The sequence below is a fragment of the Netta rufina genome, assembly GCF_964035555.1.
Source record: "Netta rufina genome assembly, chromosome: 1".
Classification (NCBI taxonomy): Eukaryota; Metazoa; Chordata; class Aves; order Anseriformes; family Anatidae; genus Netta; species Netta rufina.
The window spans coordinates 71587721-71644714 of NC_140123.1; the positions used below are offsets into that span (position 1 = coordinate 71587721).

The 56994-nt window shown below is 38.4% G+C and overlaps 1 protein-coding gene across 1 annotated transcript; it reads right to left on the reverse strand.

The window, feature by feature from the left end:
• Positions 1 to 7771: 7771 nt before the first annotated feature.
• Positions 7772 to 22521, reverse strand: CRLF2 (cytokine receptor like factor 2; the record flags this gene model as incomplete). Its single annotated transcript, XM_084290680.1, has 8 exons — positions 22419 to 22521; positions 17113 to 17224; positions 16191 to 16363; positions 13922 to 14061; positions 13040 to 13202; positions 10689 to 10803; positions 9445 to 9529; positions 7772 to 8044 (listed from the first exon to the last, which is right to left on the reverse strand). Exons 1-8 carry the CDS (start codon positions 22492 to 22494, stop codon positions 7772 to 7774), a joined length of 1137 nt encoding a protein of 378 aa, XP_084146806.1. The 5' UTR covers positions 22495 to 22521.
• Positions 22522 to 56994: the final 34473 nt, after the last annotated feature.

The window sequence follows — 56994 nt, forward strand, 5'->3', positions numbered from 1 at the left end:
GGGGGTCGTGGTAGACAGCAAGTTGAATATGAGCCAGCAGTGTGCCCTGGCAGCCAGGAGGGCCAACCGTGTCCTGGGGTGCATCAAGCACGGCATCGCTAGTAGGTCAAGGGAGGTGATTGTCCCGCTCTACTCTGCGCTGGTGCGGCCTCACCTCGAGTACTGTGTGCAGTTCTGGGCACCACAGTATAAAAAGGACATGAAACTGTTGGAAAGTGTCCAGAGGAGGGCTACGAAGATGGTGAAAGGCCTGGAGGGGAAGACGTACGAGGAACGGCTGAGGTCACTGGGCCTGTTCAGCCTGGAGAAGAGGAGGCTGAGGGGAGACCTCATCACAGTCTACAACTTCCTCGTAAGGGGGTGTCGAGAGGCAGGAGACCTTTTCTCCATTAACACCAGTGACAGGACCCGCGGGAATGGGGTTAAGCTGAGGCAGGGGAAATTTAGGCTTGACATCAGGAGGGGGTTCTTCACAGAGAGGGTGGTTGCACACTGGAACAGGCTCCCCAGGGAAGTGGTCACTGCACCGAGCCTGTCTGAATTTAAGAAGAGATTGGACTGTGCACTTAGTCACATGGTCTGAACTTTTGGGTAGACCTGTGCGGTGTCAAGAGTTGGACTTGATGATCCTTATGGGTCCCTTCCAACTCAGGATATTCTATGATTCTATGATTCTATGAATGTGAGGTGATAGAAAAGGAGGGTTGATATTTTTCCATCGTTTCCACTGGAGAAGGTGGGAATTGATCCTCCTCCTCTCCATGACCCTATAGCTCAGCAGATAGACGACTCACAGGGTGTGTAGAAGTCAGGTCCAAATTGCTCTTTGTTTTAGTGAGAAGGACCTCCTATACTCATTAAAAAAACACTGTATGTGCATGTGTGCCACCTTCACTCATCTTCACCACACCTCTTGGCTGACCATGCCAACATACAGTAAGGCAGATCACAGAATATCCCAAGTTGGAAGGGACCCACAAAGATCATCAAGTCCAGCTCCTGGTTCTTCACTGAACCACCCCAAAAACAAATCCTATGTCTAAGAGAATTGTCCAAACACTTCTTGAATACCAACAGGCTTGGTGCCATGACTACTTCTGTGGGGAACCTGTTCCAGTGCCTGACCTCCCTCTCCATCTTACTGTTGTTAAGCTCTTCCTAGGTGTTCTAAAGGAGTCATATGGGAGTCTAAGAGACTCTCTAAGGAAGTCATATTCCTTGTATTCATGTCCAAGCTTCTGCAATTGGCAATTATGAATTTATCACCCTTTAAGGAGATTGTGTTGTAATGTTTCCTTGGGCAACTTATGTATTTATCTAGGAGTACAGAAATCTAATTGTAAGATATTCTTCTACCTCCTTAGAAGGCCTTTTGTTCATGATTTATCAACCCATTTTGTTTTCTTATTAAAAATCTGGACATGACTATATTCTTCCCTTTAATAGCCATCTAAGAAGACAGTCATAGAGGTTACTTTTCAACTGAAGTCTTTAGGAGATCACTATAGAACACGAAACCATTTACCAAAAAAAAATGTTACTCCTTGGACATATTGATAGAACAATGGAGAGGAAGAAAGCAAAATATAGGCATGAAAGAATATTTGTTCCTCTTCTATGTTTATAACTATATTATCATATAATCCCAAAAGATAAAAATATTTCTTTGGTCCCTCTTCTGAGAATATTTTCAGGCTGCCTAGGTACATACAGAGAGATTTGGTTTGATATGGTGTGTTGTTACTTTCTCTTGCTTGCACTTCTAAGAACAGAAAACCAGAAGACCTAGATACAGGGCAGGTAGGCACAAACCTTATTGCTAGTCTCAGGGATTTTATTTTGAGAAATAAATTGTATTACTTCACTAGGAAACACATGCAGGCTCCTCAGCTGCAGCTCATTAAGGAGAAATGAGAGCATGCTAGTAGGCTTTGGGGCTGCGGAGTGGAGCAGGCAGGTGTGCTGGCCCGGATGCTAACTCCTACCACCCCTCCTCTGTGACTGCCCTGGTGGCCAGGATGCTCAGTGCCTCTTTGTGGTTTTTGGCAGTTCCCTGTGAGAGGATGGAGACAGAGCCAGCTGTACCTTCCCTTGCTGGGCAGTGGACACACAGAAGAGTGGGCTCTGCCCTACCACTGCTCCCAGGTGAGGAGGAGAGGAACCCTAAGCAGCTGCAGCTTCTTATCTTTCCAATTTGGGGCTTCTCTGCAATCTCCCACATGGCAATTGTGGATGCATGAAGGGACTGGTTATTGCACAGGGCAAGTGTACACCTGTCTTCTGGCCCACAAAACCTTGTGCCAGGAGTTGCCAGCAAGAAATTGTGTAGGATCAAGCCCTGCAGGTGACTATGTATAGGGACTGTACACTAGATTAGTCAGTGTCTACTTATATACTCTTAGACAGAGGGTCAGTTAGAGCCTGTTTTCTTTTCCCACATGAATCATTAACTGTTTTTCCTCAATATTTCAAGAAGTTTAGAGCTGCATGGATTTTCCAAAGAAAATGATTTTATTTAGCTGAGTAAACAAAATAAACCATATTTTGCATGTCTGATTTTAGTAATTAGGAAAATGTAAGCCACCAAAAAAAAGCAAAGATGGTTTAAAAAGCTTATATAAAAGCACTGTAAGAAACTTTTAGGTTCATTGGAAAGGAAGGAACATTTTTCTGCTCATGATTGTTCAAAACATATTTCCAAATAGATTGAAAAATACTAATATAATAATAATAATAATAATAATAATAATAATAATAATAAAGGAAAGTGGAAGTTGCAAGACCAGTTTAAATTAGTCCTGTTACTTGCTTAAAAACAATCCATGTGGTTTCCTCCTATTCTTTCTCTCACTGCAAATCACACATCAAAAGCAAAGCAAACAGTATAGATGTTCAATATATCAATGCAAATTGGCTCAGTACTGGTATAGCTAGCACATAAATCGCATGAGGAATAAATATACATTCTGTTTGTTCTGTTGTTCAGAAAATATAGTTCAATTAGTCTGGACTACTGTATGATGCACAGTTTCTGTCTTTCTGTGGGATATAATTAGGAACAAGATGTAGCATTCAAGGGACTCATGCCTTTGAAGAAACATGACAAATTTTGAATATGTGAAAGGAAAGATGTGAAAGTTGCTATGCACCCTTCTTCTCACTGTGGGGAGTTGAACAGGCTTTTTCCTGGATGCCCATTTAATTTGCTTGTTTGTAGCTAGGTTTTCATGAATCACTGCAAGCCTACTCAGAGCGAGGGGCTTCATGGCTCTGCAAATATCAGGGAAATTACAATAGGGAAGGGGAAGAGGAAGGGGAAGGGGAAGAGGAAGGGAAAGGGGAAGGGAAACCTCATCTAACATAACCTAAGTTAACAGACTTTCCAACCTTTTGCTGCTTGTGATGGTAGTTGAAAGCAGCAAGCCAGCCTGCAATTCTTTTCAGTAAATCCTGGGGAGCAAAGGCTCTTGAATTTGGCTGCATTGCTGCCCAGACCTCTCCTACAAAGCAAACATTAGGCCAACAGACAAAACACAAAGGAAAATAAATAAATTCATACATAAATAAATAAACAAACAAATAAACCTTTATAACATAAAGAACATTATGCAATGTTCTTAATTGAACAGCAAGGTCATATGCAGTATTTTGTCACAGTCTGAAGATTAAGAATTTTGTTGGAGGCAACTGTCTCTCTTGAATGACTTGAGACCAAAGTGACACTCTCCTACATACCCTTACACAACCTTGGTATGAAGACAAAGTGATTGGTTATATGGCATAAACAAAAGGAAACTGTTCTTGAACTTACCTGTCTTGCTAATATTCCTATCTAAATTCCTAGATCCATACAACCCCTTTTAAATTTGCTGTAGAAGGCATATAATCCTATTTTCATGTAGTGGGTTTACATGGCAAAGTTTTGGTAGTTGGGGGGCTACATGCATGGCCTCTGTGAGAAGAATCCTGAAACTGCCCCATGTTAGGCAAAGGCCAGTTTCAGCTGGCTCCAAAGGGAGCCACCACTGCCTACAGCCTAGCCAGTAAGTGGTGTTGTTTGCACCTCTGTGAGAGCAGATTTAAGAAAGGGGAAAAAAAAATCAGCTGGGAGAAGAGAGAGAAGCAGCCCTGCAGCCCCCAAGGTCAGTGCAGCAGGAGGGCAGGAGGTGCTCCAGGCAGGCAGCAGCAGTTCCCCTGCAGCGTGTGGAGAAGCCCCTGGTGCAGCAGGCTGTCCCCCTGCAGCCCATGGGTCCCACATGCAGCAGATCTCCATGCTGCAGCTCATAGAGGAGCCCCCGGTGGAGCAGGTGGATGGGGCCTGGAGGAGGCTGTGGCCCATGGAGAGCCCCCGCAGGACCAGGCCCCGGGCCAGAGCTGCAGCCCATGGAGAGGAGCCCACGCAGGAGCAGGGGGTCTGGGGGGAGCTGCCACCCACTCGTGGGGGACCCGTGCTGGAGCAGTTTGCTCCTGGGGGATGGACCCCGTGGTTTGGAGCCATGTGGGAGCAGTGCTTGAAGAGCTGCTGCCTGTGGGCAGCCCCCACAGGCTCAGTTTGGGAAGGACAGCATCCCGTGAGAGGGACCCCATGTGGAGCAGGGGAAGGGAGTGACCATGAAGGAGCAGTGGAAACGAAGTGTCAGGGACTGACCACAGCCCCGATTCCCTGTTCCCCTGCACCACTCAGGGGGAGGAGGTGGAAGAGGGTGAATGAAGGGAAGGAAGGTGGTTTTAGTTCATTTTCCTTGTTTTTCACTTCTATAGCTTGTTAGTAATAACTAAATTTTCAAATCTCCCTGTGCTGAGTCTGTTTTGCCCATGACAATAATTGTTGAGTGATCTTCCTGTCTTTATCTCAACCCTTGAGCCCTTTCCTTCCTTTTTTCTCCCCTTTTCCCTTTGAGGATGGGGAGTGAGAGAAAGGTTGTTGTGGAGCTCAGCTGCCCACCTGAGTAAAACCCACACATTTCCTTAAGGTATTTTGCCCCAACCTTCAGATATTTTTTATTCATGTCCAGCTTCTCATACTGTCACCCTTCTCACTGATGTTTCTCTGAGCAGTGATTCAGCCAAAGCCCAGGAGCACTGGCTCCCAGCTCTTCCTTCCTAGAGCTTCATAGAGATGTGCCTGATGTGGCTGAGTGCCACCAGGGCCTACATCTCAACAGAGGTGGGCTATGACAGGCACCACAAATGTGGAGCTTAGAGGTATGCTTGGGCATTCCCAGGGCACCCAGTGGCCATAAGCAATGTGTGTTGCTAATCTGATTTATGTCTTCCTGTACCATGTTTGACAGAATCAGCATCAGTATTTCAGAAAGGCCTTTTCCCATTGCTTAAATCATGTTCTTCATCCTTTTCTAGGCATTTTTAAAGAATTCCTCAAGAATGGAAATTTTATATTTTTTTTAAAGAACAGTAATTTGCTTTGAATTTCAATAATTCCCTTCATTGCACTTTCTTCATAAGGGGATGTTTTTAAAATAAATATTTGAGATATATAGAATTATAGAATCACCGAATATCCTGAGTTGGAAGACCCATAAGGATCATCGAGTCCAAGTCCTGGCACCGCACATGTCTACACAAAAAATCAGACCATGTGACTAAGTGCACAGTCCAAACACTTCTTATACTCTGACAGGCTTGGTGCAGTGACTACTTCCCTGGGGAGCCTGTTCCAGTGTGTGACCACCCTTTCAGTTGAGAACCTCTTCCTGATGTCTAGCCTAAACCTCTCCTGCCTCAGCTTGACACCATTCCTTTGGGTCCTATCACTGGTGACTAGAGAGAATAGATCAGCGCCTGGCCCTCCATTCCCCTTCATGAGGAAGCTGTAGACTACGATGAGGTCTCCCCTCGCCTCCTCTTTTCCAGGCTTAACCAGCCAAGAATGTAGACATTTTGTTTCTTTTATTTCTTATCTGTTACACACTATGTAAATATGCTTGTATACTTTTGCAAACAGAAACTTTATGACTAAAAAATATAATACAAGTTATACTTCATACTAAAAACTTAAATGACTATACATTTTCAGTTCAGAGACATTGCTGAGACAGCACAATTTCACATGACTTTCGTCTTTTCCCCCAAAATTAAAATTTCAGGAAAATACTGTGAATAGTAATATTACTATGCTATTGAAACATTGCATATTTGTCCTTGTAAAAAATGAAAAAAAAAAACAAAACAGAAATGTGCGGTATACAAAAGGACCCTAAAGGTTTGCATACATCTGTTTTATATAGTAAAAGGAAGAAAATTTGTCAGGATTATGAGAAATACTTTCTTAGCCTGTTTTTCTTGTAGTGAAAAATTAAGTCTAAGGTAATGTCAAGCAAAACAAGGGAAATGTGTATAAACTATCTTCCCAGTTAAGTTTTGCAATTATTGGCCAGAAAAAAAATCTGAGCTTTTCCTTGTACAGCAAACCTGGTGACCTAGAAACCGATTTTGAAACCTAATGGATTTACATTACTGTACAGAGTTCCCAAGGATACCTGGCATTATAGTTTTTTTAAGTGCTGAGTTAAAAATAGCCTACTAATCACAGTAATTTTCTGATATGTCCAATCTGCAAGTTACACTATGAATTAGTTAATAAAAGTGTTAATTAGGCAAAGTTTAGTCAACTGATAAAATTATTCAGTGACTGATTGATGTCCATGTGAATAACTGGAACTGTTTCAACATATAATCACAGTATATCTACAAGATCTGGCATATATCATAGATACATTTAACACTTAACATTTTACATAATCTGTTTTCAAGCTGCATGTAGTTTAAGTGATACAGAGAAATTTACAGAATAGTTAAGATTTTGCTTCTGAGATCTAACTGCATAGTATATTGAACTTAAATTTAAATTTAAACAAAAAAAATGTTTAAAAGATGGTATGCTTTACAAAACATTAGAATACCATTTAAGTATAAAAGACTGATATATTTAATCTGAGTAAGTCCTAGGAAGTATGTTCAATGCTACTTGATAATATTAAAAATGGTTTAAAATACATGTAACTCAGTTAAAGTAAATATTGTTCAAATTGAACTTCATCTTTTTAGAAGAGTTTGCTTAGTCATACAAAAAGACACTGTAAGATATTGAGACCCTGACTTCAGAGGAGGCCCACAAAGCATCACTGGAAACTTTGAAGGAAGCTGCTTACATTGCGCTGCTTGCAGGATTAAACATGACTAAGTACTGTATATCCTCACTCTTCTGATCTTAGACATGTGACCTATTCTTTCTCTTTTTTAAATTTTTGATGTGTTCCATGGAACTCAAAATTTCACACTGGGAGAAGCAGCTTACTAAAGCAATAATTTATAGTATAAAGAGATCTTTAGAAGCAGTATCCTATCCCTATGAGAATGAATGTTATATCACCTGGCTCTTGTAAGACAAAGCCCACTAGCAGAAAAATACCTTTATTTTTTTTTCCTATTAATTTGGGAAGAATAATAATGTAGTTTGCACTACATGAGCACCAGGACTGAATCTCAGCTCTTGAAAATGTACTGTGGAGGAGCTCTTCTTTTCTCCTGCTCATAGCAGGAAAATAGGGCTTCATATAGTCCTAAAGATGAACCAAAACCAGACCTTTAAAAGTTATCAGGCATTTATTTTAAATACTAAGCCTGCCTAAATCATCAAGATCGACTCCTAGCTCCACACAGGACTACTTAAAAATTAAACCATACCACTAAGAGCGTTGCATGCTTGCTTTAGTTAACTGTTGTCCATACCTCCTGAATTATGCAAATTTTATAACATCACATACGTGTCATCATCCATTACATTCTGGAAGCCAGAAAAGGAAACCGTATTATTGGATGTTGGCATCAGGCAGGCATTCTGACCTGCTTTGGGACTGTAATTTCCAGCTGCTTCTGAAGAGCTGAAGATTTTTTCCCTAGGTTCCTGTTTGTTGCTGTTCTTCTTGTCCTTTTGCTGGCTTTCCTCCTCAATGATGCACTCTGGCTCTTCGTATTCTAGCTTGGTTTGTACCATTGCATGATCAGTTTTGTCTATCCACTCCTAGGAGAATTAAAACATTGTTAGTGGCAGGTTCTAAGATCCAATCAAAAGAAGTCTGGCAGTACAGACGTGGATTTTCCTTTAATAATGGCATCTTTCCAGGATCAGCCACAATGGAGAAGATGAAAATGAAGCAACATAGTCACGCAGGAAATAAGAAGCAAGGAAGAAAGAGAGGAAGAAAGGCAGTTTTCTACAATTGCATATAAATGCCTACAAATTATCAAAACCAAATTATATTATAAAATCACAGAATCATATTAAACCATAGAATATCCTGAGTTGGAAGGGTCTGACAACAATCATTGAATTTAATTCCTAGCTGCACACAGGACTAGCTGAAAATTTAACCATACTTCCAAGAGTATGGTTAAAGCCCTACTACCAGTCACCACAGAGAAGATATTGACACTTCCCCCTCAGTTCTCCTTTGCAAGGAAATTGTAGACCATGATGAGGCCACCCCTCTGTCCTCTCTTCTCCAAACTGAACAAACCAAGTGAAATTTGTATTTAATCAAGACCTTTGGAAAACTTTGGGTATATAAAGTATCCTGTATTCTTTCTTTGGTAGACTTGCACATTAAGTCAGGACCTGAGTCCTGACAATCTAAATTTGGACTGAGTTTACAGGGAGATTTACACAATAGCACATGTCTGGATTGAATCTTCTGTATTAATTTCATTTATATCTTTCTTCTTCAGTTATATTTTAAATATATCCTATGTATGGTCCCTTTTCAGTTCATCACTGAAATGTTATTACTACTCTTTTGTGTTGTCACTGGGTTTGAAAAAGTTTGAAAATATTTGACCTGTCTACCTTCAGAGGAAACATGGTAGTAATTAAAGACAACTGAATTAATACAGATATTAAATCACTTATGTGATGTCATGGATTCAAGGAACAGTAAGAAAACAAATGCAAAACATGTAGTGCTTTCATTTCACAGCTGCTCTGTGTCTAAATAGTTAGTGATCATAGCTCTCTGTGATGAGAGAGAATACATGTATGTTTCCTACTGTGACTGATGCCCACAAAGCCATGAGTGCCATCGTTGGTTCGGCAGTAAGTCTCCCTGCATTTCACAAACATAAAGGGAAGAGCAAGCTCCCTAAACTATCATTAGCAAGAGTGGATGCAAATGCCACACTGTCATCTAATTAGATGATGTTGTGTCTCTGGACATCATTAAATTCTTCTCTTGAAACAACAATCCTCTTTACACAGTGCAGCACTACACTGAATTTATGAGTTTTGTTGGTGCTGTTGCATGAGAGGAAGAGCTTTTTTCTTGGGTCACTTGCTGTAACATCAGCCCAGAACAAGTGTCAGTAACTACTTTCAAAACATTCACAGCATTGCAGAGTTCACAGACTTGCTGGGAATAGAATGTTTACCTGGAAGTTTCCATTATGATCACTGAAGAGATCAGCAAATACATATTTTGGATCTGGTATGGTAGGCATGACAGACTTCTGAAGTCTGAAAGAAAAATGCAAAAAGGCATTCTGTTATGATGTAGTTATTCATACAAGTGTCTACATCAACACAGTGGTGTAGCCACAAATACAATCTATATGACAATACTCTAGGCTTGATTTCTTTTATACATGTGTTAAAGTGGAAAAGCAGTATTACTACATTACTACACTAAAACAATCATCGGATGAGATTAATACAATATAATGGAACGATAAGATCATCAGGCTAACAGTGATTTTACTGTTGGATTTTCAGTCACTCTCATCCTAGCAAAATCTAGAAGATAAGTAAATTTACAGCTAGTCAGCAAGTGGCATTTTTTACTATGTAGAATTCAGAACTTTACATTTCCTGGCCATGTTCCCCGAGATGGGGAAGATGGTGAAACAGAAAGCTTTATTGGCTGACTTAGTGAACACGAGTGTAAAAAGAAATATTGGAGGGGAAAAAATGAATTTATGATCTGAAAAGATCTATATTCAACAGTACTGCATTTTTATATTTTTTTTCCACTGAAAAAGACCAGAATTTGGGACCTATGCAGATTTTATTTTTTAATTGTAGATTTAAAACATGAACAGTCATTAGACAACAAATACAAATATTGATATAGTCTTATGAAAGTTGAGTGCATTCAGGCTCACTTCAGCTTACTGCTACTAGACATTGAGTCTGATGAAATTTGCACAAAAATATAAAACTATTCAGAAGCAGAAAACAGAATAATGGATTTAAGTCTCTTTAAGTGGATTTCTAGAAAAAGAGAAGAAATGACGTGGAAGAGACAAATTTTTTCTAATACATTGCTTTATTTTATTTATTTATTTTATTTTATTTTATTTTATTTTATTTTATTTTATTTTATTTTATTTTATTTTATTTTATTTTATTTTATTTTATTTTATTTTATTAATACTAATATAAAAATAATATTAGTATTAGTAATAATAATAACAATAATGTTGAAAGATAAAGGCCTTGATGTTTGAAAGACCAGGATAAATTAGCTGCCAAAAAGTAATTAAGACATTACTTCTACATTTTGATTCTGACTTCATCAGTTAGAAATTTTGAGTGGTAAAAGATTTGATCCTAAAAGATCGCTCTATTTTCATGATATAAATTATAATTTAGTAGTACCCAGTAAGATTATATTTACCTCTGCCATTTACACAGAAGAATCAAGAGGATAAATATCATTAGAAGTACTGCCAGCAAACAACTTAAAAGAATTACTGTGTTTGACTGAGATTTTAAATCATCATCACATGAATCTAGGAATAATCACAAAAAAGCATGTGAAAACCTCATTTGCTTTAACAGTAATTATTCTTAATTACACAACAGCATTGACTTTTCTTTTTAAAAAAATAAAAATAGTATTTAGGAACAAATGCAACAAATTCAGTTGTTCAATTGAAACAATTGAAAAACAAATCAAAACAAACAAACAAACAACAAAAGAAAACAGCAACAAAAATATATCCTTACCCAAATCTTGCAACAAAAGAAAATTGTTATTTTATTTAAATTGACTTGGTACAGGACAAAGGCATATGTGCAAAGAGTCTAAGCATTCAGAGTGATGCTTCTTATGCTCCTCTCAATGCACAGACAGCGATGCAGCAATTCTGTGCTGAGATCTATCTTACATACAGTCACAAAAGCTACGCCTACAATTTTTCAAGTAGCTTAAGCTTTCCTGAGATAAAAAGCTGCAAGTGGGATTTTTTACATAGCTTAAATGTCTTATTTTTCAAAACAAAACAAATGACAAAATAAATAAATAAACAAACAAACAAACAAATAAACAAATAAATAAATAAATTCCCCATCCCATATACCAAAAAGTCAGCAAACCACAAGTGCTGACATCCAGAAAGGAACTAGTGACAGATTCCAACACATAGGTATATAAACAAATATATTTTTCCACCTTTTGGCATTCTCAGCATTTTTTTCTGCAGCTTTTGTAAAACCACTGCAAAACTATACTTCCTACTACTGATCTTCTGCTCTCCAAATAATTACTATGAAAACTTAATTATTAATCAAGGGTAAACTTTTCTATAAATAGGACTCAAGAGTCACTTCTTTCTCTGTGGCTGCCAGAAAGCCACAAGAAAAGTTGTGAACACCCAGTAAAGCATTCAGAGGCTATGAAAGTCTTCCTGTGATGGTAGATCTGGAGGTAATAATAACTCAATAAAGGTCTGAAGTGAGTTGTTTGTCCCATTAAAGGGGCTGTGCCAATGTCATTTCTGATCCAGAAGCACTCAAAGCAACTGCACAATTAGCCTGTCTCTTCTGTGTTTTCCATGCTTGTAGTTGCCTGCTGGCAGCCTCTGGTCAAAGGGTGCAGGTAGAGCTGTATGTACCCACCTCTCAGAGATGTACATTGTCTACTGTGTATTCTGAAAGACATTGCCAGCCACAGCAGAGGACATACTTGCAGGCTCACAGTCTGCATGGTGGAGGAGGCTTTTCTATTCCTACTACTAGTGCATAGTTTGCACATAGTTATTGTTATTCCAGCATTTCAGCCCAGCTGTGTGTGTACAGATTTTTTGGGGGTGACCTAGTAGCTCATTGCATTTTAGGGAACTGAGATCTTAGTGCAATGGAAATCTGGGTGTTTCATCATTTTGATAAGGCCTAGTGGGTGGCATTCTGAGGTTAGCTGATACGAATGTGTTGGATGGTGTACAGTCTTTGCTTTACTACAGCAAATCTGTCTCTTGGTTTTGATAACCAGTAAAATAGTTTCCATCAAAGATCTAGTCCAAGGCAATCATGCCTATCTAAATGGGTCTTCCAGGAAGGAAAACAATGCTGATACTGCTTTTGCTGCCATTTCACTTTTTTCCCCCATACTTTGTTTTAATCAATTCATCAGTTATGAGCACCAGACCGCTATGACTTCTGATTCTGTAATTCAACTGGATGCATTTTAAAAGAAATGGCCTTAAAATTTGGGCATAAAGGTCTTTCTTAGGGCTCAGGCTTAATGTCCATGTATCATTTGTCACCAGAGTGCCTGCATGCACATGTAAATACAAAACACATACATAAATATGCATATATTTATGTATGTGTGTGCATACATATGTATATATATATACACAATATGTACACAGTATGTATCACATCACTGTCATTGGGGTATCCTAGACACTATAGTAACATAAAAAAATAAGAACACTTTTAGCTTTATGGATTATTGCATGAATTGGTAGTGTTATGAGTCATCAGGACAAAGGGGACAGGAATTAAAAGTGGGCATTCAGACACCCACATAAACTTTCTCTGATCACAAAATTTTCACAGGCATTTTTTCACAGGTTGGAAGGAACCTTTGGAGATCTTCTGGCCCAAACCCCCAAGATAATTGATGACAGAAGATGGATCGTGACAGTGCAACATGAACCTGATACAGCTTTTGAGCTTCTTTTGCAGTCACCCCTTGCCCATTTACACTTAGATAACATATGAATGTAGCACAGCTGTTACCTAATAATGTGCCATTCATCCAAAATGTTTCTGCTTCCCAGTCACTGCTGTAATTAACTACATTGCAGTAGGGTACTAGCCTCTTCAGTCTGACACGGAAAGAATAGCATTTCCTTGGGTCAAAGCCTTGCTCTCCAACTCTGCAACACTTAGAAGTTCTGGACTGAGAAGGAAGGCACATCATCGTTAATTCCAGTTTTCAAGACAAAGCTTCAGAATGTTACATTCAGGTGTGATCATGACTAGGATAAGGGGTAGGCCAAACCAAAACCTCATAAGTGAAATTTAACTTCTCTGAATTTTGAAGAATTCCTCTTCTTTACCTATTCTTGCCCATTGCTTACCATCTGCTGGTGAACTGAAGGGCATAACAATCATTACATAGAGTACTATGCTACAGTTGCTATTTACAATATAGAAGAAAAAAACTTTAAAATCACAAAATATATTATGTATGTGACTGGAAAGATTTAAGTCAATGAAATAATATGTAGATATACTTAACAGAAAAACAGAATAGATAAAAATCCTGTTTCATCTTTTCTTTTCTTTCATTTTATTTTATGCTGTTTCTCCCTTTTTCTGTCTTTTAACTCTACTCTGCTTTCTGCTTTTACCTTCTAAGTCTTCTACTTTGAATGTATGACCTTTTCTTTAGATTGTCCTCAGCTGTTTGCATAGAAGATGGTTATAGCTTAAAAAGTAAATGATTTCTGGCATGGCAGGGATCTAGGAACCAAAATATCCAACAGTTTTCTGCTACCATCAATCCTGAAAACATGGGAGGGGAGAGTAATTTGAAAACAACACCATTTCACTTTCTAAGGAGATGCTACTTCCAGCTCCTTCCAATGTTGATTAAAAATGTCATGCCCAACTCACTTGCCACCCATTGTCAAATTTGCTTTTGTACTGAAGCTCAAGTCTCAAGCACTTCACACCTCTCTTTGGTTTATTACAGGTTATGGTAACGGTGTCATCTTTCCAGAAGAAGGTCACATTTTCTGGTGGACTGGGCTTTACTAAGAAGAAAAGAAAAAAGTCATGCAATAGACTCTTAAAAAAAAATTACTTTTTTTTTTTTTTTTTTCCCATATCTCAATGTTTCCCTGAGTAGCAAGTAAAGAAGGTGGACATTCTTGGATAATACACTTTTGCATCTGACCTCCTTACTAGATGTCAAAATGTAACTTGGCATCATGACACTACTTACAATTTGAGGTGCCACATTTAAAAGTAGATATCATCTTGATTCAGAAAACTACTGTAACTAGAATCATAGAATCATAGAATATCCTGAGTTGGAAGGGACCCATAAGGATCATCAAGTCCAACTCCTAGCACTGTACAGGTCCACCCAAAAGTTTAGATCATGTGACTAAGTGCTCAGTCCAATCACTTCTTAAATTCAGACAGGCTTGGTGCAGTGACTACTTCACTGGGGAGCCTGTTCCACTGTGCAACCACCCTCTCGGTGAAGAACCTCTTCCTGATGTCCAGCCTAAACTTCCCCTGCCTCAGCTTGACACTGTTCCCGCAGGTCCTATCACTGGTGATTATGGAGAACAGGTCAGCGCCTGCCTCTCCACTCCCCCTCGTGAGGAAATTGTAGACTGTGATGAGGTCTCCCCTCAGCCTCCTCATCTCCAGGCTGAACAGGCCAAGTGACCTCAGCCACTCCTCATATGTCTTCCCCTCTAGGCCCTTCACCATCTCCGTCGCCCTCCTCTGGACACTCTGCAACAGTTTTACATCCTTTTTGTACTGTGGTGCCCAGAACTGCACACAGTACTCAAGGTGAGACCGCACCAGCACAGAGTAGAAGCAGGAAACTACTTTAAGAATGACTCTAATCTCCTTCAGTCAAGAGAAAGGAAGATGCTTCTTCATTGGAAAAGATCTGACAAATTCAGTACCATCAAACCTACAGGACACATGTTCATCTTCTGGAGACCACGTGGGATATGGTGAGGAATATGCAAAAAAAAAAAAAAAAAAAAAAGGTGCTTACCTGTGCACAACTGAATCTACCCCTCACTATTTTCAGATGATCCAAAGAGAATGCAAGAATGCAATGGTTTGACCTATGTAGCTAGGTAGTCTTCAGTAGTAAGAAATAAATGGGTGAGAAGAGTGTTACTTGCTTTTTCAATTCCTCTAGATTCCTTTTCATATTATGAAGATCCTGCCTTCTGAATTTCAAAATTTAAGTCCAATCCTTGTTATTCCTGCATTGTTATCTATCAATCTTTAACATAATTTTGGTATCAGGGGGAGTTCAATAGCCAAAATTCAGGAACTAAGTTGCAACATTCCATGGTTTATCAGATGGGATATAAAAGTATTCTCAAAGTTAGATGTCTTGACATGTTTTTAATTGATCTCTTTTACTAAAACATTAATAAAAAATGCTAACAACATACTTAAAAGATTATGATTTTCCAGATAGTTTCTGCCTGCTACATTTTCTCGCATGATTTTTTATCAGAAAAAAAAAATAATCCCTTAATTTTAAACATTATAAATAAGGATAATGACAGAAAATTTTGATAAATCAACCTCACACTAGATTTGAAAAACAGATATGGGAGGGATTTAGTAAACCAGGATCATCAGATCTCTGCTAGTAGGAGGAGATATCTTTTATGACATTGGTCTATACCAGAGCAACTTGACTAACTTCTGTTTACATCCCCTTAGGTTTGTACCACAGCTTGTTTGATAAGAAGTAGTTTGCTGCCTCATATATTATGGAAAATGGCCAAAGATTTAAAGATTTAAAATACGACAAACATCGCCAGCACTAAGACAAGAAATTAACAAGTTGTATTAATTTTCCCGGTATGAATGCTGAGTAGATCTACATTACATCAGGCACACCCATATAATATTTTAATTCTAATTTGAAACTGTATTTTGGGGCAAATCTGACTGTCCTGTGTAATCCACTTTAACCACAGTGCCATGAGAGCCTACGTTGCTACTGATGAAAGCAAGTGACAAAAATTGGCATCAGTAATTCCAAATACCAATAGTTTGGTATTGGTATACACTATTAGCACTTAATACACACATTTAAATGATTTCTTCTCATGCTTGTGGGAAGACACTAAAACTACCAAAAGACATAGCTGTGATTTTACATACTTACTATAGAAATCAGATTTTAGTATTTTAGAAAAACGCTCTTCACTTCCATTGCTGTTCATGATAGAGAAGGCAAGGGTGTGTCCTTCTGTCTTAAAAAGACATCCGGAATTATAACCTTGATCCAATAAATAAGTGGGACATGGCTTCCAAACTTTCTGCTTGCCTTCTTCAAATCTAGGAATGAAAAAACTTTGTTGAATGGAAACACTCTTACCAGTTAACCAATTAATTCCTTTTTGCTACTGTCTTTTTGTTTGTATGTTTTCAGTCGTCCTACCAAGAGAAGTCTACATATGGAACTTCTTGAATCAGGAACTTTCATAGTGGTGTGAGGCAATTCATTCACATGAATTCACTGACTTTCCAGTCCTTGGATTCAGTGCAGTCTGAAATTACCAAGTTTCATTTGTGTTTTTATTTATTTGTTTGTTTCTCTAATAAGAAAATGCCTTGCTCAAACAGGTGCTTTCACGAACCTGTTTCCAATATTGTACTGTTGCTTCCTTCACATACCAGAAAGAACAGGGAAGATCAAGCTCTATAACTGCCTTTAACCAAAACAATGAATTTCTGTTACATCAACTAATGACATAGGTAAAATATACATACATTATAACTCAAATATATATATAAAAAAAAAAATAACCACCATTACTTTCAACAGTGTAATTAACATTAACATTTAAAACAAAGAAAAAAGATATGAAGCTTTCATATATTGTCTGTTATGACTGACTATTCAGCAGTACACTTTTGTACACTTTTGTAGCAAGGTATGGATATAAACAGGTTTCATGTCAGATGATTACAAAAATGTTAAAAGCATTTCCAGATATAGTTCACAGAAGAGTCAAATGGACTTAGCTATTTTAAATTTCCAAAGTAAGTCCTGCAAGAAGAGAATAGTCATCATTAATACTCACGTATAAGAAAATGACACATTCTCGCCAGGGAATAGTTCTCCTACTGCCCACGTGATCTGCATCTTCTCGTTATTGAAGTTGATTATTTTGGTGTTGATGGCATCTTTCTGACCTGCCAGGTACATTTACAGAGAATATGATTTCAGCAGTGTTTATGAGAAACATCACTTGATATCGCTATTGCTGTAGACTCAGATAATCTTAAAAACTAAGACATAAGAATGTCTAAAACACAAGAAAACAGAATAAATAAAAATAAAAATAAAATAAAAATAAAATAGAATTTCAAAATAGCAAAATGGAAATATGCACAGCAACACCAGAGAAAGTTCAACCATCCCTGGGCCAAAAATTATATACTGGTTCACATGTATTCTGTGCATAGGACCTAAATATTGAGACCAACCTTCCCCCCTAATATCTGCTAAGAATTTCCTGCTGAGGAGAACTATTTGGGAACTAATGCTACATGAATCCTGTGTATAAACTGTCTGTAATGGTTACCACAAAAAACAAGGATGTCTTTTTTTTACTGTCCACCAGGTGGCTAATGCAGATACACCTATAGGAACCCAATGCAGACCAGCACAAATAGGTGAACTGACCATAAATCTAGTCACCACAATAGGTGAATAGACCACAATCTATGGGGTCTTGGCCAATTCCACCTTACAGGCTTTCTCAAAGGAAGATCATTTAATGTCCTTTGACTGCACACAGATATTTTTTTCTTCTTCTGACCACCCCCTTGTTATAGCTCTTTCCAGGACACAGGTATTTTAATTCAGTGTCCATCAGGATTCCACAATTAGACACTGGAGATAATTCTGAAATTGAAAAATGAAGAAGATAAGAAACCAGAAAGATTAGAAATCCATGATAGAAATCCATCAAGAAGTACGAATTATTTATTTCTAAGTTCTATAAGATGTGAAACTATATTTAGTTGAATGAAAAAAAGAGGAGGAAAATACACAGTGAATATTGGCAGAAAACCTCTTGAAGGTACAATTTGCAGGCTGCAATCTCCAGACATGAAATATCTCCCACTAAAAACTTCTGCAGGAGCATTGCTGTCTAACAGGACAATAGAGTATTTAGACCCTGATTCCTATTTATATTTTATTCTACTCTGTCCTTTTGAAGATTTTGAAGTGGAAAAATTTTAAAACATTTCTGATGAACTGTTTATTACAGATAAAGATCCTGAATGTTCAAGTGAATCAGGCCTACATATCTTCAAGTTTGCTATATTTTTGCTCAGTAATCAACACAAACATGTGAGAAAAGCATGTGGAAACTTGGATTCAAATAATGGTGTTGCCTAACTATTTTCAAGGCTACATCTCTGTGTCTACAGATTTTGCGACTTCTGCAATTACAGATAATCAAAATATTTTTGTACAGGTGTCATTGTGTTCTAATATGTTGTTATCTCAAAATCACTCTAGAGACAGATATGACAGAAGTCCAAAAGCATCTGTCTAGATTTAGATGCAGATCCTTGTTACATGGTTCATGGAATTCTAATATAAAATAATAAAACAAATAAATAAATAGATTCTGTTGTTACTCAAGAGAGGTACTTAAACCCAACTCCTCTGTTTCCTAACTAGTGGCTGCAGGCTTGTTTTATATTGCTTTCTCAAACTGAAAATCTTGGTTTTCTGAAGAATGGAGAAGTCGATGCAATTATGCACTGAAGCAAAAACTTCAAAACCTCATAAGCTATCATAAAATGGAATTTACTCAGTTAGTTCTACCTTTGTACAAGAGATTGCCCAAGAGACATCAAGTCCCTTCAGCAAGTCTAAGAGATCATCTTGTCTTTAGCTGAAGCCATTAATATTATGTTAGCCACTTAGATATTAAGAAGTAATTCTTTACTTATGCTTTGGCATGATGAGGCTCTAGTTGAGATTGCCAGAGAAGTTGTGGATGCCCCATCTCAGGAAGTGTTTAAGGCCAGGTTGGATGAGGCTTTGAGCAACCTGGTCCAGTGGAAGATGCCACTTCCACACAGGGGTGAGGAATTAGATGATCTTTAATGTCTCTTCCAACCCAAATCATTCTATGATTCTATGATTCTATCATTTTATGATTCTATGGCAAAGTGCCCTACAGTGGACTATTGGTCAACAAATACACTAACACGTTTTAATTTTTATGTACTAAATTCTTACATGCCTGTGTTTGCAGTATATAGTGTTATGGTTAATGTAAATTAAACCCATATGACTACTTAGAGTTATATTTTCTATAAAATTAGCTAAATATATGTTTAACATATTTGACTGTATAACTGCATGTTCCCCTTCATTAAATAAAACTAGTTTTATAAAAAATTATAGAAATGTTAGTGTATGGAACTAATATTTATATGGAACTCTAGCTCTGTGGTCTGGTGAGGTATATTTTTGCATAACAGAAAAGAATATGGTTTTTGCTCCAGCCCTGAAGTGATTTCTGGATTAACTTAACTTTGCACATTCTGAATAGTCCACTTGACTTCAGCAGAATTACTCAGAGCACATCAAATTAACCCCATATATAAATCTTGCTAAACTCAGATTCTTTTCCTGTAAAATAAATAAATAAGTAAATAATCCTACATATTATGAATTAGAACTCTGGGATTTTAATATTTATATATAAACTCCAGTAACTGAAATGGAAGACAATGCATTATTAAATACCTTAACAGTAAATAGAATCATTTAATTAAAATGGAACAGAAATTGTAATAAACGTCTGGTGATATATACGTATTCTTTACCGCATTCTAGTTTTTAAGAACTTCATCAGAAATCAGCCTTAACATAATTAATTACTTTGAAATGTATTCAGCTATATAATACAAATAAAGTCTTTAAAATAACTTTTCTTATTAAAGGTTGTTTTTCCAGACCTCTAGTTAGTGCAAGTTTCTACTATACTTTCTAATTGAGTGGGTTTTGTAACCTTATTAATGTGGCATGAGCTACGTTTTGTGCAAGTGTGCAATAAAAAATTGTGTGCATCTTTTCAAACCATAGCATATATGTGTTGCATTATCCATGTTTCCTTGCTATTTCAACATCAAAAGATGTAAAGCTTAAGTAAGACTTTTAAAGTTTGTATTAATTTGACATCAAATGCTGAGGGTATGCACTGGTTATCCAAAATGATGTTTCCTTCCTTGTCTCCCGTTCTTTATGATGCAAGTTTTATGAACCCACCATGGGTCTTTCTCAGCTAATATGCCAGTTCTTCCACAATAATTGTAACTATTTAAAGCATGTTTATTTTCATGATCCTACAGACAACAGTAAAATGTTTATCATTATTCTTTTTGTTATGATAATAGCTAGAATAAAGGTCAAAAGTATAATGAAGAGGCAGGCCCCAGATGAAAGAGGAGCCACAGAAGCTTTCTGCCTGAGGATGACCTGCTTCCCTGGCTAGATGAGTAGATGGCAGTACCTTGTAGTGGTATAGAATGCATACCAGTACCCTGGAACATAAGCTTCGGAAATAATTATCCAAACATTCATTAAAAACAGAGGGGAACTGGTAGGGTTCCACACAAGACTTTAGCATCATAAACACTGCTCTTCTCAGGACAGAGAAGCATGGAAAATACCACTATGGTGTGTGGAGAAAGTACTTTTACAGCAGAAAAAAAAAAGGAAATTTCCTTGAGCAATAAATTATGCAGACATAACCAATAACATGAGCAATAACATGAACAAGTATACTCCACCTCTAAGATACTTTTCAAGCTTGAAGGGGAACCTTGTAAAAAGCCCAAATGTCATGGAACAGAGCAGAAATGAGAAAAAGGAGAGAAAGAATGTCAATCTGCAAAGATAACAGAGTGGAACATATATGTATGGGAACAGTTGTGTTGAAACAACAAAGAAAAAACCCTTTTGATTTTCTTACATTGATGCAATCTGATAAGTAACCACATGCTGAACTTCCACATATTGCAGCAACACACTGTATAGAAACAACGGGAGTGCAATACCCAAACCTGGGCCTACAGTCTAATAACTCTTACTACTACTCATCTATGAGAACTGTTTCATTTCATTAATAGGAACTCATGTAGGTAAACTCCTTGCACACAGGACTACTGAGTAGAACGTCTCTTTTCAAGAGACCTAACGGGACACCAAGAGAAGGTTTTTACAGACATTTGGAGGCAAAGCATATTTCCTTATATCCTTATAGCATATTTCTCATAACTCATCAAATTGAGTGGTGCAGGGTTTTTTGTTTGTTTATTTTGTTGTTGATTACGATGATTTTGTGATTTTTTAAATTTGTTTATTTTGTTTTGTTTCCAGTAGAAGATAGTTAACCATCTCTAGGCATCACCACACTTCACATTAAATAAGCATCACAACTGTAATTTTCATTTTTTTGTCCCACGAAGTCATGCCATCAGTATGACATAGCTACAGGTTGTAGCCATCTCAAGGCAGGAAAGAGTCATGTCCCCTCACAGCACAGACAGCGACTCACAAGAGCAATTAACACTGGAGAATCAGTTATGCATTGCCAGAAAAAAAAAAAAAAAAAAAAAAAAGACTTATCGTAAGTACAGCAGAACAGAGAATTGATGTACAGGTTGATAAGAAGAGGGCATAACTTTAAAGTATTTCTTTCTCATAAAGACAGGGACCATGTGATAAATTAGTAAGAGTGAAGATTAGATTGTCAGTCTATTTGACTTTGGGAAACTAGAAGCAATGGCACTGCAAACAAACAAGTGAAACAGAGGTGTTCTCATATTTAGGTAGCCAAATTACCGGTCTTTAAAGCCTTTCTTATTTTTGCTCTTTAATAGTCTTTTTACCTCATTGCTTTTACAGGCACAAAATATTGCTGGATATTTTCCAATCTTGTTCATTCTTCCAGAATACTAAGTACTGAAGTTTTATTCATTTGTCCATTTTATGCAACTTTATTCAATGGGAAGATTGTAGTCATTTTCTGATGCAGTCCTCTCTATAAGAATCTCTGTCTTAGGCAGCAAGTAGTCCTGCTTAACAATTTGAATATTTCTTTCTTTAACAATAGGCACAAGCTTACCATTTTCTTTCTTGAATTGTATTTATAAAATTTCAGTAGGTTTTTTTGTTTGTTTGTTTGTTTGTTTGTTTTAAGAATACTCATTCACCTCTCCTGGATTTCGATTTCTCTTTGGTTGATTCTTTTCACCAAAAAAGTACTGAATATGGTAGGTAACACATGAAGTACCCATAGAAATATTACTAATTAGTATATCAAGCACTTAAATAAATATCTATTGAACTTACCACCTGACTGTGACTGAGAAGCCATCAGGTTGCCCAGTGTGAAGATCACAGAACATGCTTGAAAGATGAGTCTCATGGTTGGAATCACACAACAGGCTGTGAAGAGATGAATAATCGTTATCTCTGGACTTACCATTTGATCACTTTATATCACAGACAGGAGGGAACTGGAGGAAATGACTACAGGAAATTAAAAAATGACATATCTCTAGCAATAAACAAATTAGAAATGCAGGTCTTTAGAGTGCATGCTTTATTTCTACTATGTAATAGAGTAAGAAAATATAATAATTATAATTAAGAACAAGAACAAGAAAAGAATAAGAACAAGAAAAGAATAAGAAACTTCCAGAATATCTTCCATGTCAGTACTAGCCTTGCTTTATCTTTTCATAATTGTACCAGAGGTGACAATAGCCATGATACAAACAAGGACCATGTAGCTGTGGGGAGCTGTGACCACATCATAAACATGAACACACTGACCACAAACTACCCAGTAACCAGATGATAGGTGAAGTACAAGCAGTCTATCTCCTCCCCACTTACTAACTGGGAGCTGTCAGCAGACATTTATACTGCCCGTCCACATGCCTGGTGCAGGTCAGAAGGCTTGGCCCATCTCTGTCCCCCAGATCAAAGGCAGATGTAAGAAGGCCTTTTGTGGCAGAAAGATCTGCCAGGGGTAGGTAGGCTATTACACAAGAGGTAACATTAGAATGAATTATGTATGCTGTATGCTGCTCTGGCTTCTATATTTATATATCCATATACCTAAAATTATACATAGAAAATGGGGAATAGTGCTTTACCTGATATTAAATATACTTTGGAAATAAGTAGAACTTCAAGAAATTGTAATAATTACAGTCAGCATGTCTAAAGAGGCCAATTGTCCGTAGGTCTGGATTAAACTGGGGTCAGGTTACATCCATACAGCAGTGTAGCAAGCAGGAGTGATGAAGCAGTGGAGTGAAGCAGTCAGCACTGAGGACCTAAGAGCCATGCAATGTATATGGGGAAGGGGCAGAGGGAGAACTTCCTTAGACTAGCACCAGTCCAGCACCAGAAATTGAATCCCCTGTAGTGAATGGAGTCCACTGGGTGCCCTGCTAGATCTCATCCTCTAGGTTAGACTCATGCAAGAAGAATCCAGTGCAGCTCCATGTGAAGAAAAACATAGGGAGTATTGGAAGATTGACTTCACAAGCCAGGCCTAATCTGAATTGACCAGACAGTGTTACTCCACCCTACTGCTTTCTCCAGCAAAAGTTCAGGAAGACAGCTCTTAGTGCCAAACTGCTCCCAAGATAGGGAGCTGTATCATGAGTGGAAATACACAGAGAAGTGCTGCCATGATTTCTGTTTAAGCTTATTTTCATTCCTCTTGGAGCCTCCCTTAACCCTTATCTATCACTGTCATCCTTAAACCCACATTACTTATGCCAGATGAGACCCTTATCAGCTTTGTTGTATCAGGAAAGTCTCCAACCAGGTGATGTCATTCCAGTTTTGATCTGGTTATTCACTTTTCTTGGATTAGCTTCTTCCACACACTTATCCATTATACATCCAGGAAGACCTATTCAAATTTCAGAGAGTCTTGGAAACCTCACTGTCAGTGTCTGACACATACAATATTCTGTTGCCTGTCTAGTCCCTTCTTTGACCAAGTTCTTCTAGGTGGGCATTAATTCTTGAAATGAAAATAACAAGCAACAGAGAATTGAAACACTAAGCTGGGTCATGGATGATTATATTTCATGGAAAGTTAGAATCTCTTACTCTTTCTACAGTCAGCATTGCAGAAGCCAGTGTGATAAGCAAATGAAGACATAGAGGAAAACCTATCTCAGGACAAACTGTTCCTCAGGACAGAGCAACTCCCATGTAACCATTTGAGTTAAAATGACATTTTCTTCCCCAGACATGTGTCTAGTCTTCAGCAGAGGGTAACAGATACAAATTTGTCCCTGTATGCTTCTTATACATGTGAAACACACTTGATTGAAGTCTCCTTAAGACAGTTCATTCTTTGAAGCAAAGAGTTGTGGGGAGAAAATACGCAAAGAAAAAGTATCTAACATACATTCTGGCTTATAATTTTTCTGGAAATATTTTGAGACTCTATATGTGAAACCAAAGTCTAATTATCAGATGACAACAATCCATTTTAACTGACCTTTTCCTCCTTCCATGTATTTTGGGACCTAAAAAAATTGTCCCTCTCACTAATCTCTACTTCCTTTTAAAACACTGTAGTCCTCTTGAGGTCAAACAAAATTACTCTAACTACTTTTGAAATAAAATCTAGGGCCAACGTCCTGGAAAATACTAAATAAATAAGTTAACACAATAATAAAAATAAAAAAACTATCATAAACTAGGGGAATAAAATAAAATAAAATAAAATAAAATAAAATAAAATAAAATAAAATAAAATAAAATAAAATAAAATAAAATAAAATAAATAAAAAACAAAAAAACAGCAACTAGGTCAAACAAATTAGTTACATAAAGATGACACACTGTTGAGCTACTTTTACAACTGTTGACAAATAGCAAATTTGGTATTTGATGGCCAAACCTAGTGGGGCCCGTGCACCTCCCAGTTCACCCCCATGCAGGGAGACTTGTCCACCCACTTGCTCAACCACTTGCCTCATATTCTATTTTCTCAAAACTACCTCTGATTATCCAGTTTGATTTTTTCCAAATACAGATGATCCCAATATGTGAACTGAACAGTTGCCTGTGATCGGTTGTAACCCAAATGGTTTTCTGCCTGTCTGAAAATGTGTTGGAAACATTAACTTTCCCACATCCTCCTGGTCATGGATCCCATGCTGACAAGGCCATGTTGCACAACAATATGAACTCTCCTCATAGCTCATGCACAATGCAGAATTGGCATGTTTGGCCTGAGCAAACAAGAACCATCCTACTACTGCAATTTCACTCAGCAACAAGGAAAGAGTGAGAGTGAACTGATAATTTGCATCTGAGGTTAATGATTTTGACTGCCAATAAAGACAACTTCTAACAAGATAACCAGAGAATGAGGATGGTGCTTTTTACTGTATGACTTGACCTAAAATATCTGCAATCCAACCAAATCTTTTTTCACTTCATTTTGCACTTTGGACCTCACAGCTCTTGTCCCTCTGCCAACTCCTCCACCCATGGCAACAGCTCTTAGAGGTGGCTTCAATTGTCAGCTGCAACTTCCAGCACCCTCTATGACTTTCATCAGCTTCCTTCCTCCATTTTGTAACCCCTTATTATGTCATCAGTGGAGTGGAGTGGGTCTCTGATCAACTCATAGTGAAGCAAAACAAATTGGAAGAAAATTATTTCTTTCTTCACCTAGAACCTAATCAAACAATAGCCTGTGAGCAATTTTCACCGAATGTTACTTATCACTCATGGCCTTGCTAAGGATCCACAAAATGGTTCACAAAAAGATTTAGATAGTATTTTTTTCTTTTGTAATGATGATTCCTTGTATTTTTAAACATTATCAGGAAGTTATTTAAGCATGGTTAGAATGTGTGGAATAAAAAGAACATTGACTCATTTATAGAAAATAGTCCCATTGCTCCATGGCCAATCAGTTCAGTCAGCTAGTTAGTTCGGTCCTTTGTTCTGATAGCAGAATATGGCTCCCTTTGGTAATTTGCTGCCAAGTGCATGTATAGTGGTCTCTCCTGTGCTTTTTTGGAGATCATATTCTACTCGTGGGCAAAGCTTAGAGAATTAAACCTCAAGGATCCCCGACATTCTAACTCCTATACAATCACTTTGGAAAGTGTCATTTGTTCTTCCATCATATCACCATGGCTTGGTCTGTCCAGCCTTCTTTGTGAGTGACAGGAAAGTAATACAGGGGAAAAAATAATAAAAAGAAATAAAAAGAAATGATAGCAAGATAGTTTGAATGGATGAGCAAGTACCTACTATCTGAACTCAGGCATGAAAAGGAAGTGTACAAGCAGTGGAAGCAGGGGCAGGTGATCCAGGAACGTAGATGTGTTCTCTGATCTCACAGGAACAGGGTTACAAAAGCCAGAGTTGACCTGTAGTAGAGTCTGGTGAAGGAGGTGAAGAGCAACAAGAAAGGATTCTACAAGTACATAAACAGCAAAAGGAAGATTAAGCAAAACCTTGGGCCCCTGATAAGGGGGAGAGAGGACTTAATGAAAATACATAGAAAATGCTGAGGTACTCGATGTCTCCTTTGCTTCAATCTTTATTAACAAGGCCAGCCTTCAGAAATCCAAAGTCCCTGAGATCAGAGGGAAAGTCTGGAGCAAGGAACATTCACCCTGTGGAGGAAGACACGGTTAGTGAGCACTTTAAAAAACTGAACATACCGAAATACATAAACATACATAAATCCATGAGTGCTGAGAGAGCTGGCAGGTGTGAGAGATTCCTGAGAACCAGAAGAACCAGAAAACATCATTCCTGTGTTCAAGAAGAACATGTAGGAGCATTGGGAACTACAGGCTAGGAAGATGGTAGAGTAACTAATCCTGGAAATTCCATTTCCAAATACATGAAATCATGATAAACCAACCTGATGGCATTCTGCTACAAGATGACTAGTTTGATGGATGAGGGAAAAGCAGTAGATGCTGCTTACCTTGACTTTAGTGAGGCCTTAAGATAGTGTCTCCCATAATGTCCTCATAGACAAGTAGACAAAGTACAGGCGAAGGTGAAGAAAGGTGAAGAGGACTGAAAACTGGCTGAACTAGCAGGCTCAGAAGGTTGTGATCCATGGTGTGAAATCCAGCTGGAGGCCAGCAGCTAATGGTGTAGCCTAGGGATCTAACGGTGTAGCCTGTGGCCAATACAGATTAGCGTCTGCATTAATGACCTAGATGCTAGAACAGACTTCACTCTCAGCAAGTTTACAGACCATGTAAAACTGGGAGGAGTTACTGGTACACCAGATAGTTGTGCAGAGGGATCTGAGAGAAGGATGAAAAATTGTGTAGAGAAAACCCTCATGAAGTTCAGGAAGACTAAATTCAAAGTCCTTCATCTCAGGACATGTAACCCTACGAACCAGCACATGCTGAGAACTGGCCAGCTGGAAATCACTTATGCAGAGCAGCAGTCTGGGGGTCCTGGTGGGCAAGAAGATGAACATGAACCAGCAATGCACCTTCACAGCAATTGTCAACAAACTCCTGGACTGCATTAGGCAGAGCATTGCCAGCAGGATGAGGGAGGTGATCTTTCCCCTTTTCTCATACCTGGTGAGACACAGCTGGAGTAATGGGTTCAGTTCTGAGCTCACCAGTTACAAGGAAGATATGAACCTTGTGGAGTAAGTCCAGTGCAGGGCTGAAAATATAATCAAGGGAGTGGATCACCTTGCATACAAAGAAGGGCTTAGAGCTGGGACTGTTCAATGTGGAGAGGGCTCAGAGGGATCATAGCCATGTGTATAAATAGCTTATGGGAGGAGTAAAGAAGTTGGAGCCAGACTCTTCTTGATGGTGACCAGTGACAGGATACGAGGCAATGGGCTTGAACTAAAATAATATATATATATATATGTGAAATATATATATATATATGAAAATCAATCTGAACATAAGAAAACATTTTGTATTGTGAGGGTTGTCAAAAACAGGGACAAGTCTTTGGAGGTACTCAAAACCCAATTGGACATAGTCTTGGGCAACCGACTGTATCTAACCCTGCTTGAGCGGGGTGCTGAGCTAAATGATTTCAAAGGGGTTCACTTCCAACCTCAACCAGTCTGGTATTGTAACAATGAAGGAAATGTCACACCTCTTTTCATTTTCACATCTGAAATAGTGAAGCAGTTCTGGTACCTTCCTCTTCCCCATTTTCCAAGGATGTAGTAGAGCTAGAAAGCAGAGAGAAAAGCAGCAGCAGCAAGCAGAACTGTAGAGTTAAAACTGACGAGGCTGGTGCTTTGGAACTTATAGAAAAGACAACTGGGAGAAGAACTGATATAGGTCTTGAAGTTTATGAATAATGGGATGGTAATGAAGGCATGACTTTTCTTACAATGTGGGGCTTCCTGACAAATGAAGTTATGAGGCACCAAGATTATAACAAATATCAAGTAATATTATTCATGAAAATATACCTTCGAAGAACAGACTGTGTTCTATAGTGAGCAACTTGCAGTTTGGCAACTGATACTGTATTTATGGTGGATCTAGGAATGCCAATACAGACAGCAACAGTAAGCACAAAATAAGAGTAAGAAGACAGTGGGTCTGTCTACCCAGAGGAAAGTCTGACAGTGGGTCTGTCTACCACAGAGGAAAGAGATAAATACGTTGACAGTTCACAGGAAAGAGGACCTGACATGGCCAGAGGAAGGATGCTCAGGGACCTGAAGTTTCTGTTAGTACAGATAAGAAAGAGGAACAAAATGGACAAAGTGTGGAATATCAGATCATGATCAAGAGATCTGACTTCTTACGCATGAAAATAGCAGTTAATTTTATTTCATAAATCCTGTGCTGGCAATGTGGGCATATTCAATGACTAAAACTGAACAAATATTTACATATTTAATGTTTACATATGTGTTTAAGGAAAGGTTGGACATGGTGTTTAGGGACATGGTTTAGTGGGTGATATTGGTGATAGGGTGGTAGGGGGATGGTTGGACCAGATGATCTTGGAGGTCTTTTCCAACCTTAATGAATGATTCTATGATTCTATTTCTTTCTCTGGACAGTTATGCAACAGTTACACTGAAGCATTCTGTGTAGGGAGCAAAATCTGTCTCTTTTCAATTATCTGGTTGATGTTTGTTGAAGCGATTTCACAGAATCACAGAATTATAGGGGTTGGAAGGGACCGCGAGAGATCATTAGGTCCAACCCCCCTGCCAAAGCAGGTTCCCTACAGCAGGTTGCCCAGGTATGCATCCAGACGGACTTTGAATATCTCCAGAGGAGACTCCACAACCTCCCTGGGCATCCTGTTCCAGTGCTCCGTCACCCTTACCGTGAAGTTGTTCTTTCGCATATTGGTGCGGAACTTCCTGTGCTCCATTTTTTGACCATTGCTCCTTGTCCTGTCCCCACAAACCACCAAAAAGAGGTTGGCCAAATCCCACTGTCTCCCACACTTAAGATATTTGTAAACATTGATAAGATCCCCTCTCAGTCTTTTCTTCTCAAGGCTGAACAGACCCAGGTCTCTCAGCCTTTCCTCATAGGGGAGATGCTCCAGGCCCCGTATCTTCTTTGTGACGCTCCACTGGACTCTTTCCAGGACATCCCTGTCTTTTTTTGTACTGGGGAATCCAGAATTGGACACAGTATTCCAGGTGAGGCCTGACCAGGACAGAGTATAGGGGGAGGATCACCTTCCTTGACCTGCTGGCCACACTCCTTTTTATGCATGCCAGGATCCAACTGGCCTTCTTGGCCACCAAGGCACACTGCTGGCTCAAGGTCAACCTGTCATCCACCAGGACCCTCAGGTCCTTCTCCACAGAGCTCCTCTCCAGCAGGTCATCCCCCATCCTGTACTGATACATGTAGTTGTTCTTTCCCAGGTGCAAGACTCTACACTTGCTCATGTTAAACCTCATTTGTTTTTTTCCTGCCCATCTCTTCAGCCTGTCCAGGTCTCGCTGAATGGCAGCACAGCCTTCTGGTATGTTGGCCACTCCTCCCAGCTTTGTATCATTGCTGAGGGTGGACGCGATTCCCTCATCAAGGTCATCGATTAAGATGTTGAACAAGACCAGACCCAGCACTGACCCCTGAGGAATACCACTAGTCACAGGGTGCTCTGAAGTAGGAAAGTAGAGGTTGTTCTAAATGAAGCAATGATTAAGCTTTGTGTGTGCATGTACATTGCCTTTCCAGCATTAAAATGCAAGTAAGCATCATTATAGATTATATACATGATTGTTGTACAGGGGTTTATCACTGAAGAGCACTGAAAGTTTCCTGCTGCTTTGCACTCATTTGTAAGATATCATTACAATCTGCTGAACAACACTTCCTCCTGTACTTATTGGAAACTCTAAGCTTTCATTCATTCTCAGGCACTGCGTGTCGGCTACTAGTAGCCACAGAAAACATGTAGTCAAAACTGTGAACTCACCAAAAGTATTGCAGAGAGCAGTGAATAAAAGCCTGATCCACAGTCATTTGTACCAGTGCAATCGTTATTTAGCACTGCCTTATACCTGTCCCATGCTCACTTGCTGCTGGCAACCACACCTATACCAAGAAAAGTGTTACATTGAAGTAGACTCCGTAGGTAGTTCATTGGAAGATAAATCTGTATTATAAAAATAAATAAATAAATAAACTGAAATTTCAGAAGATCAATATTAGGCTTGGAAATTGAAGTATCCCAAAGACAGAATAATGATTTATAGGATGAACCCTTTATTCAGCTCCTTTTTTGTGCTTCCTGCACACAACTCAACCACAGAGAAATGAGTCCGTCAGGCAGAAAGAAACTATTTTTTGAATAGATCGAAACTAGATCATAAAGGATTCTTTCATGTATTGGATGCTACTTGATATGCTAAAAAACATGGAAATTATACTTGGAACAAAGCTAGGTGCTACAGAAATAAAGAGGATGTCTTGACTGCCATGACTGGAAGTTCTTAATTTCCAATAAAATTTCCAAGTCCTTATCTAAAAGCAGTTTAAGCTATAAAGCTGTGAAACAGTATAAACAAAATAAAATGAGAAGCGTTGAACAATTCGTATATTAGCAGGGGTTACCAGCGTAATTTAGAAAAAATCTTTTCATAACTCTACTCAGTAGTGAAAGCTTAATTTTTACTCTATCATTTGTTAAATTTCATACTTGCTATGCATTTCTTTAAAAATATATGTAATAGGTACTTTTTTTGTTGTTGTTCTTATAATGTTTTTATTTTCTGGGAAAGACGAGAATAGAATTATAAGTTCAGAGGTGCAACTGAACCTAGTTCTCTTGTATTGTTGGAGTATTTTGTATCAAATGCACACTGGACGATCAGTTGCATTTCTATTATATTTATATTTTCTCATCTACTTACAGTAACAACATGTGTGGGGTCTTTCAACTACAAGTCAAAACACTGCCCTAGTCCTACATCTAAACTAAAAAGATGTCAAGGCAAGTTTTACCATACAGTCTATAAATCTGTAGAGGACGGAAGAGCAATTGTGTACCTAAATACCTAAACAGTTATTTGCAACGTGGCAGAAAACACATTTTATTAAAGTGACTGTATCCTTACAGTCACTTTAATAAAAATAGGTATGCAGATACCTTCATAGGTATCCCCACGTTTAAATAAATAAATACATACATAAAAAATAAAAAAAAAATTAAAAAAAAAAAAAAAAGAGAGAAAATAAGTAGTCCAAAACTAGCCACAAGTTTTTCCACTACTAAAAAGAAAGGGTAAGTTGGGAGCTGATACAAGAACATAAATCTTTCCTTATTCCCCTTAATAGCTGCTTCATCGCATGTATCTTGGTACTTTGCATGTCCTCACTGGCTGCATACCATGGGCAGGGGACTGGGAATAGGTCAGAGCATTATTTCATCTTCTAAAAGTTGAACTACTTAGGGATAGATCCAAAAATACTTGCAAGGCACAGTGGTGAAATGCCCATTAGAAATCACAGGAAATTAGAGTAGATGGGAGTCAAAGAGTTGTTTCAAGGAAGAGAGGTCTCGCTGATTCTTAGTCTCTCCCATAAGTCACTCACTAGCTGAGGCTGCAGTACCAAAAACCTAGCCTATCTTAAATAGTGAGTGAAGTATTATTGGTTCTGAATACAAACTTTTCTTTCCCACACATGAGGAAACTGTGCATTGACATGTTTAGTGCAGAGATTCACTGTCAGAGTTTCAGCTTCTGGAGCCCATAACGATATCTGGTTCTCGTTTAGCTAGATCATGTGAAAATTAAATTTAATGAAAGTTGTTAGCAAGGATAAGGGAGAGAAAGAATAAGGTTTATTCTTGATTTGCTTCTTCATTTGTAAAGAACAGGCACTCATTTCCACAGGTTTTGGGTGAGGGATGAAACTGCTGACAGTTTGAGTTGACAGTCAAGAGCATTTTGCCTGCTTTATGCAGCTTGCTGGTAGGGAAAAAGAAGACAGGCATTGGGTAGACATTGGTTTCAAGCCAAGGTTCTCATAAAGCACTACAGGCTCCTGTGCATACTGGTGGGTCCACAGGAGCTGGGAAACTCCAAGAAATGCACCCTAGAATTTCCAGCACACTTTCATCCCCCTCCTCCCTCCACTGATACAGACACTGATGGAGACAAGATAAGGACACAGTTTAAGAGCTCTTCCGGAGAAGTATCTGCACATACAGTTGCATAGGAGATACTGAAACTGAGATAAGAACGTTAAGAATGATTTTTTCCATGTTACTTTCAAATTCTTATGAATGCAGTTGCTTTCATGCATCGCAACAAAATGTAGTTGTTGGATTTTTCTGCTCCTAGCAGAGCAAAACTAAACTAAAGCTAACATTCTGAGTCAAATTATATTAATGAAATAGGTCTGTTTTACTGTTTACAGTCATTAGAGTTTTTCATTAGAAAAGACCAAGTGACAGGTGTTTTCTACTGCATCTTCTATTACTGCAAAGATGCGAGCTAGAGCAATAGCAAATCCTGTGCTACAAGTACATTTCAAGGAACGGGCTACATTTACAACATGCAACAATTTTCCATTGAGGGAGAAAAACACACACACACACACACACACACACACACACACACACAAAAAAAAAAAAAAAAAACACTTATCAGTGTTAAATAATGTTAGAATCAGTAGTCTGTAATCACAGGATGTACTGAGATGACTGCAAATTCTTATCTTTGGAAAATGTTGTAATCCTTTTGTCAGGTATATGTTTTGAAAGACACAAGTACCATGCTCATTTAATTCATTGGGATGTTTACTGCATTTGCTTTTACAGTTCTTTTTTACGTAAGATTAACTTTTCACAAGAACAAACCATCCAAAAACTTCAGCATAACAATTTAATTCCTCTGAAACTACTGAGCAAGGAATTTCAGGAATATAGGATTTTATTTCCAGAATTGGAACTGATCTCTGTTGGTATTTTCTTTTTGAGAATTTGTAGCTGCTTTCCCAAATCAGTAAATTTCTTTTTTTCCACATGGATATTGACTCAGAATTAGCATTTTTTATTTCTAACATGGCTAAATTCAGTCACAGAAAGAACTGCAACACCAGTATTTGAAATTCAGCTCTGTGGACTTGTTCACTGAACTGCTCATTCAAGTTATCATAGCTGATAAACTTCTCATAAACCAGTTGAACTTACTGTTTCTGAAAACTCTCACATTTTGCCATTAATGGCGGCACTTTCCTAAAAATATTCCAGACTGCAATTATTGTTTGAATGTATTTCAGTGTTCTCAAGTTCAAATCTTGCAGAAAATCTGATAACACCAAAGATATTTTGAACAGTTTTCACATGACCTTAAAGTCAGGTATTGAGTTAATTTAAAAGAAGTTTCAAGTCAGCAAAGAATTTAGGTCAGCTATAGGGCAGTGAAGGAATCTGAATCTGAGAGCAGGGGGCCATGAAATATGTAGGGAACAAAATCTTCTACCGTTGATGTTGCCACCAGGAAAATAATCTCACTTCTCACAGTGGTGGTTTTGTACATCTCACTGTGCCAAGGAAACACAAACAGATCGTGTTATGTTATAGCACCTGCAGTGCACAAGTAACGTTTACACTCCTACAGAAAGCAGCAGTCCTTAGTTTTCCAGCATTCTAAACTTTACTGGCTTTTGCTAAGCTTTGGGAAGAGGAATAGAATCACGCTAAAACTTTGGAAGACCCTGAGAAAAGCTAAATTCGCTGTAAAAATGAGTGTTTTGTCACAAAAGGGTTTGCTTCGAAGAGCATCGTCTTCTAGGAGCAGCAAGCAGTGAGCATAGATCCCTGGTCTCACAGGCCAAGAAGACACATACAACATGTCACCTGAAAAGAGGAAAAAACAAAGACTCTAAGTTTTGTGCTTTCTCTAGGAAGATGTTATTGTTTATTTTCTTTAGTTCTCCCAGTTAGCAAGTTCTTCTCCCACCCTAGCAAGTGCCATGCTTTCTGAAGCAGTGCTTGAGACAGTTTCAGAGTGCCCTTCTATAGCAGACGGCTGGCATGAGAGCTGGCATTTCATGGATCAGCAGAAATCGTCTCTTCCTGATAAGCAATGGCCAGGAGAGCTTCTAGCATTTGTCATGCTGAATAGAAACATGGTTGTACTTTGATGGATCTCAAACTGTTTTTAAGAAGTAAGAACTCTTGAAAACTTGGTTCACAAGTCATCCAGGTTTGATCTAAACAAATACTAAAAGTAAGATTATCTAATTTTCACAAAAAGAAACTTGTAAAATGATAACTTTTTATAAAAGTAACTGTGTACCGTATATGTTAAAATATTATCTGTTTTAATGTTTTCATCACATATTGCTCACACATAACTCCATAGTGTGTTGGGGACAAGGAAGTTTTTCATTTGCAGATATGCAAAATAATGCCATTTGTGTCCTGCAGTGTAGCCTGATTCAGCACAAGGTGAAAGACCAGCTGATGTTGTCATCTGGCTTTGGTCTGTGTTACTGCCTAGCCTGTTTCTTCAGTTTCAAGAATTGCTCTTCCAGTACACCCATTACTCTGCAGTAATAAAAATGAGAAAAGATGGGTACCAGGTGACCATATTCTGTAATACAAGAGTATTATAAAATGAAGAACTGTCTTCTCAGAAGCACCTGAAATCAAAGAGAAAACTCAAAAATATTTGGCAGCCAAGGAACAGAGTTTACCAGACATTAAAAGACGAATATATAGTCTCAAAATTTTCACTTAATATATTTTTGGTCAAAAAAGTAGTCGATGTAGTTAGTGAAAGTAGCTAAAATTAATTAAAAAGAGAAATCAAGGTGCTCCATAGAAACAATTACAGCGGCAAGAAGAAAATGAAACTTTTATTTGGTAGTTTTCTCGACGCTCCTCCTTTAAGTCTTATCTCCTTATGTTTTTCTTATTAGTAAAGTATCCCAGTAATACAACTGATATTATTTTATTTCATCTTTTTCACCTACAGGGTAGTTATTTTCTTGCTTTTCATTTAATAGTAGTCCCAGATTGCAGTACTCCATTACTCGCTTTATAACTTAGCACAGGGAAAAATCAAGCATTAGAGAGCATTTAATGGGATGAAATGCAGGCACATATAGCACTGAAGGTATCTGTTGGTAAGTGAGGCTGCTTGAGCTGTTCTGTACAATCATGCAGCTGCAGGTGACACATCCAGTCATGCATAGCCCTGAGGATCATACAATGAAGATGAAACTCCTCTGTTGGTAATTACAATCTCCAGTGTTATTCGGCTTTTCTCTTTGAGAAGATAGGACAGCTCATGCTAAGGCTTTTAGGCAGCTTCCTACAACCTACAGCTGGAACTTGCTGTCATAATAGAGTGGTGCATGCCACATTTCATTGTCTTGGTATTTTTGCCCACCCCGACCTCCCTCTATATGGCAATAGAAAGCAGTTTTTTCATGGGCAATTGCCTGTTCAGTGAACAATCAGCTGCTGACAGAATAAATCTCTCCTTAAAAATGAATAGTTGTGAGAAATATAATATTTCAAAGCTGCTATCCAGTAGCCAGCAGTTTCCATATGACTCTCTACAACTCGGTCACAGGCAAGAAGGAAAGAAAACACTTCATGTATCTCTCCTTTGGACCCCATCTCATGTGGGGGCAGGAGCAGCTTAGAGTTCTAACTCTATAACTCTACACTCTGGCTTTGAATGATATCTTCTTCAGGAGGACACATACATTTGAATGTGCTTTTTCAAGCATGACATGGGGATGAACTGCTTGGGGGTGAAGTCCTGCACAGATTTCTTAAGAAAAATTGGTGTCTACTGAAGTTACCACTCTGCTGTCACTAGTTAAGGTTTAATGAGTAGTAGCTTCATGAATCTAAAGTGAGGATATTCTGGGAAATACAGGGAAGTAAAATGGTTTTGAATGTCTGAGTAACTGAAAAACTGAAAACCAGATAAATTCTAAAACTGTTTAAGTTCACCTCCCATGAAAACCTGAGCTGAGAACTGTTATATAGCCAGTCACAGGCACTGAAACAGCCAAATCAGCTTCAGCTGTCCCATTCTGAAGACATCGGCAAGGCTACGGCTACCTGTGTTTAACCTTGTTAAATTACTCTGATGCTCTGCTTCCCCCTGCATCATGTTCTACACTGAAAAACAGAGCACAGCGTCCTTTTACTTATTCCCTCAGTGAAGTTTTATACTTTTTTTCTTGTTTATTTTAATATATGTATTCAATTTGTAAAAGAAATGCATATGAGAACAATTTTAAATATTTCAAAATTGAAAATTGTAATTTCCTGAAAGTTCCAATTTTTTAAAATGAAGAAATAAATCAAAATTGCAGTAACATTTAAAAATGGTTTTGAATTCAAAAATAGAAATAAAAATGTCACTAACTGGGAGTAGCAAATGCATAGTCATCAATAATACCAAATATTTAGAGATAACTTTCCTTTTCAGAAGATAGCTATGCTTGGATGAAAATGATTCAGACTTTCCTTACTGAAAATTCTGGGCCTCTTTGAACATTCATGAAAACTATAAGCACCATTTAAGCTGACACAGGTGGTCACAGCAGCTCTGTTCCTCTCATCAGACTTTGTTCACAGTTTTCTACAGACTTGGTTATAGGACAATGAATTAAGAAAAGCACAAATAACTAAACCAAAGTAAAAGCACAAAAATATAGAACATCACCATGAAAATAAAATATTTGTGGGGGGGGGGGAAGTAAACGAGAGGATTATGCTGTGTCTGCTTTTTTATTTTTTCAAATGTTTTAAAAATACACTCCTGATTTCATGCATACTCAGTGTGACATGAAATTACTGTGACTGCTGATGCAAATCAGCTAATTGTGCATGCCAATTATGTGTTACATGCCTGTTGTATTGTTTGAATAGGCAATTACTGAATTTATAGAGACAACCATGTTAACTAGGAATGCATATTAGGCACATAATTACCACCACTTAATTCAGAAAATCAGACAATGTATAATTTAGTTGGAGCAATAGTTATGTATCTTGGCATTTTTCCTAGGTATAAAATTATTGTTTCATTATATGAATTTCTTGCATTTATACTAGTTTATGCCCCAAAGTGATTTAGAAAATGATACAAGCTCGGTAAAATAAGACATGTGCTTAGCTAAACACATAACAGTCACTTGGATTTCTTTGGTACTCTTCCAGTTTTGTGTGCAAATCTTGAGGAAACAGTTATCTGTGAACATACCTTGATTTTCTACTGAAATTTAGTTACTCCACTGTCAGGTTAAGCAGTTCCAAATACCGCACAGCAGAGGAGGGAGTGAAAAATGCCATTAACTGCATACACCTCAGAAGGCAGATTTTTAGAATCAACACATTGCAACCAAAATTTTAGCCAGAGGGTTGGATAATGCTTTCTAATTTTGGATGTTTGGCAGCCTGATATTGCTAGACTGCATTTTTACGCCTAAACTGAGAAGTGCTGTCAGATGGACATCGAAGTAGTGCTGTAGATAATTCCCAGATAATTTGGAGTTCTTCAGAGTTCTCTGACCACTGACTGCTCTGGGTGACCTCGTCATTGATTTCAAAGTCTCAAAATGGCATGGATATGTAAAGCCTAAATTTGTTTATAGCCATAATACACTTTGGTCAACTTGAAAAACAAAAATTGTATCTAAATCCTCATAGTGGTAGCTTTATCTGTAGTCCCAATGCTATTAAAGTATCCATAATTTTTAGTTTTCAAAATAAAGAAAGATCTAGAAAAAACTTACAATAGAATTATTTCAGTTGATATAATTGAAAATTTCAAACTGTTTAAAGAACTTTCATAGGAAGGCCACAGAACTAACAAAGCATTTCTTCCAGACTCAGCTGGCCATATTTTTTTTTCCCCAGTGAGAAAATATTAATTTCAATTGAACTACTTGCACGTGTAAGGTTATATGTGGAAGTTAGGAGGATAAGTCACATCTTTAGGAAATTACCTGGAGGTCCTGATTACAACTGAAGAATTGTTATTAGAAGTTTATATTTTTCATGTTTGTAAAAAACAGGAGTACATGTTGGAAAGAACTCCCTGGAATAGATATTCCAAAGAAGACTGAAGGATTTGGACTCAATCCTTCAACACCCCACGGAAAACTCAGCAGAAGAGGACTGAAGCATATCATCTAAGCTGTCTTCCATTATGCCCCAGGTGTCAACAGTACAGACTCCAGTATTTCAGCACTTGGGAGATAAAAGCTAAAGCATTGTTTTCAAATTGTATAATTGTATTTGGTACGCTGGCGGGCTCCCAGAGATGTAGAAACATTCTAGTTCTCTATTTAAAAACAAAACAAATCAAAGCAGCCTCTGCCCCAAAGAAAGCTTAGCCTTCCCTCTTTGTTCCTCTTCTCTCCCCTTCCCACTTCCCTGAGAAAAGCACATTGGGTTGCATTATATCAATTCAAAATTTTTTCCAAATGCAAATTAAAGGAAACAATGAGTCATCCTGGTTTACCATGCTTGCAGAAAAGAGTAGTCATCTATTTTGAGTTCCTTCAATGGTTGTTCTGTTTTACCCATTGAAGTACATATATAACATAATTTCTCTCTGTGACAAGGCTAAAGACCTTATCCCTTCCTCCTGTGATACATGCCCTTGTATTATTCATGCAATAACCATTTTTCATTGTAACTTTCTGATGAACACATTTATGTAAAAAAACATATTGATTGTTCACAACCTCTGTGTAGCTGTAGGATTGCTGCATCCACTTCAGACTTTTAAAAAGTTTGTGTGCTTAAAATCTTCTCTCTGTTTTCTTCACATTTGCTTGTGAGTTGATTTCATAAAACACATCTTTCCTGACAAACCTTGTTTCACTGTATATTTCTGCATGGACCGTACTGATCATTTTTAATATTAAAGTGTTCCTATTAAAATTAAGAATATGATGTTTTGTTTTGTTGTTTGTTTGTTTTTTTTTGGCAGCTGAGGGGGTAACTGCCATTTTTCTTGCTTTTCCTGTGGTAAAATGACAAATGAAATAATTAATAATAATAATAATAATTTGAATATTTAGAAAAAACTAAGTTTTTCAGTATCTTGAGGTTTTGTAAATCCCAGACATTTCTTTTGCATACTACCAGCTGATGCAGATTTGTCCTGATTCATGTCTGTTTTGTGGTGTTTTCCCACTTCTTTCATCTGTTCTCAAGTGAACCTATACATGCAAAAGTTTATGAAAATAAAATTGCAAAAGGAAAATTAACTTCACTCATTCCATCTTTCTGGTTTGAGTTCTGAATGACAACAACAACAAAAAAGACTAATTTTAACCTGAACTATTTGCTTGTGGTTTGTATTTTTTTGTTTGTTTTTGCGTGTTTGTTTTTTTTTAGTCCATAATAACAAAATTCAGATATTTTCAGAAGAAAAACATGATGAAAATTCAACACCACGTTCTTTTTTTATATACTAGCTTTTTTCTCCATTATAATAAAAGTGATAGTAATCCTACATTAATCTTTTACAGTAGATCCTATAATGAAATTTATTTGTGTTTTATGCGTAATATTTTAATTATTCTGAAACATATATATATTTCAAATAGTTATAAAGATTTGGTTTGTTAATCATAATTAATAGCACAGTGGAAACTCCTAAATTTGACTAGACATATCTTACTAATAACTCCTATACTATTTTTAACCCCAAGTGGAATTTTGGGGTCTCCATATGAGCAATTCTGTCTCAATGCTCAACAGACAATGCTGGACACTTAGTCAAAGCTTTTTATCTCGCCTGCCATTAACTTAAACCTGAATAGGATATATTAACTTGAGGAAAGCTTGCACTCTTTTTGCACCTGTGGAAGACTCTATAATGGCAAAGACGGCAGGGGTAAATGAACATTTAATGATACTCCCTCGCAGTGACCAAATTGCTGCCCACCATAAGGCTGGCTAAAGATGCTTCTGCTCCCTCAGGCCCCAATTTACCTGTGTTTCTGAAAAACTATGAGAAAGTAAAATTTCATACAGCAGTGGTTTTGTTACTGTTATTTGTGCCCCAAGTAACGCTGCAGATTTAAAGCAAGTCTTGGGGGAAAAACTGCTCATGTATGGAGGACAGTTAAGGAAATTTATTTAATCACTCTGTAGCTGATGTTCCTGCAGTCAAGGGGTAGGAGATACATTTCTAGTCTCTGGAGGTCTAGCAAATCTTTGCCCTCAGGGAAGAAGGTTCTGCATCTGGGAATGCAGTTCGTGTACTTTACCTTTTGCTGTGTGAACTTTTAACAACAAAATATTCTTGTGCCATTTTAGACTGAAGAATCCCTTTATTGTCCTTAGAAAGGACAATAGGACAATTATGCAAAAATTATCTAAAAGAGAACTGTGTCATCAAAGAAGCTTGATAGCTTATGTCACAATGTCTAGGTACAGTTTGACTCTTTGTCTACTTTTGTTTGTTTGTTTGTTTGTTCCACAAATACCAGCTCACAGAATCACAGAGAATCACAGCATGATTGAGCTGGCAGGGACCTTTGGAAGTCACCTGGTCCAACTCCTTGCTTAAGCAGGGCTACCCAGAGCAGTCTGCCTAGGACTATCTCCAGGCAGCTTTTGAACATTTCCAAAGAGACAGAAACCTCACAGCCTCTCTGGACAATCCACCACCTGAACAGCACGGAAGTGCTTCCTGGTGTTCAAGGGAACCTCCTGTGTTCCAGTTTGTGCCTATTGCTTCTTGTCCTGGAAATGGGCACTACTGAAGAGAGCCTGGCTTCATTGTCTTTGCATCCTCCCTGAGCCTCCTCCAGGCTGAAGATTCCCAGCTCTCTCAGCCTTTCTTCATAGGATAGGTGCTTCAGTCCTTTCAGGATCTTGGTGGCCCTACTTTATACTCTTTCCAGTATGTCTAGGACTCTCTTGTACTGGGGAGCTGAGAACTGGATGCGCTACTCCAGGTGCAGCCTCACCAGAGTTGAGTAGAGCAGAAAGACTACCTCTCTTGGCTGACTGCTGATACTTTAGCTAATACAGCCAAGAGTACTGTTAACATTCTTATTGGAAAGGGCACATTGCTGGCTCATGCTCAACCTGGTCCATTTCTGCAAAGATGCTTTTTGGGTGGGTGGTCTCCAGCATGTACTAGTTCCCGGGGTTGTTTCTTCCCAGGTGCAGGACTCTGCATTTCTCCCTGCTCAACTTAATGAGATTCTTGTCAGCCCACCTCTCCAGCCTGTTGCAGTCCCTTTGGATGGCAGCATGGCCCTCTGGTGAATATGATAGTCCCCACAGTTTCATGTCGTTTGAGAATTTACTGAGGGGTTACTCTACCCCATCATGCAGATCATTAATGTAATGATGATGTTAAACAAGATGGGGCCCAGTTCTGACCCCTGGGGTACTCCACTTATTACTGCACTCCAAGTAGACTTTGCTCTGATGACCGTTATCCTTTGGGCCTGGCTATTCAACCACTTTTTGATCAATGGCACTGTCTGCTCATCCAGTCCATATCCCAACAGCTTCTCTGTGATGATTTTATGGGGGACAGTGTTAAAGGCCTTACTGAAGTCCAGATAAAGAAAATCTGTTACTGTCTCCTTATCCACCAGGTCATCTTGAATGTAATCACACAGCATATGTGGGACAACTGGAGGATCAGGCCCAGTCAACATGGGTTCATGAAAGGCAAGTCCTGCCTGACCAACCTAATCTCCTTCTATGACTGGATGACTCTCCTAGTACATGAGACATCAGTACCTAGACATCAGCAAAGCCTTTGACACAGTCTCCCACAACATTCTCCTGAAGAAGCTGGCAGCCCATGGCTTGGGCAGATACACTCTTTGCTGGGTTAAAAACTGGTTGGATGGCTGGGCCCAGAGAGTGGTGGTGAATGGAGTTAAATCCAGCTGGCAACTGGTCATGAGTGGTGTACCCCAGGGTTCAGTGTTGGGGCCCATCCTCTTTAATATCTTTATTGATGATTTGGTTCAGGGAATAGAGTGCACTTTCAGTAAGTTTGCAAGCAGCACCAAGGTGGGGGGAAGTGTTGATATGCCGGAGGGTGGGAAGGCTCTGCAGAGCAACTTGGACTTGATGGGTCAATGGGCAGAGGCCAATGGGATGAGGTTCAACATGGCTAAGTGTCATGTCCTGCTCTTTGGTCACAAAAACTCCATGCAGCACTACAGGCTTGTGTCAGAGTGGCTGGAAAGCTGTGCAGAGGAAAAGGATCTGGGGGTGTTGGTCAGCACTCACCTAAACATGAGCCAGCAGTGTGCTCAGGTGGCCAAGAAGACAAATGGCATCCTGGCTTCTACTGTGAGTAGTGTAGCCAGCAGGACCAGGGAGGTGATCATCCCCATGTAGTCAGCTCTGGTGAGGCCGCACCTTGAATACTGTGTTCAGGTTTGTGCCCCTCACTACAAGAAGGACATCAAGGCCCTGGAGCATGTCCAGAGAAGGGCTATAAAGCTGGTGAGGGGTCTGAAACGCATGTGCTATGAGGAGTAGCTGAGGGAATGGGGGTTGTTTAGTACGGAGAAGAGGAGTCTCAGGAGAGATATTATTGCTCTCTACAGCTGCCTGAAAGGAAGGTGTGGAGAGCTGGGGTTTGGCCTCTTCTCACACGTAACTAGTGATAGGACTAGAGGGAACAGCCTCAAGTTGTTCCACGGGAGGTTTAGGGTGGAAATTAGGACACATTTTTTCTCAGAAAGAGTAGTCAGGCATTGGAATGGGTTGCCCAGGGAGGTGGTGGCATCACTGTCCCTGGGGGTGTTTAAGGGGGTTGGACATAGTGCTTAGGGACAGAGTTTAGTGGGTGATATTGGTGTTAGGGGGATAGCTGGACCAGATGATCTTGAAGGTCTTTTCCAACCTTAATGATTCTATGATTCTATGATTCTGTAATGTTTCCTTTAGGCATTTCCTTGCTAATCTGCAGGTGCTGGACCACTCCCTACCATGTAACCTCATGCCCTTTGTTCAGCAGCCCTGTGTGTCATTCCTTCACAGGGCTGCTGGTTACCTGCTCTCTGCCCTCTCCTTTCTAGTTAAAGGCCTCCATATGAGGTCAGCCATCCTATCATTAAATATATCTTTTCCCCACTTAGTGAAGTTGCATCCCATTTCTCCTAAAGAGATGCTGATCCTCAAACAGGATCCCAAGGTGACAGAACATAAAACTCTGATGATTACACCAGTTCTGCTGCCATTTTTTGACCTGAAGTTAATTCTGGTTTGGGGGGGAATCTTCACCCAGGACATCTTCTTCCTTTGTTACCATATGATCCAGCCACAATCATTACTGTCTGCTGAAATGATCTTTCAGTACAAAACTAATTGGAAGATAGGTATGTATATATAATATACTTAAATATTAAAAAATCTGTCCAAAAAATGAATGGGGAGGGGAAGCCAGCGAAAGAGTCTGTCTCTTGCACCAGCAACAGCTTGATCTTTTTCTTGACAGTCCCCATTTTGTTTTCCCCTCCTTTATTTATTTTTTTTTTTTTAAGAAAAAAGCAGGAAGTTGGGGCCCTTCTCAGAATTGCAGTAAATGTAATTGAATTTCTAATGTTGTTTTCAAACAAACAAACCATAGAAAAGTTAAGGATGGAGAAATATAAGCAATGTTTTCTAAAATGTCATTGTACAGGCAAACATATGTTTTGAGTTAAGTTAAGCTCATTTCTGGTAACAGTATTAACTTTGTGATGGCCATGACCGGCAGGCATTTGGGGAATGGAGGGTGGCAGCTTTTATCAAATTAGATCTAAAATGGAAGAACGTGTATTTGGGGTCTTTTTTTTTTTCTTAGTTTTCTTTAGAAAACAATCTGGAAAGGGCAAATAAAGGCTGGGAAGGCTGATGGAAAAATCATATTGCTTTTGGGCTGGAAAGGAGGACTCTGCATTTGTTAAACAAACATCTTTTCAAGATGTCCTTTTCTTTTTATTACAGTTTAAAATACTCTTATATATTAACTACTCTTATGGAAAATCATGCAGAAAAATTATGTCTGCTTTCCCTGAAAATGTTCTCCTTTGATTTGTTGTTTGGGTATGACAGAGCCTGAGTGCATAAGAACGTAAGCAGAGTACTTTTCATGATGCAGTAATATATCAAAGCTATTTATATTACAAACTTTTTTTTTTTTTTTTTTTCCCCTGAAATCATTCAGCTTCAGCTTCAACAGTCAATGGATAATTACAGCAAAATAAGGTTTGAGCCAAATTCTTGCCCAGCCTCAGTTACAACCTTACACTAGAAAGTGATTCAGTGATATACAGTAGTCACAAAATCTAGTCTTGGAGAATCTAAGTAAAAAGTGCACATACTCACAAAAGATTAGTATGTGACAATTACATTTGCATTTCTGATGAAAAGTCTCAACTTTACTTCTAAAGGGAGAAAAAAATACCTTTAAATGATTAAGAAGCAATAAACACAAGCTTCCCAACTCCACTGCTCCCACTGTGCACTGCTTCACTCCCAGACAAATCCATTTATGTCACTGTAACTGCAGGGCTCTCATAGCAGAAACCTTCTTGGTTCACTTAGATGGCAAACTGGGAAAGCATCACCCTCAGCTAAGAGGTGGCCAGCCTGAATGCTCAGCACCTTTTAACACATACCTTGATTCGCAGTTCTGCTTGAGCATACAATGCTGTAAGAAAATGACCTGATCTTATCTTGTTTTCCCTTGCTACCTCAAGTGCACACCTGCAAGTGAAAGTTTTCAGCCTTTTTCCCCATCGATCAGTTACCAGTCATGAAAATGTGAAATAACAGATTTTACTCTCTCCTTCACTCAGGGATAAGCCCACCTCATGCTGTTAGAACTAAAGGCTGGCATCTGTGCCAGCAGAGCCAGCCCAGGCTGCAGCCAGTCCCTGGCATCCCTCTCACCATGGAAAGGATCAATGAGGCTCACATTCTGGCCCAATGCCACACTGAAATGCAAACTTTGATTAGGATGAATACATCCCATGGGGATGACAAACTGGACAAATGATAAAAGGGACTAGCAATTTCTGCTGAAGTCAATGCCACATTAAAAAATACAAACAAAGTTTGGTGACACCTAACACAGAGTACCAAGAAGGGAAAAAAAAAAAAAAAAAAAAAAAAAAAAATATCAAGATAGGACTTTTTTTCCTTTTCCTCTTATCTCCAATTCATTATCTCTTTCATCAAGCAACAATGCAGAGATAGCAGAGCAAGTTAAACTGAGCAAGTTTAATTTTTTATTTTTTTTTTTGAACAAAAATGATTCTCTCTACCCCAAGTCCATGTTCAGGCAGCTAATTTGGGCAAGTATTTTTCTTTGCGGTAAGGGAGAAGAAGAAGAAGGCAGAGAAGTGAGCCAAAATATGAAATATGCCCACCAGCTTTAGGTGAGAGACTTTTGCTTGGCATGTGTCCTCATGCAGAGATGGGAACCTCTGTAGTAATGCTGTGCTTGCACCTGTGGCCTGGTCATTACAGTCCATCCAGAATGGCCATTAGAAAGGGCCTGCAGAAGGTTGTAAGCCCCAGTCCTTCGGTACTCAGAAAACCAGACTGGAGGACACCACGCCAAGGATGTCCTTGATGCAGGTGGGGAGGGTACCAAGTACCACTGACACAACCACACCTCCAGCTGTGGGTCACACAAGGGCCAAGGGAGAGCTGTAAGAAGGGAACCAGCACAGTGAGTAACCTCCCCTTTTCTGGCTGTCTGTAGCTCAGTAAGCCCCTGAGCTCAGAGGTGTGCTTAATAGTTCTTCTTGAATCAACAGTTATTTTATTTTTTTATTTATTTTATTTAAAATCACTTTTTGCAGCCATACTGACCTTCATCATCCACAGTACTCCTTGGCAAAGATTTTTACAACTTAGCAACGTATGTTGTTGGAAGAGGTGTATCTGACTTGTTAAATTTACATCCTACTTACCCTTAGCTATCTCTGTTCCAGGCAGAAGGATCCTAGTCTACCTCGTTCATTCTCAGATGCAAGCTATTTCGCACCTTCCACCACTGTTCTCTCTCTCTTCCTACATTTGTTATATTCTTTTTAGATGAGACAACCATAACTGCATGATTTTTTTGAGCCACTGATGCACCCTGATTTTTTATAATATTATATTTTCTGGTTTGCTCTTTCTTACATTCCTATTAATTCCAAACATTCTTAAAACCAGTCAAAAAGTAGGTGAAAAATATACCCACACCCTATACAGGAAAAAACTAGATAGATCATCATTCTGTCTTAACAGGATGTTTGTGATATGATTCAACAGATCAAGTTGCAGCTTTATATCAAGTATCATCTAACTTTGACAAAAATATGGAACAAAACAAAAACAAAACCCCAGCCAGCCAACCCCAGCTAGCTAAACAAAAACTATTTTTTTAATTTTTTAGTTTTTTCTCTGATGTGATGTTTGCAATATTGAAATAACATTTGTCTCAGGAGCATCAAATTTGTTATGAAATACGTCCTGCTTGCACAATTATACTTCCTCTTCAAGCCAGGGAAGATATACCTTCATCCTGAGTTGATACTCTGGTGGTGTCTTCCTCTCCTTCTTTGTATAGATGATGTTGGACTCCAAAATCAGACGCTGCCTTGCTGTGCTGAGCAGCCAGGCTTTGTGCAGTAATTTCACATATTTCTCATAGTTTCAGTGAAATAAATAAATAATCCATGTACTCAGTGAGAATTTTGTTATTAATTTCAGTTGGAGAAAGATTGGTGTGCCCACATAAAGTTTACGTGATAGTTTGACTTGCATTCACCACAAGTGCAAGAATTGTATTTCAGTGACTGAGAGAGCCGAACACATCTTTAGTATGTGTGTAACCACAATAATGGGTTGCATGCTTTGGAAATCAGATAATTAATAAACCCATACTATTTACAAGGAGCTCAGTGTTTATCTCACTTTGTTTCTTTGACAAATAGTGTCATGCTTTTACATGCATTGTAAAAGTTTTTTTTTTCACACAGCCCTTTAACTCAGCTTCACATAATAGAAGATCTTCTTTTGCAGAGACAAAAAAAGTTTCAGCTTTTTGAGTCTTTGAGTTCTTTTCTGCCCTATTGATCATAAAAATATAATTTATTTTTTAAAATTATTATTAAGTGCGAACAACACCAATAAACTCATTTGCTGAAGATTTTTAATATTTCTGAGACTTAGGAAGTATTGATTTAATTAAGGTCAATAAGTTTGTTTAACCTCATTAAAGGTCTGATCTTATACATAATATATTAGCATTTTGATAATTTCATTTTTCAGAATATTAATGTCTTCAAGAAATTTGAGCCTGATTTATTGGAAAATAAGGCTTGATTGATCAATCTGTGTGTATATGGAGGTGTGTCTATCAGTCACCTCTTTTTTCTTTTAATTCTGTTAGCAAGCTTTAGCCAGATTTTGACCAAAGGTAAAAGACAGTTAAATATTCAGTGTTCACAAACATTGAAGAAGTTGTCATTAAGGCAGAGGGCAAAGCCTTTGTCAAGCCAATTCATTCAACCTTCAGAGCCATCAAAGAATCCCCATAGGCAAATGATGTAGAGCGCTTTTATTACAGTGCTCATTCATTTTTCTCTAGCATTAAAACACCAAATTTAACTTCACATGGCTAGTTTGGAACAAAAGGTCCACATGATAATTTGGAAGGATATAATTTTTTGCTTCTGGCTATATCTCACAGAATCAATCAGTTTAATATCATGTTCTTAGCTCCTATTCTGAGATAGTAGTCACGACACCAGGTCAACCTTAGATTTCATACAGACAAATCCAAAATTCACCCCACTTTTCTGAGTTAGCTTTAGAAGGAATCATAAATGTATATTTCAAGCAATCTGGAAGACATTTTGATAACATTGATCAGTCTTGTGTCTTCTCAAAAGAATTATGAAAATGACAGAAGTTTCAAACTAGCAGGTCTTTATATGTCCAAGACAGGGTACATTCCAATGACAGGTCTCAGGAAACATGACACCTTGAGAGACATTTTCCTATTCACCACTACACTACTTTTCACAGTCTTTCAAATTTTCAACTTTTAACTATGTTTTCCATCTTTGATATTGCTAATGTCTTTCCCTTACTTCATTCCAACTAACTCAATGTGTTGAGCTAGAGCTCTTGTGGCAAGACCGTGATCCCTCTACAGTCAAAGGAGAAAAGTAAATGCAAACAGACATCCTCAGGTAAAATGAACCTGGTTTTGAAGGTGTTTGTCTTTCTCCATGGGCTGCAGAGTCTTTCTGGTTTTCTAACAAAGGCACCTCATTTAAATGGTATGAATTTGGGCACAGGCGTTTCCATATTGCTCCACACAAGTCAGCCTTTATCTTGGTAAGAGGCTAGCCATACAAGTATGTCTAAATTTTATTGGTTTGATGGCCTGTCAGCCATCATGATGATGTGCAAGTGCAAAACTACCATGAAGAAAAGGAAACAAGAAAGGATGGCCAAGTGATCACAGCACGAAGACAGGTACAAAGATGAGGAACTAATCCACAGCTGTTTCTTCACCAGGGGAAAAAAAAAAGAAAAAAAAAAAGTACCAAAGCACTGATGTGAGATCAAACAAAGTAAATAATATAAAAAAGATCCAAATGCAGTGATCTTCTGGAGATCAAAGGGATTGGTTTCCAGTCCTCTTGCCTTTTGCAGTGACCTATGCTCGGGCAAGATGAGTGTGGAGTAGGTGTAAATACAACTGCTCTCATGGGGTAGTCCTGCACATGACTATATTCTGCCTCACAAAGTACAGAGCAGTGAAAAATTCAACTCTGTTATTTAGCCTGAAAGCTGTTACCTGCCGCCTCGGATGACATATCTTAGGATTTCTTTCATCCTGTGCGCTGACTTTTGGAGAGAACTGTGCTAATCCAACCTGTGTTACCATAGGATTACATAGTCAAAATCATCGTAAATCCAGGACTCTGATACCTCACACACTAGCTGAAAAAAATGTCTATTTTGCAGTCAGACTCTGATAAAATATGTTTCTCCTCAAAGTCTCACAATTGAGATGCAGTAATTTTAAATATATAGTTTTAATATATCTATAAATGTGTAGAGATCAGAATTGTAGAATACATTTCTTCATGCACTCTGGAGTAGGTTTCCATTCAAGATACACAGTGGTATTGTCTTAAAACTAATCGAGTGTTCAAAATTATAAATATAAATGATAAAAAAAAAAAAAAAAAAAAAAACCTCCACAGTTATAAACACAGATTTAAGACATTGGCTAGATGCCACAGAGGATGCATATGCCCTGACATCCAGTAAGGCTGTGAACATTTTAGACAGATCCATGACACAACCTGAATAGAAAGCTGGGTGCCCAAGTCACATAGCAGAGAGGCAGCAGGATCCCACCCCACATATCCATTCTGGGAGCTCAATGAGAACATAGTAGTTTGGGTCCTGAGGCAGAACATCTGCCTGTAGTCACATGGCAGTGCTTAAGTAAACAGCTCCCCTTGTATATCATTAATGCATGGAGACAGTTTGAGTATCTTTGAATCACTTTTGGTACCAGAACACTAAAAGCCAGATCCACAAAACTAAAGACCCACAGAGCTGAGCTGCCCGAGGGGCCTGACTCAAGAAGTCCAAGGACATTTGTTGCAGTGGTTCACCACCAGTCAACTGCACTGCCTCTCCACTGGAGGTCCGGCAAAAGAAGCAAACTTTAAACTCTATTGTCAATGAGGACATTTTGCTGAAACAGCCCTCAGTAGTCAAAATCATAGTTGATGTAGCTTGGCTGCAGGCCTAAGTCTCTGTATGCCAGTGCAGCTCTGTGCAGAGCAGCCTCCAAAGATCAGAAAAAGAGGGGCCCATAAGTTCTCCAAATTAAGTTGTATGACCTTTTGCCATTGTCCTAACTTAGCGAGCAGAAAATACAGAAAAGAGTGCTTCTTGAGCTCCAGTTTTTCATCTTAGCTGATGAGAGTCCTTTCTTTTGAAACATGAGTTTCTGCAAGTACTCCAGAAGCTGGAATAAAATGAACAGTTTACCAGAAGAATTAGTCATCTGTAGCTTTAGACAACAGTTTAACAAGGATTTCACAGAGACAATATGAATTCTCACCACTGTGTATGCAAGAGTCTTTCTACAAAATGTTTTTCTCCACATTCCCTGTCTCTAGGACCTTTCTGTCTGCTAAACAGCCCTGTGGGATAACTGCTGCAACTGGCTTTGGCATTACTGCAGTTATTATTTAATGTCTACTTTATTGTTAATGTTCTCTTTAAAAATGTTTGCTACCAAAGATAAATGTGCTATGGCTTAAGAATTTGCTGTTGTGAGGTGACTGACTGACATCTAGTGTTTAAAGTCTATTCAAGTTTAAGAAAAGGAAAAAAAAAAAAAAAAAGTGTGTAGAAAAACAATGGAAACAAAAGAAAGAGCTCCCAGTCATTTGAAAATACCACCCCATCAACAGTGCTTCAGGTTGAGGGCTGAGGTGTCCTAGAAAAGAAGCATTAAAGAGATAACAGGATATACTGTGTTACCTAATCAGGCTTGATAATCACTGTGTTTTTAACTTAATCTTCTGAACTGTATTGCCTCTACCTCAGACCTTTCTGTGCCATTAAGATTAACTTGTGGTTCTAGATCTGGTAGAGAAGTAACCTGTCGTTCTCCTGTGAGGTGGCCTTAGCACCTCTGTGACCAGGAGGTTCCAGGGCATCGCAAAGTCCAACACTGTCCCAGTTCCCACTGCTGGGAAAGCAGTTCCTCACCATATTTAGTAAAATTCTGTGTCCTAGCAATATGGCAGGAGAAGAGCAACATACATTTCCCAAGCAGGTTATCTTGAAACCTCTTGATTTTAAATTGCCAAGACTAACAATTGCTCACCAGGCTCAGAAGAGCCTTTCCCTTTAACACACAGTCTACTACCTAAAGGAATCCAAAATACATGCTACATATGGGACAGGTATTCTGGTATTTTATTCTTTACTAGTTTTCATAAAGAAATAAATTGAGAAATGTAAAGATGCCAATAATTTACAGTTTTTATATAACTCTGAATTCCTCATATATAGTTCAGAAGCTCTTTAGTCAAGTAGGACAGCTTTACAATGCATCAAAGCTGACTACATTCACAATATAATGAATACATGTTACTGTAAATTCTCTGCAGACTGTTAAAAGTGGGCAAATTTTGCTTGTATCCTCATCTTTCTATTTTTGCCAGATGTTGGAATTGTTCATAGTATATACACCATGTTTTTCTTTTTATTAAATGTCCAAAAGGGGTTAGAGATAAAGCCTTCCCATTCAATATATTTTAAATTAAATATTTTGTGAACACCCTATGGTTCAAGAAGCTACTGAAATGATGTAAGTGGATAAATCCCCTCTTCATACCATCACTGGAACTCCAGGTTTAATAAAGTTTCCCCACATTAACACAGTAAAGATGAACTGGGTGACTTTTAGAAGTATTTTCAAAGTTCCCTCTGGTTATCTGAGTGTTTTTGTGTTTAGATGTTAGATGAACAGAATGAATTGCTGTTCACTTGAACACAGAGGTCATACAGTTGGTTTTGATATTGGTAATGAACATATTAGTCATTCAGTAAACACATACCTCAGCAGTTTCTCCAGCTGCTCTATAAATATGGTCATAATGGATCAGTCCTAAGGCTGACCAGTGGCCCATTTTGGCTCTGATAGTGGCAGTAACAGGTGGCAGGAAAGAATGTAAGAGGTCAGATGTACTGTATCTTGCATGGAGAACCACATGAAACAGAAGAGTTGTCTTTGCATCTAGCAGGTCTTTAATAGATATTTTTTCATGGTATGGACTAAGTTCTTTTTGAACCCATGTACATTTTCAACATCCTGTGGCAAGCAGTCCTATAGCTTAAAATGCAGATAAAGATTTCCCCACATAGTGGCCTCTTGAACAAAATCAAGGATGAAAAGATTATCAGATAGCTAGCATGATCTAGAATATTTACATAATCACCATATTTCTCATTTTCCATACCGTTAAAAAAAATAAAAATAAAAATAAAAAACAGAAGCCCAAACAAGCCCAAATACGATTATTTTTCATTTATATAAATGTGAAGTGGTAGCTTGCTAGACCCAGATTAATCTGTGCAAAACAGTAATAACATAAAAATATTGTTGAGTGAACTGAAATACTAATTCTTTCATTCTTTCCCTCAGCTTCCATCTCTTCTTTCTTTCTTCATTAAAGTTTTGTTTTGCTTATGCGTTATAAATGCTTTATTTTCTTTTTTTTTTTTTTTTTTTTTATGTTCATAACTTTTGGATTTACAGCAGCTAGCTAAGTATCACTGTGTTTTTAGAAGATTTTACAGAACTGGAGGGTGGTAATAAGAAGTCTGAGTAAAGCCGTGATAGTTTAGACACAGGTGTTAACTGGTTCTCTGGGTTTGTATCACTCCAGATGATCTGAACTAAAGACCAAAAACATATTATCAAATGACTTGTCCAAAGCCCCATGGTTGGAGTTTGTCACTGATTGCCTGTCAGGTGTCAGAAGAACCAGAGGCATGGATACAGGGTTTATAAACAATTTACACTCAAAACTCTGTTTTTCACCTAGCTTTTTCCAAGGAGATTAACAAAAAGATGTTGACGTGACTAGAATCATAGAATCATAGAATCATTAAGGTTGGAAAAGACCTCCAAGATCATCTGGTCCAACCATCACCCCACCACCAAAGCCACCCACTAAACCATGTCCCTAAGCGCCAGGTTCAACCTTTCCTTAAACACCTCAAGGGATAGTGACTCCACCAACTCCCAGGGCAACCCATTCCAATGTTTGACTGGTCTTTCTGAGAAAAAATGTGTCCTAGTTTCCAATTTAAACCTCCCTTGGTGCAACTTGAGAACATTCCCTCTAGTACTAGTCCTATCACTAGTTACCTGTGAGAAGAGGCAGACCCCCAGCTCCCCACACTTTCCTTTCAGGCAGTTGTAGAGAGCAATAATATCTCCCCTGATCCTCCCCTTCTCCAGACTAAACAACCCCCATTCCCTCAGCTGCTCCTCATAGGACTTGTGTTCCAGGCCCCTCATCAGCTTTATAGCCCTTCTCTGGACACGCTCCAGGGCTTTGATGTCCCTCTTGTGGTGAGGGGCCCAATACACAGTACTCAAAGTGTGGCCTCACCAGAGCTGAGTACAGGGAGACAATATTCTGATAAGATGCAGAGATACAACACAGTGCAACCCAGTGCTGCACCAGGCACCAAAGCATTTTTATCTTCTCAACATCATTTTTATCTTTAGAATCATTTACATTGTAGGTGCCATCTGGTTCCTTTTGATATAAGCAGATTAAGCTGTACCAGTCAGTTAGCACTGGCAATTCAAATGCCAGCAAGATAACGTATAGAGTAGTAACTGATAAATAGAGGCAGTATGCTAAGAATACAGCATGCACTGTATACTTGGCTCCGATAAAATTGAAAAAATACAGAAACATTCTCTTGACGATGTTCCTTCCATATGCATAAGTACACACACATAACACTCACAAACTTTAACTAATTGATACATTTCACTTCGGTGAAACCTATAAGAGGGTACACTTATATGTAAGCGTACTTTGTGTCCTCCAGTCTCTCCACCTCATAATGAAAGACTGAAAATGTGGACTCAACATTTGACCTAAATACTGAAGGCCAGGCTTGTCCGCCCTTCTTGATCAAGGCTGTTTCTGACCTAAACTACTGTTGCTGGTATAATAATCTGGTTTGAAATATGATTGTGACTTCTTTAAGTGACAGAAAGACACACAAAGTTTAAGCTATACCTGACAAGCTGCTCTTTGGCCAAAGTATCTCCTTTTTCCAGAGCAGGGATATCCAGAAAAGAATAGGTCAAAAAAAGTATGTTTTGCCAGTGTACGTGTCTAATCTGAGTCTGACCATTTGGGATTTGTTGAGAAAGAGACAGTCATCTCTAAAGGGAGGATTCATCCTGTCTTGGACATCTGTTTAAGATTGGAATTAAGTGCTCCCTGGAGGTCTTCTCTCAGTATCTCAGGTCCCCAGCCAGATATGTTTGATTAAATGCTTAAATTTGAAGAAGCTAAAAATAAGGGAAATATATTCTGTCCATAATAAAGACCAGGTCTTCAAGATAGAGAGGGAGGTGCATGAATTCAATTATATTAGTGCAGATAAAGCAGAAGACCTGCCCTGAGTTAAACAGATAAAGCATAAGACCTACTGTGAGTTAAAACAGTTTGAAAACCACAAATATTTCTCATTAAAAGTAGGTTGTGTGTACTGTAGGTGGCAGTAATAGACAACGTGGTCAGCCTTCATGCAGAGTCCTAGTTTTGTTTTGCTTAGTCCCAGTGTTGTTTTGCTTATTCCTTTTATCCTCTTGCAACTATCTTTTTAAAACAGAGGGAAAGAGCTATTGTGACTTCAGAAGCTATGGTAAGGTAAACCTAATATCATAGAATCATAGAATGGTCTGGGTTGGGAAGGACCTTAAAGACCATCTGATTCCAACTCCCCTGCCTTGGGCAGGGACACCTCCCATTGTAGCAGGTTGCTCAAAACCCCATCCAACCTTGCCTTGAACACTTCCAGGGATGGGGCATCCACAGCTTCCTGGGCAGCCTGTTCCAGGACCTCTCCACCCAAAGAGTAAACAATTTCTTCCTAATATTTAATCTAAATCCCCCCTTTTTTAGTTTAAAGCCATTACCCCTTGACCTATTAATAAAGTCTCTAACAAAAAATACCCACCCTGGCTTTCCTGTAGGCTCCCTTTATGTACTGGAAGGCCTCCCCAGAGCCTTCTCTTTTTCAGGCTGAACAACCCCAACTCCCTCAGCTTGTCTTCACAGGAGAGGTACTCCAGCCACTTGATCATCTTTGGAGCCCTCCTCTGGACTCATTCTGATACCTCCACGTCCTTCTTTTGCTGTGTGCCCCAGAGCTGAATGAAGTACTTCAGGTGGGGTCTTATAAGAGCAGAGCAGAGGGGAAGAATCACCTCCCTTGACCTGCCAGCCACATGTCTTTTGATGGAGTGCAGGATATGGTTGGCCTTCAGGGCTGCAAGAGCACATTGCCAGCTCACAACAAGTTTCTTGTCAACCATATCTACATAGTCAACTAATGTTTAGGAAGGGACGTAAATGTTTAGTAATACTTTTAGCTCTAAATCCTTATGTGCTATATGTATATGGCGGAAGTACACACTTGGAGTTGAAAGCTAGGGTGTTATGAATCAGACAGAAAAAGAAAAAAAAAAAAAAAAGTGATTTAGATTCCATTACCCTATGCACATACAAAGTGCAGAGAAAAAGAAATCTCTCTCTGTTCAATATATTGTTCAGTGACTCATCAGGTTGTGCCACATGAATACCAGAAGATGCAGTGTTGTGAAGGTAACCACTTCATTCACAGGAGCAAACCAGGTAAGATGAGTGAGATTTTTTAAATACTTAAATGTTCATCGCCAAACTAAAGATTGTACAGTTTTGATTTCAGATAATTATATTTAATTGTGTAAGTATTGCAAATTAATCCATGGTTGGATTAATAGGTCTGGGTTAGGTTTAGAATTATGTTCTTGTTTTAAGGAATTCTTATGTTGCTTTGTAGATGCATTGGTCAAATATTTCCCATAAAGGTCTAGATACTGATTTTGTTATTATTTTTCATTTCAAAATTTGCACTTTAGGATACCATGTAACTAATATTATAATTTTTGTGTTTTATGTGGTCTGTCTCTGGAATTTGCCATGTGTATGTGGGTAAACTGTGTGTATCAACCAAAACTGAGGTCTCTTGTAAGCAAAGCAATTTTGATTTAAAAGAATTATTCTATTTTTGGATAAAGTTACTTTAATCTAGAAGTTCTCTATTTTACTTTAAATACTTGTACTGGTTTTGGGCTTCAAGCACTGCAAGCCAAAACTATATAAAATGCGTGTACATAAAATTTATTTTAAGGAACAATGTAATATTCACTATATGAAATCTGGATTCCAGATGTGTTCAGCTAACGTGTGGTACTTCTCCACCTCACTCAGCAAACATATGTTCTGATTCTTTCATTATACCAGTTCTATATCCTCACCAAAAAAGGAATTTGTAAATTCACAATACTTGTTTCCTAAATGCCTTCTGTAATGACTTTTAGCTGAAGTAGTAATTCTTCCTGTCCTTTTTGTGGAAATGGGTCTGGACCATGACTGATGGGCTGAAGTGCCTTGTCTATGCACAGAGAAGGTGTCTGACCATCCAGGAGAAAAATAAGTATGCTGATTGTTGTTTTTCCCTTTGCACTCAAGTCAGAGAAGGAGTTGTCATTACAGGAGCAGACATTACTGAAACCTGATTCAGTACCTCCTATCTACCATTCATCTTCTCCCTGCTG